General features: G+C 46.5%; 2 protein-coding genes and 1 pseudogene across 4 annotated transcripts; 1 reads left to right on the forward strand and 2 right to left on the reverse strand.

Moving 5' to 3' along the window:
- Positions 1-930: 930 nt before the first annotated feature.
- On the forward strand, positions 931-18,295 carry LOC107304829 (disease resistance protein RPM1-like). Of its 3 annotated transcripts, XM_040526966.1 has the most exons (5): positions 931-1,140; positions 1,228-1,327; positions 1,624-1,763; positions 14,951-17,826; positions 17,939-18,295. In XM_040526966.1, the coding sequence occupies exon 4, from the start codon at positions 15,005-15,007 to the stop codon at positions 17,780-17,782; it is 2,778 nt and encodes a 925-aa protein (XP_040382900.1). In that variant the 5' UTR covers positions 931-1,140; positions 1,228-1,327; positions 1,624-1,763; positions 14,951-15,004; the 3' UTR covers positions 17,783-17,826; positions 17,939-18,295. The 3 variants fall into 3 exon arrangements, 1 of the variants encoding a protein (XP_040382900.1); XR_005812354.1 differs by lacking the exons at positions 14,951-17,826; positions 17,939-18,295 and having other exon boundaries at positions 1,624-2,002; XR_001550879.1 differs by lacking the exons at positions 1,624-1,763; positions 14,951-17,826; positions 17,939-18,295 and adding an exon at positions 1,477-1,565.
- An 8,495-nt stretch (positions 18,296-26,790) lies between these two features.
- On the reverse strand, positions 26,791-28,013 carry LOC121055150 (annotated as a pseudogene).
- Positions 28,014-38,178: 10,165 nt separating this feature from the next.
- LOC102718383 (synaptotagmin-5-like) lies at positions 38,179-47,139 on the reverse strand. The gene is made up of 13 exons (XM_006659963.3): positions 46,913-47,139; positions 44,406-44,510; positions 44,198-44,248; positions 43,952-44,072; positions 41,566-41,687; positions 40,383-40,484; positions 40,230-40,304; positions 40,046-40,125; positions 39,813-39,963; positions 39,502-39,732; positions 38,990-39,262; positions 38,788-38,901; positions 38,179-38,502 (listed from the first exon to the last, which is right to left on the reverse strand). Exons 1-13 carry the CDS (start codon positions 47,015-47,017, stop codon positions 38,344-38,346), a joined length of 1,689 nt encoding a protein of 562 aa, XP_006660026.1. The 5' UTR covers positions 47,018-47,139; the 3' UTR covers positions 38,179-38,343.
- Between the last annotated feature and the right edge of the window lie 24,950 nt (positions 47,140-72,089).

Below are 72,089 nucleotides of genomic sequence, written 5' to 3' on the forward strand. Positions count from 1 at the left end.
GCAAGGAGAGACATTGATCAAATCGCAACATTCTCGAATATAATGTAACTCGGCCACCCAAGATAACGCTTACCTTAGACTTTTAGCCATGACCAACAAACAAACAAACTCTATTAAGACTTTTTTAGCCATCCTAAATATATAAACAGACGCTTGGTACCGATGAAGAATATCTTGATACCAACAAGTATTAACAGCTACCAACATATATCCATTACTACCAATGGGTGATAGGCTCGGTACCAACAGGACACAGGCCGCATTCTTTGAGGGGAGGTAAGTTACCCAGCATAGAAAACATAGTAATAGATAAGGACATGATTAATTAATTATTAGTTATTAAAAATATAAAATAGATTAATATGATTTTTTAAAATAATCTTTCTATATAAATTTTTTACAAAATATATACAGTAGTGTGGGAAACGTGCACACGAAAAATAAGGGAGATTAGTTAATTTACCGTCGAACGCGGGCACGGTATAATAGCAGCCTTTATGGCATTAGAGGGAGAATAAATTTGTACTCTCGTTCTTTTATACCATAAGATTTTCTAGTGAGGTTTAGATTTATCTATTGATCAGTGTATATGATTTGTATATCTGTTAGGATGCATTAGTATCATATAAATGTACGTAGGTCTAGAAAGTTTTGTACTGTGAAAGTGAGTACTGAAAACTTCGTGGGCAACAGGATCAGCTGCAAATCTCACTACTATACACTCCGTGCTTACCTTAATATAAACAGATCGTCCTTCTAGTCACCCTCTGCCTCTACTGACGCAAAGATGGTATTAATTTACCATTATATATATATATTATATATATATATATGACTTCATTGTCTTCAAGTCTTCTCTTTCAATAAGGCAGAAAATAAAACTCGAACGCGTTGTTATCCACGAACAATGATCCAGCCAGCTAGCCATGATCCTTGATATAAGTATATTACCTTACAGATCAGCACAGCGACTAAACTAATTAAGCATTGTATTGTCAATTTGCCTTATCCAAGACGGCCAATATGGATAGAACACCAGAAGTATATAACAAGAGGCATGCAGTAGTGCATGGATATCTCAGAAACGGAAGAACATCGCGAGACTCCAAGATCTGATCGCGCTCGTCATATTAATAACAGGTACATGCACACGGATATTTCTTTAGCAAATTTAGTACTGCTCAAATTCCTGTATTATCGCGCTTCCTGAAATCTAATTATCAACAGATCTAAGCCTGCAGGAATATTATTTCATATAAGATCAGAACTGTAGGATCTCTCTGCAAACACAAGAACAGCAGCTGCAAGCGAGTTATCGGTCACACAGGTACATTACGTTTCTTAGATCTTATAGTCGGTCTCTTCTGTCGTTCCGATCTATGTGCCTTTTATTGTGATTTGTATCTTTTTCGCTGCCGGCCACTAATATTAATTATGCTTTTCATTTGCAAAATATCTACGATTTCAATTGGGCAGGACATTCAGTGCATTTCCTTGCAATGTTTCGATGAAAAAAACATTTTACTCCCTCAAATTATTTACCCCCTCCACCATCTTAAAACAAGGTACTACTGTCTCCATTTAACTATATAAACTTTATAACATTTAATTGTTTATATTTAGGGCTTTTTCGGTTTGGAGGAATTTTGGAGGATTAAACTATTTCCTCTAAAATTCGTGTGCTCGAAAGAAGCCCTCATGTAGAAATATCCAGACATAGCCAAGAGACATGCTGGAGTAGCATCTTTGTTTGCCATCCTTACGTAAGTGGTATTTCAACTTGAACTTTGGTACTGTTAAGGATGATGGCATAACATATTTTACAAAGTGTTATTAAAATCTTACACAATAGTTTGCAGGAATTTCATGTTTCGACCTATGCAAATACCGGTTAAAATGTACAAAAAGAATTATTTATTTTAGGGTCTGTACTATTTACCGATCTAGCGCCGTTCTTCCCATAATTTCTCATGCGCCACTATTTTTTTTCCGGAGTTATCGAAATACCACTAATTCGTTAATTCTTACTAATTAATGACACCAAGAACGATCGATCTTTAACGTTCTCTGTGACGACCAAAGTATCCTCTCAATAGGATACTACAAAAAAATATTACTCCTGTCTCTCTATCTCTTCATGCACAATCTTCCATCTGCAGTCTCGTTCGCTTGCGCACTATGGGGAGATGCAGCAATGAAATCGGGATAAAAGGGGAAATGGATGTATTTGGTTTTTTTAAGCACTCTAGGTTTTTTAAGAGATTAAGAACTACAATGTAAGCGAAAATACAAATAATTCCTCTGATTTTTTTCTTGACATAGTTGACTTCTAGATCTAAGTTTAACCAATTGTCTAATTAAAAAATTACAGAATTTTTTAATCATTTTACTATGATTTATTTTATCATCAAAGTTAATTTAAACATGATTTATAATTTTGCATATTTGTATAAAAAATTAAATAAAATAAATGATTAAACGGAGATACATAAATCAACTGTATAAAATAAAAAAAACAAAGGAGTACTTCTTGTATGAGCGGTCTGTGGGAGGTGGGAGAGTTATTGGTGGTAATTTATGTGGAAATTATATGAGGTGGAAGAATGGATGGGAAAAATTATATTGTGGACATAATTGTGAAAAAAAAAAGTTGAACGCGCGACGAGAGATCTGTGATACTAAGTAGATAAGATAGAATTTTTTTATTAAAATATTTAAGTGACTATTAATTATTTTATTGTGATTTATTTTATCAATAAATGTAAGTGTGACTTATAATTTTAAATATTTGCAAAATATAATTAAGTGAGACCAATGATTAAATATAGATGCAAAAGTTAATAGTGACACGTAAAAAAATGAACGGAATAATGTTTTTGAAGCTAAGGGATGGTTTTTGAAGATGCAGAAACCTGTAGTGCATAACCCAGCATATGCTTCCTTCGTCCCACGCAAACAAAAAATAATTTTATCAATATTTAGACAAATTGTTGGTGAGAAGAAATAGCTGTGCTGCCCTAACACTTTCGGTTGTATTTCCAAGGTTCTAATTAAATATATATGGATTACTTATGATCCTAGTAAAAATAGTTTATTGTGGAACATATTTTAAACACCTCTCTCTAGATCTAAAGGAGTATTTTTTTTGTTTTATCTCATCTGCTGTCCTTTGGGACGCTAAAGGGGCAGATATGCTTGATATTTGATCTCTTGACTTCTTGACATAGATCCAACAGCTCTTTTTATACATCTCATGTAATAAAATTTTGTTAAACAAGTGCTAAGAGTCAACTCCAAACCATTATCATGCATAGTAAAGTATTTTCTCGTTATTCTTCTTTTTTTCTCCACATCGTTATATTTGCTTGCATGACGACCAACAAAGTCAGCTATTAATCGCCTTTATAACCCTAAGCTATCTACAAGCATACATGAGGAAGAGATAAAAATAGAAAAATACGGAGTGTTGATTCTTAGGCAAGAGTTAGCTCTACATATGCTCTATGATATAGCCAATTTATAGCTAATCTATTTAGATAAATTTATAGGTAGTACTTGACTCTATTATAAAACTATTTACTACTAAGTATTAAGCGCTGGCAATCACTACCAGTTCAGCACGAACAGAGAATGATAATTTATCACTATTGATTTAAGTCGAGAACTAGCGGTGATATGCAGGGACACTTGTTTATTTTGTTTGTGTACGTTAGAATCCGTTCCTTGCACAGCAAAAGATTCTATTCCCAGTTCAATTCAACCATTTAGTAGAGCAGTTAAGTAGTTATATACACAAATTAGCAAGGGGGATAAATATATAGTAATCAAGAGATGTTAGACAGTCCATGAAGCAATTGATCATGGTCAAATTTGCATGCCCAATTGGATTATTGGATATTGAGCATTTACCCGTAAGACTGATTCTTTTACAGAGTAGTTGTGCATGCAACTTCAGAAAACAAATTCTGGTAAAGCATTTCCTACTTAGAGTCATCGAGCCATTATATAATTTGCTTTATTATGGACCTTTTGGTTTCTTATCACTACAATAGATTAGCCCTATGCACGTGGCCAAAATGGGTCTACGCATGGCACGAAAACGATAATAAATATGAGCTTATTTCAAGTCGGGCGACTAACCACCTATAATAATTAAAGCTATTTGTATAGACATACCACCTAACATACAGGCATGTGATGCTTGATTTTTGCGTATGTGCCTTTTAACACACCCACCTGCGATAATGTTCTCAACATGCGGATACACAAGCCCACATGTATGAGTAGTCCCATTTAGGCCACCAACAAAGGCTAATATTTTCAATTCTTCTTATAATTGTAATACTTTGTGATTATTAGTAGTTAGGGTACATAACAAAGAGGACTTAACGCACATAAGTAAATTGAAGGCATTATATTTAAAAAGTAACAATGAATATTATATATATACACAAATTCACATGTTTGGAAAAAATATAGTTACAAATGGTCAAAGTCATCATGTAGAATAATGTAGAGTTTCCTATATTAATACTTTATCCCACTTTCTTAGAGTCTTGAGTTGATCTTCAATTGCCAACTTAGTGCCTTTGTCTTAGAACAAACTAAAAGCATATCATATCTCGCGCATGATGAAGTGGCATACGTTGGCACGTAGGTTATTCAATGTGTTGATATCCATGTGTTGCACTGCTTCATAGAGCCGTCAATAAAACAACGCTAGTGTTGCATACCCCAAATGTAAGTCCCAATCGTGTCCCCGTTGGGCGAGTAGTGGTAGAAACATCCAAGAAACGACATCTCCGCTTGCATCAGGGAAAATGACAGCGGCGATCATCACCCACAACCAAGCTCGTGCGTACCTCTAGACAACCTCAATTGTTAGGCACACTGAGAAAGTATTCCGCATCCACCTGGTAGGCATGCCCGAAGGACGTGTATCCTTGCTCTCTGGCTCAGGGGGCCAGACACCAACAAGACCCTCAACCATGTCCTGCCACCCACCGACGCGTATGTCCCCTCTTGACTGGCTCACGCTCCACCAGCAGTCCGAGAATCATCATGTTATCCTCCAGAGTGATGGTGACCTCACCACACACAAGGTGGAATATGCAAGTCTCAGACCTCCAACGGTCAACCATCGCTATCAGGGTGCTGTGATCCATCTGTGTCACGTCCAGAAATTCCTCACACGAATTTCTAAACTTAATTGTGTATTAAATTCCTGTATAGGACCAGCCAGGGTAAAAAAAAACAATGTTGATTACATAACCATCGTTCTTAGAAACAACTGAAAATTACACTTATTCTAACGGAAATGCAGCGGAAAGAAAAAGTTAGACTAGCTCCAGCGGGTACGGCTCCAGTCCACAGGCAAAGCTTCGACGGCGGAACAGCTCACTCCTGAGAGGCACCTCCATCGGACTCGACTTCTAGCTCTGGGGTGGGAAAGTTAAGCAAGGCTGAGTACAAACCACCGTACTCAACAAGTAACACGGACAAGGGGGAAAATAAATGATGCATAGGGAATTAACAAGGACAGGCTAGGGTTAGTTGCAATAAAGCAGCAGTTAAACAAATAACAGAGATTAAAAAGAATAACAGGTAATTGAATACAGTAAAGCACAAGTAAAAAGCAGTTGTAAAAATACCACAACACTGTCCAACGTTACACCACGTTGCAACAGGCCCAACCACTACTCAACGTTACACCACGTTGCAGTAGTCCCGAGTGACAAACCAATTACTCAAGTTATTAAGGGTTCGCTAATCACAGTGAGGCTGGGAGCTCGCCCGTAACCGTGGGCACGACTATTTGAATAGTTTATACTCTGATCAGAGGTGTACTACTGAACCCACAAGACACGACTCCACTACACTTGAACGTGCGCCGACATACCACCATGGTATACCGGAAAGGAGACCGTGATAGGACCCATTACACAACCCTCCCCATTTAATCATACCACACTTCAGGTTTCACCCCCTCCTTTACACCAAGTCGGGCAGTCCCCTCTTGTGGCTTGGCAGATCCAGAAGCAGCAGAGGCTTTCGTTACACCACGATTGCCCGTCCATACTCCATCACGAGTACCCTTGCCACGGTACGTCAAATAGTTCGAAGTCATGCTTCAGATCCCACCTTACCCATTTTGGCATGTGGTTAGCACTTAATTACTTCCAGGGTTTCCCGTGAACCGGTTCTTAATTACCATGGGTGCGACTCTCAAAACCATGCACCCACAGTCCACCATTATCAATATTTTAGTTGACAGTAACCCGAACCGGGTGATTAATTAATATCTCAGCTACTCAGAACTAAGCATGATTAAATGTGATCCCATGAGCTATTTGTTCTAAGCACGGCTAAGCATTAACCTAAGCCTAACTCTAATCAAGTTACCCCTGGTCCAACAACGAATAAAGTTGGATAAACAACGGCATAATAATAAGGTTTACCCGGAAAATAACATACAATAAATACTTTAATTAAAACAATGCATATTTGAATAAACAAAGCGGGGAATTTGCAATAATGGGTTCAATATGATCAAGGATGAGTGTCACTTGCCTTGCTCTGGTCCCTGGGGAACTTCGGCGACGATCTCGAAGTAAACCGGCTCTTCGGCGGGGTCCGAATCTAAGCGACAAAGCACAAAAATAAATAAACAGGCACAAACTCTACTGAAACAGCAAAAGAAACTATTTTTAATGGATTCTTGACAATTTTATGAATTTAATGAAATTTGAATGGACCTAAACGGAGACTAGACGAATTACTTATGAATTTTAGAAGTTTTCTGGGTTTCTAAGCTAAACAGAAAAATCCTAAATCAATTATTGCGCAATTAATGGGCTGCTGACGTCAGCGAGGAGAGAGGAGGCTGACGGCTGACAGGTGGGGACCACCTGTCGGTGAGGGAGAGGGGGAGGAGAGACTGACAGCTGGGTCCCACAGGAGGAGAGAGAGGAGAGAGGCGCGGGGTGACTGACGGGTGGGTCCCGCTCGTCAGCGAGAGGGGAGCAGAGAGGGGACGAGCGCGGCCGGTGGCGGGAGCTAGCGGCGGCGAGAGCGGCGACGCCCGGCGACGGCGCACGGCACGGCGACGACGGCGCGACGGCGACGACGGCGACCGGCGACGGCGAACAACCGAGACGGCGGCGCACGCGGCGCAACCGAGCAAGGCGACGACAGCGGACTAGCACGGCGACGGCGAGCGAGCGGCGGGCACGGGCACGCACGAGCGCAGGTGACGGCGGCTAGACGACGGCCTCGCGAAGGCGACGACGACCGCAGCAGGCCACAGCGGGGACGTGCTCCGCACGCGTCCGGCGACGACGTGCGGCTCGGCGGCGATCAGCCGGGAAGGGAGAGAGAGGGGAGGAGGAAGGGGACTCTCACCGGCAGTGGTGACCGTGCGGACGAGTCGGCGAGATCGAGGCGGAGGTGGTGACGCGGGTAGGAGCGAAGGTCGACGGTGGCGGCGGAGATCGGTTGGTGACGGCGAGGAGGCGACGAGGCGCTGCGGCGACCGGGCGGAGAGGGAATGCGGGGCGCTGGGGATGTCCACCGGCGACGACGGGGCGGCAACCAGTCGGCGTCGGCGGCGCGAGGCGGTGACGCAGCTGGACGGCGACGACCGGTGGCTGGCGGCGAGATCAACTGGCGGCGACGAACGACGACAGCGCGGCGGCGACTCGGGCGGAGGCGGAAAGTGGGCGACGGCGCGCGGCGGCTCAGAATTTATAGGGTGGCAGCGCCGGCTAGGGCGGGCGGAGGTTGGAGACCGAGTCGGGCACGACACGGTCTCGGCGGCGGCCGTTGCGGCGGCAGCGCGGACTCGGACTTGACGCGGCGCGGCGCGGCGCGGTGCGGGCTGGCACGGAGGCGGGGTTTCGGTCACTGACAGGTGGGCCCCACTTGTCAGTGGCGTGAGGGAGGAGGGAGGCGGCGCGGACTCGCGGGCGATTGCGGCGCGGCGAGCTGGGCCGGAGCAGCGGCCCAGGCGGGGTGCGCGCGGAGAGGGGGAAGCCGGAGCCGGTCGGCTGGGCCGGCCGAGGGGAAATGGGCCGGCTCGGCTGGGCCGGCCCGGGAAGGAGGAGAGGAAAAAAAAAGGAAAAAGAAAAGAAAGGGAGGAAAATTGGACTTCAGCCCAATTTGAGAAGGAAAGGAAAAAGAAAGGAAAAAGGAGGGAAAAAGGAAAACCCCACTTTTACCGAGTTTTAAATTAATTTGTTTGGTCAAATTTTATACTTCTGCAATTTGAATTTAAATCCAGTTAGTCGATTTGCGAGCCTCGATTTAATTGAATTAAGTTCTTTTAGGGGGATTCTTCCTGAGTTAGTTAAGCCAATTGTTATTTACGGATTTCTTTTTACGATTTTAGGCTTAGGACAAAACTCCGGGCGTGACAATGTGTGGCAGCATGTGGTTGACAATACGTGTGAGGGGAAGGAACCCAGCACGCTGGACAAAAGGAGCATATTCCTCATGATGAAGTGGCATATGTTGGCATGCAGGTTGTTCAATGTGTTGATATCTATGTGTTGCATTGCCTCGCAGAGCTATCGATACAATCACGCTAGTGTTGCAGACCCCAAACTATAAGTCCCAATTGTGTCCCGTTGGGCGAGTAGCGACAGAAACATCCAAGAAACGGCATCTCCACTTGCATTGGGGAATAGGACAGCACCGATCACCACCCACAGCCAAGCTCGTGCGTACCTCTCAACAAACTCAATCACGACAATCGGAGGGCACAGTGAGAAAGTACTGTTCTGCATCCACCTAATAGGCACGCCTAAAGGACGTATGTCCGTGCCGCCTAGCTTAGGGGGCTAGACACCAAAAAGACCATTTACCATGTCCCGCCCCCCACCTACGCGTATGTCTTATGTGACTGGCTCCCCCTCCATCAGCAGTCTGAGGATCATCACAACATCCTGCAAAGTGATGGTGACCTCACCACACACAAGGTGGAACATGTGAGTCTTAGGTCTCCAACAGTCATCCATCGCTGTTAGGGCACTATGATCCATCTGTGGATGCCTGTGGTTGATAATACGAGCGAGGGCAAGGAACCCATCAAGCAAAACAAAATGAGCATATCGCTCATCTCACGCTAGTGGGATATGCACGAGATCTCAGGGGCTTTTGATGCTGCAAGTAATATACAACAAAGTTAGTTCATTAACAATATTGTAGTTCACACAAAGAATAAATTCGGTTCATATCACTTGAAAGCTAATCCGACTTTTCTCCTATAGCGCATAGGCTCGGTGTGTGCCGTCATAGTGCATCTTCAGGAGCAAGTACTGTAGATATGTCATCCTGCATAATGATTAACAATCACAATGTTAGTGCCACAATGAAAAATATCATAACATGTTCTCTATAATAGTATAACATAGAAATGACCCATGCAATGAGTGCAATAATTTACTAACAATGTTAAACTAAATAATATTTTTGAACAATCACCTCTACAGACTATCTCTCATTCTTGAGACTTCTAGTTTTTGATTCTTTTGGTTTATGTATGTTTTGTTGTGCCCCTCCTCATGGCATTTCGAACAACAAAGTTTTACTTTGTTATCGTCGAAGTCTACATCAGTGTATTTATCAACGCTACCAGCCCTACCATTAGATACATCCTTGTCGCCTCTAAGACACTTTCATCTTCTCCCGCCCTTTGCAATACGCTTCGATGTGCTTGAAGGCATGTATTCCTTCCCAGTGTAAGGTGGCCATTGTGATGGATCTAACTAAGGCTGAAACCTTGACGTCCATGCTAGCGTAACCTTCTCCCATGTAAAAGCAAGTCAAGAACTATGGTGATTTGTAATCAACGCCACTTTCAAGACATGCTGTGATTACATGTGAATAAGGGCCATGTAATAACTCGATCATTCTACAAGTGTACTCCAGCATTGACAGGTTCACTTTGAAATTTTGGCCACCGTACCTCTCTGCACCACATGTAGTCCATGTGGCTGACCGCACGAAGTATATCAATTGGTTTGGATTGTAAAGATCGGCAATCTCGTTCAAGGACGCTGCTTTTAATGTTAGCTACCCGCCCACTTGTGCCCCGTGTTAATCTCCTTTTGTGTGTGCAGATATCTATCGACAAAATGTTTGTTGCATTTCTTAAACGTGAACTCCAATATAGCCGACATAGGCATTGCTCGAGTCACACCCAAGACATTGTTCATCACCTCAGCAACATTGGTGGTCATCATCTCATACCTTGCACTGCCCTCATCATACGCTTGCGCCCATTTTGTCCTTTGTGGCTTTTGGATCTTCAACCAAGCCCTTCGTGGCTTTTTGAGCACATTCCACAAAGCCTTCAACTTCTTGAAATCTTTCTTCTCAAGAAGGTAGCATAACCCCTTGAACTTACCAATTACATACTTGTATTTATGTTTCTTTCAAAGATTGGTAGTGAAGTGATGCACAAACCACCGATGGATGATGTCTGGATAGCCATCTAGATTCTCGTTGACCGCATTGATTATTCCTCCACGTCTATCTAGGACAAATGAAAACTTCACGTGACATACCAAGTACCTCTAGCCGTAGTATGCTCATAAACCAAGACCAATTATCATTGTTCTCTCCCTCCGCCAGAGCAAATGCAATAGGAAGAAGTTGATCGTTTCCATCCATGGCTATAGCAGTGAGCAAGGTATCCTTGTATTTTCCAGTTGGAAAGTACCATCTATAGCCATTATAAGCATGCAGTACTTGAAAGCCTTGATGCAAGCTGGAAATATCCAAAACACCCTAGGAAGTACGTGTCCCATAACACCCCCATCCATCTCCTCGTGGTTACCATGGTGTATGAAATATTTGGTGCCCGGATTGAAATGAGAAATTGCATTCAATATTCTCAGAACCCTACCATATGCTTCCTTCCAATCACCCCATATTAACTCCAACGCCTTCTACTTTGCCCTCTGCGCCTTTTCGTACTTCACTCGATATTGAGTCAGTGAAAATATGACTTCATTTAGTGCCCGGAAAGATGTGTTGGAATCAGCCTGGACAATACCAGCAATGCGCCTAGCAAGGTATGTCATTGTGGCTTACAAGTGTTGACCTGATGGCTCAGATGTGCCAGATGTGTGAGGTTGATCTATGTTGGTGATATTCCAGGTTGCCTCCCAAGTCTTTCTAGCCCACACCTTTCATTGCATTCTCTCTGACAGTGTATAGTATATCTCTTGTTCACATCGGAGGATGTCACCGTGTATGGTCTATGATGACCAACTAAGTAGTCCTAGAAGAAAAGTTTCAAGAACACTATTGACTGAAACGTTATACCCTTCTCAATAATAGCCTCCCCAGCACGAGTAACACACACTCGACTCCCAATACCGCTCTCACAAATTACATGAACAGTCTTACAGATGTCTTCACATAAAAGAACTTTCGGCATAATCACTTTACCCTTACTTACTTTTTTCAACTCTTCCTTACAATAAAATGGAGTTGGGTCTTCAACGTCCGACAAAGACAGTGACGTACAATCATCAATATCTCCCTCTCCTCCTTCGACCCGGAAAGACACATGGTCAAAGTCATGGTTAACAACTACAACTGTACCGTTCATATCTATCGGTTAATCATTTCCTTGCCCATTGTTTTGCATATAATTTATAATGGCATTAACAATTGGCTCCCCACAAGGTGTAACATCCATTGATGCGTCATCATTTTCATGTCCAACTACACCTGCTAATGGGGCTGTTGTGTCCGAATCTCGGCTATAAGGGGCTCCATTGTCAAAGTCTCGACTGATAGGGGATGATGTGGTGTGGTCTCCTATAATGTGGGTTCCTGTGTCAAATTCTCCACTAATGGTTTCACCTTTGTTATGGTTTCCTCTATCACGACCATCGGTTCATGAACTATGCCAGCAAAATAACCAAAAACTACTGTCAATGGGTCATCCATACTTCAATGACCACCACAGGTTGAAACCATCACATCCAAAGCACGAAATTGAGAACTTGACATACATGCCACGTACGTTGACCACTCCATTTCACAAGATAGTGGCATCATCACAAAATATTCCCTTGATCCAATCCCTGCATCATACCGCCCTTCCATTCTCAACATGACCGTAGGACTGATTTCTCCAATTCTAGAACATAGGGGATCACACAATTCTGCCCATCTAGGACCAGTCGCGAACACTAAGACATTTACATTTATCGCATCAAACTTTCCATCTGAACTAACGGTTCCACCGGAATATGCACGAACAACACGCTCCATCTACAATCAAAATAGTGACATGCAAATTAATACTATTTTTATAACAATGCAACACTGCAACACAACTACTTCTGCATTCAACTTAACACTGCACTAACATCAAAATCTACTCAACCTAGCCATCAAAACCTAAAAATAGAGTGTTCATACTCTCCAATCCAAAATACGAGTACTAAACCATATTCAACCCAAATACCATTTTCCCCATGTGATAAACCATAGCATATACAAGTACTAACACTTGAAACACCCAGATCTACTCCAATCCATTCATATTCATCACATTATCAAATAAGTAAACAACAATATATTCAACTCTAAATATTCATATCACATTTAAAAAACATAGAGAGATCCATCAAAACCAGAGATATGCCTTGGGGATTAGCTCCCCCTCAAATGTGCTTCAAATTGGGATAAGAACCCTAGATTTTGAAGGTTTTTGATGGATTAGGGGTGTGGAGAAGCGTTCTTTCTCATGGGCAAGAGAGAGAACTAACACTTGGGAGAAGAAAAGAGGAAGAAGAAAGGAGGTTGTGGCCGACCATACTTTGCCCCTACCAAGTGAGCTGGCGTGGCACCATCACGCCACTAAACTTAGCATGGCAAGCCCATGCAGCCACCTCTGGCATGTCAGCAACAAAGTGGATGAGTCCGGCGCCAATGACTGCCACAGGGAATGGCTTGCCACACCAATTAACATGGCATGGCAACTTTAATTGGCCACACCGTCTTAGCTGGCGTGGTGAAATGATTCATTTATGGAAATTGTTTTTCGAGCGGTTTAGTTTGAAAATTAAATGCTTAAAAGGTTTATTTAATGAAAAAATTGTTAGGGTTGACATGGTAGAGCACAAGGACTGAGAGAGTCTTGCCAAAAAAGATGAATGGGCCAAGCCATTCTGGTGATTTTGATATTTTCATCAAAAAATAGTTACAAATCATAGATTCATATGTATCCTGCCAAACAACAAAACATCACATATCTATGATGTCCATAGGGCCAAACCATGTTTATGTGGTGTCCTCTGGCAAAACCACATTTTAGAGTAAACTATAATAAATTTAATCTGAAGTGAATACTCAACCATTGTTTTACCAATACCCTTACATCTCTCTTGTTGGCACATTCTGACATCAAAACAAACTGATCACTCCCTCTTTATCTTTAGGAACCCTAATTCCTGAATGGCCATGAACAAGTTCCTATAGTGTCATTACAACGACACCGTTGTTATAGATTAGAGTTCTGAGGATATCATTGCAAAGGACGAGAGTGCTGGGAGAGGAGGGAACGGGATTCTGGGCTTAGAGGGATGACCAAGGAGGTAGTAGACCGCCAGTGAGTCATGAACAAGGGCGGGGTTAGCGGCAGGGAGAAGCTTAGTGTCTAGTTAGGTTTAGCGAGGTAGACGACTAGTGGTGCGGAAGGGGGTGGGGGAACATCTGCCTGAACGAGCTCGTTGGATGCAGCATGGATGGATCTTGCTAAAGGGAGGTTGTCCTGCTCACCTATTGCTTGCACTTGATCCTACCTAGAAACGAAAAAGTGGGAGATGGGGTTACAAGGGAACAAAGAAGATAGGGCATGGTAGGATGGCTATGTCGGATCAATGCTTTCATGAAACAAACGTGGTTAGCTCACACAAATTGGCGCAACCTTTGCACCCGAAATTTTGATAGCACAAACAAGCCTAAAATAATAGACTTTCTCAGTTTCTCCAACCCTTGTCTGAATGACCTCACCTCTATTGCTCTGTGTATGACACACACATGTCAAACATGAACCTCTTAGTAATCAACCTCTCTTCATTCGTACTACTTTCCTCTTTCCTCTACATTCGTTAGTCTCTGCTGCCCATCTTTTAGATGGAGAGGGCGATGCAAACCTAAGGAGAGATTGGGATCGTGTGGCTGACCAGTTAGGGCAGGAGGTGTGGCACATGGAGCAATGAGGGTAAGATGGTGGGCTTGGTGGTGCCTCTCGGTCGCTATACCCGAGCATACATTATTCACATTTTGGACCTCGATTAATATATTGAACCAATATTAAACGTCTAGGTGTGCATTGGACAAGTTTATAAACCTAGAAAATATATTTCTCCAAGTTTAAGAATGGATCATGTGTTTTACTCTTTAAAATATATTGTATATAAATTACAACAGTATACATGAAAATAGAAAATAAGGTGAGAGATATATACGAAATCCAAATATATTTTCAGTTTTATGTAGAAACTATAATTGCATTTTAAGAAATAGAATATAAGGACTATAATCTAATTCAACATTTTATCTAGCTCCACATAAAACTGCTTGGAGAATCCTAATGGATAAATTTGACAGTACTTGAGAACCTATTATTTATAGGCACCGAAGATTTACACTAGAAAATTTGTTTCTTAAAGTTTTACAGTACTACAATAGTATCTAGCTCCATAAAAAACTGCGTAGAGAATCCAAATCAAGAAATCTCAATGATGGTAAAATTACCAATCTGAATTATATATCAAATTATACTTTTTTTTATCTAGCTCTACGCAAATTTGTGTGGGGAAATCCGCTAGTTACATGTAGTGTATTGTATTTTCTATTTATGATATTTTTTTTACTTGTATCTCTAGGTGAATGCGCTTACTTATCACACTACATTAATTTTTAGGTTTCTCTGTAAACTAGATTGAGCAATTTGTTGCTCAAGGTTTACTAGAGAGCGATGGCTGAGAGCGTGATTCTTTTTGCTGTAAAGAAGATCGGTGTTGCGTTGGGTACTGAAGCAATCAATCAGGCTACTTCATATTTCAAAAAGTATGTTATACAGCTGACAGAGCTTCAAGGAAGCATGGGCCGCATCAGGAGGGAGCTACGGTTGATGCATGAGTTTCTCTGTCGAATGGATGTACGCAACCGCAATAACCAAACATATGAAATTTGGGTAGAGGAGGTACGAGTTCTTGTACATGGGATTGAAGACATTGTGGATGAGTACTTGCATCTTGTAGGCCAGAAGCTTGACACTGGATGCAGAACCTATCTGAAGAAAGGAATCAAGCGACCCAATGTTATGGTCTCGCTGAGCAGGATAGCTTCATCGGTAAAGGAAGCAGAGGCCAATCTGGTGCACCTGTTTCAGGCCAAGGACCGATGGGTTTTGCTTCCGACTGACAATTCAAGCTACATTGTCGAGAGATCCCAGCATTTGGCAGCCACTTCACGCTCCATCTGCGATGAAGATCTTGTGGGTGTGGACAATGACAAGACGGCGGTAACACAGTGGTTGCAAGATGATGTGACTGAATGCCTTGTGGTAGCTCTGCTTGGGATGGGAGGACTTGGTAAAACAGCCCTGGCTGCAAACGTCTACAGGAGGGAGAAGGAAAAGTTTGAATGCCGTGCCTGGGTTACCATCTCTCAAACATACTCTCGAGTAGGGGTTTTGAGAAATTTAATTGAGGAGTTGTTTAAAGATAAAGAAGATGCTCCAACTGACATTGCCACCATGGATGTCTTCTCCCTTGAAGCAAAACTGAAGAGTTTTCTACAGGAAAAGAAATACTTGATTGTGCTGGATGATGTTTGGACCCCAGAAGTATTCGTTGAACTGTCCAATGCATTTGTTCGCAACAATAAAGGCAGCAGGCTGGTAATTACAACACGAGAAAGCAATGTCGCCAGCCTTGCTTCTCAGAGCCATGTCCTAACACTAAAAGCTTTACCTAATGATAAGGCAATGGAGTTGTTCCGTAAAAAGGCCTTCCCCAGTGACACAGATGAAGAATGTCTTGCACAGCTGGGGAAACTATCAGAGGAAATAGTTGGCAAGTGCAAAGGCTTACCTCTTGCTATTGTCTCTGTCGGTAGCCTCTTGTTTGTGCGTGAGAAAACGATAGAAGAATGGAGACGGATTAATGATCAGCTCAGTTGGGAGATAATTAACAATCCTAGGCTTGATCATGTCAGGAATGTCTTGTTGCTGAGCTTCATATACCTTCCTTCGTACTTAAAAAGTTGTTTCCTATATTGCAGCTTGTTCCCTGAGGACTATCCTCTTAAAAGGAAGAAACTTGTACGGCTGTGGGTGGCAGAGGGGTTCATTGTGGAGAAGGGTGAAAGCACAATGGAAGAAGTAGCAGAAGGCTACCTAAAGGAATTGGTTCACAGGAACATGCTGCAACTAGTCCAAAGGAACTCATTTGGTAGGATAAAAACATTCAAAATGCATGATATTGTGCGTGATCTGGCAGTCGACTTGTGCCGGAGAGAATGCTTTGGTGTTGCGTATGAGGATGGTAACCATGGGAGATCTCTTGAGGAGAATGACGAACGCCGTCTGGTGATACACAAATTCCATGAGGATGTTGGTCGGTCAGTTTTAGGTGTATGCCGGCTCCGATCCATCATTGCCCTAGACAAGAGCACCCCACCTTCCACCATTCTACCCTCGGTGTTGGACAACTCCAGGTATATGTCTGTGCTTGAGCTAAGTGGATTACCCATTGAGACTGTCCCCGGTGCTATTGGGGATCTCTTTAATCTGCGCCATTTGGGGTTGCGAGGATCAAAGGTGAAGCTTCTCCCAGAATCCGTCGAGAAGCTGTCCAATCTGCTGACACTGGACCTCTCTGGATCAGAGATACGGCGTCTACCGAGAGGGATTGTCAAGCTAAGAAAGCTTAGGCACTTGTTTGCCGAGAAACTGATGGATGCAACCTGGAGAGATTTTCGTTGCTGCACCGGCGTGCGCATCCACAGGGGCCTCGGGAACCTGACAAGCCTGCAGACGCTACAAGGGTTGGAAGCACAAGAGGGGTCCATCACACATCTTGGGGAGCTCAGACACCTGCGAAGTATCAGGGTGTGGAATGTGAGGGGGGCCTACTGCGGACGCCTGTGCGCGTCTCTCGTTAAGCTGCGATTCCTGTCCAACCTGTACATTGTGGCAGGCAACGAAAACGAGGCTCTGCAGCTGCAAGAGATGAAGCCGACTCCTCCCAAACTTGAGAGGCTATTTCTGCGAGGTCGGCTAGCCCAAGGCACATTGCAGGAGTCCCCTCTCTTCCTGGATACTGCTAGGCTAAACCTGCATGAGCTACGGCTGTACTGGTCCCAACTGGAACAAGACCCCCTGCAATCCCTCTCTCTGCTGTCAAATCTGACAGACCTACGACTAACCAAGGCATACACCGGACACAAGATGGTCTTTCTTCCCGAGTGGTTTCCCAACCTCACCATACTCTGGTTAAGGGACATGCCTGGCCTGGAGGAATTAGAGGTGCAAGAAGGCGCCATGAAGAAACTGCAGAGACTAACACTGGTCAACCTCACCAAACTGGCCGAGGTCCCACCTGGCATCGAGTTCCTCAAAACCCTCCAGTATCTAGGCTTTCTGGAGATCACACAAAACTTCCTGAATTCGTTGCAGTCCTCTCCAAGAATTGCAAACTTTCGGTGGCAGTATTCTCTCCGAGACTCTGGGGTCGCCGCTGATCGATAGCTATCTGCTGCTCTGACACAGTGACACTCTCACTAGACATACATGTAAGTGCTTTCAACTGGCTGTTAGACACTGCTGGTATATATTCAAGTACAAACTCCTGCCTCATCTTAATTGCCATCTTAGCGAGCCTTTTGCGTAATGTCTAATTGGCAGGAAAATGCTTTTTCACAAGGACAGCGTTTATCTGTTTATGGATTTTTGGGTTAAGTTATCATTGATGCACTTGCACCAGAAAATGCTCAAGCCCTGCTGCTCCCGTTTTCGTTTCCGTTTCATGAATAAATGAAAGCCAAGTGATCCTTGAAACATACTGGTGCTGTCAACATTTTATCTGCTTGTTTCCATTCCTAGGATACCTGTGGACTATGGTCTACAGACCTGTTTTAGTTGTAAGGGAATACTGACTAACTGACTAGCAAGCTTTTGTGTGATCACTGCTGTGGTGTACCATATTGTTCAGGAGTTTTATATTATTTGGGACTGGGAGTCCTATGTTTATCAAACAATTACCGGAGCATAAGATTGAGGTTTCATTTGTCTTATATCTCCCACAAAAAATTCTGTTACTATCAATTCTGTTTTTTTAATTGCCCTACTGCTTTGCAAAAATATGGTTCTATAATTGTTATCTATTTAATATAAAGCTTCGTAATATCTTGATTTTTTTTATGGTAGCTTCCTGACATTATCTGCTTTTGTAGTTACATATTTATTTCAGATTTAATATATTCAAAATTACAGCTCAAATATCCCCAATGATGAACAAAACGTAATATATCCACACTGTTTTCTTGTAACTAATAATCAAGGATTAAATTTTTGGGAATTTTGGATCTTCAAGTCGCTTAAAAACTTGATGGACAAAACGGGTAATGACAAGATATACTCACCTTCTGAGTTCTGATAGGCTGATTTCTTTTTCCTTTTTGTTTGAATAAGGTAGATCTCTCGGAGGCTAGATAATAAGAGTTTTTTTATCATCCTTAAAAAGTATCTAAAGATACCAAAAATTTTAGTATAATTTTTTAATACCTCAAGGTACTATACTCACTAAAATGTGTGGTACCTTGAGGTACTTTTACCAGGATGGTAAAAAAGCTCAGGTAATAAACTTCGGTGATAAAACCCTAAAATCAACTCTAAATTTAAGATTAAAAATTTAAATTTTGGCTTATAAGCAGAAGCAAAAACAAGGAGTGATCTCTGTCCATAGACTTACACTGCCAAACAGAAAATAAAGGACTTCATAGTTACTGCTCTGAAAGAAGTAATGGCAGCAGATTTAAGATGATGGGTTTGTCCATTTTGCAAAATGTTACTCCCTCTGTTTTATAATGTAAGACTTTCTAGCTTTATCTAGATTTATATAGATACCAATGAATCTAGACAGTATAAATTATATAAATTCATCAATTGATGAATTTAGACAAGACTAGAAAGTCTTATAATATGAAACGGAGGTAGTAATCTTGAGCTTGACACCAAACATCAGTGAGTCCTCGCTAGCGATAACAATGTTCCACGATCTGAAAAGACACAAGCATACAGCTCAATCAGTCCTCAAAATTTACAATTTGACAACCATATATGCTTAGTTGAAAAGGTTACGGTTTGGGTCTGAGATGTGAGCTTCAGCTCTGCCATAAAGTAACATGATACTTTGTAAAGAAAATCTTAAGAGATACAAAAGGAAAATACTATAACAACAAGGCTCTTTAAATATTTAGAAGCATCCATTTTAGCCTGCGTCATGTGGGGGCTCAAGTACACCATGCGCCGACAGGCCCGCGACGTGCGCCGTGCAGAAAAGCCTACGTGCGGCGCCACACAGAAGGAAACCGCCACAAGTGGCTAAATTAGGAAAGAGAGATTGGTTTACTATTTTAGTTCCTTAAGTTTAGAAATAATTCGTTGAGGATAAATTAGGAAAGAGAGATTGTTTTACTATTTTAGTTCCTTGAGTTTAGAAATAATTAGTTGAGACCTTGAACTATATATTTCTATAACCGCACGTTGGATAAATTCAAGCAGACATTAGTCATCTATTCTCTTCTCTATTCTACAACTAAGCCTACAGCACAGGGGTAAAACCTCGCCGGAGAAGACGGATCGTGGCTACGAACTATGTAGCCGAGGTCCTGCTACCCGAGGGCTCGACGCCCTTGACAACCTGGTATCACAATCCCAACGATCCTCGCCTACTAGCTCCACTTCGCCGCCACCTCCACCACCGGCCGCCGCCCCTTCTTCACCCGGTTTGGCAACTTCTTGCACCGAGCCTGCCATGGGGGACGACCTCAAGAAAACAGTTGAGGCGCTCGCCAAAGCCGTGCAGACCCTCCAAGCCACCGCCGAGGCCAACGCCAAGGCGATCCAGACCCTGTCCGTCGATCGATCATCCTCCTTGGGCACCAAACAGTCGTCCGGCTAACACCACAACGATCGGCCGCCTCAGTTTCAGAAGATGGATTTCCCGCGCTATGATGGTACGTCCGACCCGCTAATCTTCATCAACAGATGCGAGTCGTATTTCCACCAACAGTGGATCATGGAAGAGGAGAAGATGTGGATGGCCTCCTACACCCTCGAGGAGGGCGCCCAAATGTGGTACATCCAAGTCCAAGAGGATGAGGGCATTCCCGCATGGCGCCGCTTCAAGGACCTCCTCCACCTGCGCTACGGGCTGCCCCTGCGATCAGCGCCGCTGTTCGAGCTCGCGGACTGCCGGCGCATGGGCACCGTCGAGGAGTACCAGGATCGCTTCTAGGCGATGCTGCCCCGCGCCGATCCGTTGCAGGAACTCCAGCGCATCCAGCTATTCACGGGTGGTCTCCTTCCGCCGCTCAGCCACGTTGTGCGCATTCACAACCCACAGTCGCTCGCGGCTGCCATGAGCTTGGCGCGGTAGGTCTAACTGATGGAGCTCGACAAACCGGCCCCGGTTGCCGCCCGGCCCGCACCTCGCGGTTTGCTGCCAGCCCCAGTTCCCCGCCTCTCGCTCCCTGCGCCGCCAGCGGGCGCACTGCTGATCAAGATGGATGGCAATCCGGTGAAGCGCCTCTCTCAAGAGGAACAGGCGGAACGTCGCCGCCTTGGGCTTTGCTACAATTGCAACGAACAGTAGTCCCGTGGTCACAACCGGGTCTGCCGCCGCCTCTTCTACATCGACGGCGTCGAGATCACCGACACTCCCCCGTGTTTTCCCTGGGCGCTACTACACTGGTCGCGCTCCTCGACACCGGGTCGACCCAGACCTTCATCAGCAATGAAGCAGCTCGGCGCACAGGCCTACCGAACCAACCCCGGCCGTGTCTCACGGCGACCGTCGCCAACGGGGAGCGCGTCACATGCCAGAGCGTGCTTTGTCAGGCGCTCATCGTCATCGCCGGCGATGAATTCTACGTCGACCTCTTCGCCATGCCCCTGGCCGGCTACGATTTGGTCCTGGGAACGCAATGGATGGTCACCCTGGGGCCAATCGTGTGGGATTTCCAAGTGCGCACCATGTCCTTCCACCGCCTCGGCCAGGAAGTTTGCTGGTCAGACGTGGCTGCACCTAGGGTGCCGCTCCTTTCTGCAATGGCCACCACTGACTCCCTCCTCGACGAGTTGCTGGCCACGTTCAACGTCTTCGCCAAACCCACCGAAAAGCCTCCCAAGAGCGCACAGGACCACAACATCGTCCTCAAGCAGGGCGTGCCGCCGGTCTCCGTCCATCCCTACCAGTACCCGGCGGCCCACAAGGACGAGCTGGAGAGGCAGTGTGCTGCCATGATCGAGTAGGGCATCGTTCGCCACAGTGATCGGCATTCTCGTCACCGGTCATTCTCGTCAAGAAGCCGGAGGGGTCGTGGAGATTCTATGTCGACTACCACACCCTCAACGCCCTCACCGTCAAGGACGCATTCCCCATCCCCGTTGTCGACGAGCTGCTTGATGAGCTCCATCCATGGTGCGAGGTTCTTCACCAAGCTGGACCTGCGTTCCGGCTACCACCAAGTGCGCATGCGGCCCAGGGATGTCCACAAGACCGCGTTCCACACACATGATGGCCTGTACGAGTTTTTGGTCATGCAGTTCGGGCTGTGCAACGCCCCAGCGACCTTTCAAGCTCTTATGAATGACGTGCTCAGGTCGTTTCTCCGTCGGTTCGTACTTGTTTTTTAGATGACATCTTAATCTGCAGTAAGACGTGGGTGGATCACCTGCGCCATATCCATGCAGTCTTTAGCGAGCTTCAGCGCCACCAGCTCTTCGTCAAGCGCTCCAAGTGTGCCTTCGGCGCTGCCTCGGTCGCCTACCTTGGACATGTCATCTCCGAGGCGGGCGTCGCAAAGGACCTGACCAAGGTTCAGGTCATCCAGGATTGGCCGGTGCCACGCTCAGCACGGACGGTGCGGGGTTTTCTCGGCTTGGCCGGGTACTACCGGAAATTCATCCACAACTACGGCACCATCGCTGCGCCACTCACTGCGCTGCTCAAGAAGGATGGCTTCTCCTGGAATGATGCGGCAGCCACGGCATTCGGGGCCCTCAAGTCCGCGGTCACCGCCGCCCCAGTTCTCGCCATGCTGGACTTCGCCAAGATGTTCGTCGTCGACTGCGACTCTTCGTCCCATGGCTTTGGGGCGGTATTGGTCCAGGAGGGCCACCCCATCGCCTACTTCAGTCGACCAGTACAGCCTATGAGCGGGAGCTCATCGGCCTCGTCCACGCCATCCGCCACTGGAGGCCGTACCTTTGGGGTCGCCGCTTCCACGTCAAGATCAACCACTACAGCCTCAAGTACCTGTTGGACCAACGTCTCGCAACGATTCCCCAACACCATTGGGTGGGGAAGCTTCTGGGCTTTGACTTATCCGTCGAAAACAAGCCTGGGACGACGAACGGGGTGGCCGACGCCCTGTCCCGCCGGGATACACGACGAAGTGTCACGCCTAGAAATTTCTTACACGAATTTCTGAACATTACTGTGTATTAAAATCCTCGTCCAGGACCAGCCGGGTATACAAATAGAGAATATTGATTACATCACCAATCGTTCTTAAAAACAACAATAAAGGTTAATTAAAGTCTAACGACATGCAGCCGAAAGAAAAAGTAAAGGGCTTCTAGCTTCAAAGTAGTGTGACTCCAACCACAGGCAGCACCTCAACGGCGGACAAGCCTTAAACCTCAGAATCGCCTCCATCTAAACCGTACTCAACTTCTGAAGGAAAAAACGCAAGACTGAGTACATCCACGTACTCAACAAGCAACATGAAAAGGGAGTAATAAATGTATGCTGGTAAATACAAGGATAGGCTAGGTTAGTTGCACAAAAGCAACAATTTAGGTAAAACAGAACTTTAAGTAAAATGACATGATTTAAATAAATAAAATAGTTAAATAAAACAATTAAATAAAGTATCAACACGCTGTTCAACGTTACCCCACGTTGCAACAGGTTCAACCCCTACTCAACGTTACACCACGTTGCAGTAGGCCCAAGTGAAAGCCAATTTACCCAAGTTATTAACGGTTCAACTAATCATAGTGAATCTGGGAGTCTGCCCGTAACCGTGGCCACGACTATTCGAATATATTATACTCTGATCAGAGGTGTACTACTGTACCCACGAGACATGACTCCACTACACTTGAACGTGTGCCGACATGTCACCATGACATACCGGATAGGAGACCGTGATAGAACCCGTCACATAACCCTCCCTATTTAATCGCACCGCACTTCAGGTTTCACCCCCTCCTTTACACCAAGTCGAGCAGTCCCCTCTTATGCCTTGGTGAATCGGGAAGCAGCATAGACCATCGTTACACCACGACTCCAATCCATACTTAATCACGCGCACCCTTGCCTTGGTACGTCAAACAATTCGAAGCCATGCTTTAAATCCCATCTTACCCATTTCGGCATGTGGTTAGCACTAGATTATTTCTAGGGTTTCCCGTGAACCGGTCCTTAATTGTCATGAGTGCGACTCTCAAAACCATGCACCCACGACCCACCAATAACAGTATTTTAGTTGGAATTAACCCTGACGGGTAATGGATCATTATTAGCTAAAATCAGTCTAAAAGATGATTAAAGGTTCCCATGTGCTACTTGTTCTAAGCAGGGCTAAGCATAGCCTAAACCTAAAACTACTTTGGTTACCCCAGGTACAACAATAGTAATGAAAGGATAAACAACGGCATAATATAATAGGTTGAACCCAGAAAAATAACATAAAGTAAAGTACAGGAAATAATATAAGTAAATAATGCAGGTTTGAATTAAATAAGGGAGAATTTGACAATAAATAGGATCAATATGGTCAAAAGGGGTGCCACTTGTCTTGCTCAGCATCAGGAGGGATTTCCGCGACGATCTCGAAGTAAACGGGAGCTTCGGCGGGGTCCGAATCTAAGCGGCAAAACACAAAAATAAATAAACAAACATACTCTACTGAAACAGTAAAAGAAACTATTTTTAATAGATTCTTAGCATTTTTCTGGATTTAATGAAATTTGAATGAACTAAAACGGAGACTTGGTGAATTAGTTATGAATTTTAGAAGTTTTCTGGGTTTTTTTAACTAAACAGAAAAAGTCCTAAATTGATTTATTGCGCAATTATTAAGGCTCGCTGACGTCAGCAAGAGGGAAGGCCAGCGCCGACAGGTGGACCTCACCTATCGGTGAGAGGAGGGGCTGAGGAAGGCTGACGGGTGGGGACCCGAGGGGAGAGAGAGGGAGGAGGTGATGGGGCGGGTGACCAATGGGCCCAGCCGAGAGGGAGAGAGGGAGAGGCTGGCTTGCGGGTAGTCCCCGCTGGCCAGTGAGAGCAAACAGGGGAGAGAGAGGGAGGAGGCGACGGCACTTGGCCAGCGACCGGGCGGCGGCACGGAGGTCGACCGGCCACGGCCGACGGGCGGTGGAGACGGCGGAACAGTGTCCGGCAGGCCGTGATTATGGCAGCGACGTCGACAACGTCACGGGCGGCGGCAGCGCGAGGGCGCGGCCGAGGGAAGCAGTGGCGGCGGAGTGAAGCGGCAGCAACGGCACGCGACGAGCGCGGGCTCGTACGGGCGTGGGCGACAGTGTCGCGAAGGCGACGACGACGGCGACGACGACGAGCGGCACACACGTCCAGCGACAGCGTGCGGCTCGGCGGCGGTCGGCCGGGGAGGAAAAGAGAGGGGAGGGAGGAGGCCCTCACCGGCGTCGAGGAGGCGGCGGTGATGTCGGTGAGGCGGCAGAGCACATGGTGACGGGGTCCGGCGTGGATGACAGGCGACGACGAGGGATATCTACGGGGAGGGCTCGAGCTACATCGTTCAGGTGGCGTGGGAAAACCGGCGGCGGCGAGCAGAGGGGGGGTTTAAATAGGGGGTGAGGTCGTCGGAGTTTGGAAGGTGTCGTGGGGATGGAAGGTGGCACGGATTTGGAAAGCGGTGGCGCCAATCGCGGCGGGCGGCGGCAACGCGGCAGCGGCGCTGGACCTGACTCGGGGAAAGGGGAGGGGAGGTGGCTAACAGGTGGGCCCGGCCTGTTAGCGGGCGCAGAGAGGAGAGGGGAGCGGGAGCGGACCTCGCGGCGTGGCGGGAACAGGCTACGCCGTCGGCCTAGCGGGGTGGCGCGCGCGTGGGAGGAGGGAAGCAGGCCGAGCGGTGGCTGGGCTATCCCGGGGAGAGGGAAAAAGGAGGAGGTGGGAATAAGGAAGGAGAGGTAGGGATTTGGGCTGCGGCCCAAATCCAAAAAAAAAGTGAGGGAGCTTCAATTGCTAAATTTTAATTTGAATTTTTGGGGCAATTTTTATAATGTGAATTTCAACTTTACCTCGAGTTAACGATTTCGCAGACTTTAACTTGTTAAATTAAATTAATTCTTTAGAGGGGTATTTCTCCAGAGCTTTAATTATACCAATTATTAATTAACAAACTTTCTTTATTGAATTTTGGCTTGGGATAGGAACTTGGGGGCGTGACACCAAGGGACCATTCTGGCTCTTTCGGTCCCCCGGTTTGATTTCATCATGTGCCTCTGCCATGCTCAGCTGGTCGACCCCGCCATGGTTACACTCCGGGATGAAGACCAAGCAGGCTCCAAAGGGCTCCCATGGGCGGTCATCGACGACATGCTCCAGTACAGCGGGCGGCTGTATGTTTCGCCGGCGTCACCTCTCCTACCAGAACTCTTGGCGGCCACCTATGAGGACGGACAGGAAGTCATCCAACGCACACTGCACTGCGTGCGGTGGGACTTCCATTTCCCTAACATGAAACAGCTTGGGCAGGATTTTGTGCGCGACTGCCCGATGTGCCAGCGCTACAAGTTGGAGCATCTACAACCAGCCGGTCTACTCCTTCCACTACCGGTACCGCACGGGGTCGGACGTTGCACTGGACTTGGTTGAGGCACTTCCTAAAGTTCGGGGCAAGTCGGTCATCTTGACAGTGGTGGATAGGTTCAGCAAGTACTGCCAATGAACCACTTCATTGCCCTGGCGCACCCCTACTCCGCTGAGACCGTCACCCAGGCGTTCTTTGCCGACATCGTACGCCTTCATGGCGTGCCGCAGTCTATGGTGTCGGACCGTGATCCGGTCTTCACCTCCAAGTTCTGGCGTGAACTGATGAGGCTGGTGGGCACCAAGCTACACATGACCACTGCCTTCCACCCCTAGTCCGATGGGCAGTCGGAGTCCGCGAATCGTGTCATCGTCATGTACCCGCGCTGCCTCACTGGGGATCGGCCGAGGCAATGGCTCCAGTGGCTGCCGTGGGCAGAGTACGTCTTCAACACCGCCTACCAGACGTCGCTGCGGAACACACCGTTCCGTGTCGTCTATGGCCGAGACCCACCGTCCATCTGGTCATATGAACCAGGGGAGACGCGGGTAGCTGCCGTTGCGAAGACCATGGAGGAGCGGGACGAGTTTCTCGCTGATATCCGCGCCTGTACAGAAATATACGGCAGTTTCAATCAATGTAACAAATATTGCAGTTAAATTACTCGACTAACTAAATATACGGCACCTGTACAGAAATGTGCAACAGCAGGTAAGTAAGGTTTAGTACAATATCAGGAGTGTAGAAGCTCATGTAGGGTAAGACACTAAAGTAGACCCCAGGCTGCTGAACCTTCTTCACCCGCCTTGACCTGAGCTCAACCGCAAATAAGCCAACACCTGTGCTCACAAAGATCACACCCACACCTTCTGCAGAGCCAACCACAGCTGCTTTATCATTCTGATTGGCAACAGGTACCATCTTCTCCAGCTCGATGACCGAGCATTGTACCCATTCTGCAGCCCCTTCTGAATTCACCTCCCTCGACCACACATAAAGGCTGGAACTAACCCTAAATGCAGGCAAACCCCAGAGAACCGTTCTCCATCTCCATGAGGGTAATGGCGTACAAATGTGGTGATGGTGGGTCAATCGTAGATATGCAGTTCATGCTCCTGTTGTACTCGATGATTGTATTGTTCTTCCGAAGTGACCACATCTCCGACAAGGGCGCCTCGCCTAGGCAGGACATACGGCAAACGGTAGAATTCAGAGATGCTGTGGCGAGGATGAATAATCAAGAATTACTGGCGGGCTCCACGCAGCCGACTCCGACGAGTACACGCACGCCTTAACGAGCTCGTCGTCATCGTCGGTGCCCACAAAGACCACCCGGAAGGGACCGTCGTGGCAGTCGAGGTGGTCATAGCCGTTCACGGTGCACAGCACTGCGGCGGAGTAGATCAGCCACGAGTATGGGATGGCAATGGGTAAATACCCATCAGGTATTGATACCCCATCCCATACCTACCATTGAAATTTAGACCCACCAAAATCACCATATCCGCCTGGGTAAGCCTCATCTACGGGTCACCCATTTACCCATCAAATTTGACATGACAATAAAAATAACACAAAATATTTTGATCCAATTGTAGCAACTAGCCAACGACAAGGCATCTGCATCAGTCACAGAATACCATAAATCCCATCAAGTAGTACTTACGTATTAGTAGACAATATATAAATCCGCGTAATTTCATATATGAGTTAAGGCTTAAATATCTAGGCTTTCATATTGGGCTAATTTTATATATGGGCCAGAATGTTCATTTGGGCTTCCGGGTATTTATTACCCGCGGGTAAACGGGTATAGGTATCATAGGAACGTTCTCATAACCACGTACCTGTTGGATGAAGGTATTTACCCGTTTACTTACCCACGGGTAATGCATTTAGCCCATACCTATACCCTAATGGAGTAAATACCCACCGGGTCTCGAGTCACGGGTTCCCATTGCCATCTCTGGCCACGAGACGCCAGGCTTCGGTAAAGTGACCAACTATGGGCCGTATGGTGGGCTTGCTGGCCCCATCACCTATTCAGAGCATGGAAAATTAACTATTTGCCACTGAAATTACCCCATATGTCTATGACCCACGCATGGTAATGGCAAATAGTTAAAGCCATTCATAAGAGTGGTAAACAGTTAAATGCCACACTAAGAGCATCATCAATGTATATGGGGTACTTGGTTCATATAGATGGACTCACGTACGCGGTTTTTTGCTATTTTAATTTGCACAGTGTATAAAGATAACAATGGACACAAGGTAGGACCCACAAATTCCATCCAATAGTGCTAGCTCTCTCACAAGAAAGAAGAGAGAGGAGAGAGATAATATATTTTAATGCATATGGGTAGTTCTTATAGCTAAAAGTAACTCATCCTATTTTACTCCATAATGACTCCTTTCATAATGGTAAAACGGTCTATATAAAGCTATTAGGATCAATTTTAATACACATTGTGAATGCCCTAATGCTCTAGCCCGGACATGAACACCAGTAGCATCACCATCCCACCTAGCTGGTTCGCACCACCAAATTCCATTTGTTGTGAGATTGTCGAATTTATTGTTTTTTAATTTTATTTAATAAATATTTACAAAACTATCTTTTCATTTCCAAAATTTACAAATCTCTTTTAGATGGCAGAAAGATGGCGTGCTAAAAATATGTTGACGTGAAAAATTGACTGCTGACGTGTCACACACGAAGGTCTGAGGGTCTCTTCTTAGATAGCTCTAGTGTAGGACCTAAATTCTTAGAATGCGCAGGCGTGACAGTCAATTTGATCCTGCAACTGACAAGATGAAGAATAAAACCAGCCGATCGGCTATCGAGCCGATAGGTAACAAAATATCCAGTCGATCGGATATTGGTGTTGTAGAACTTAGCCGGTAGGCTTAACAATCGGCTGTTGAAAGCTTGGATCGACTGGGAATCTGATATAAATAAACTCAAATTATTAAATAAACAATGAATGTTTTGCTACGATCGGCTAAAACCAATTAGCATGTAATCCTCATGAGCCGATGCAACATAAAAAATTACCGATCTAAATAAATCAAGTCGATTGGTGTATAAGTAGTAAAGTAAAAGAATCGACTACTTTGTTGAATACAAACATGTAGATCGACAAAGATCATCGGCTATAAAACGATTGGCGATCAATCAAGATCTATAAAATATGTGGCACGACTTACTAGGAATAATCTTATAAGATTGGACCAAACCGAGACAGTTCAAGACTATGCCTAGTAATAACAGACTAGATACTAAATAGATCTAGATCGCTATCAAGCCGATGAGCCGATGAATGATAACTTATCAGCTGGTACTCCGATAAAACAATGAGCAAGATATATCGATCTAATATAAACTATTTGATAAACGCAATCTAATAGATCGGACATAACCGAGACAGTATTACATTGAATATATAGCAAATATCAAACCAACGTAGATCACCCAAAGTGGTCGACTAGATTAACTACTCAAGATACAAAAGTAACCTAAGTTGAAACTGATTCGATAACTAGCAATCGTACAAGCAGATCAGAAGATTGGACCGAACCGAGACAGTTCTAATCTAACCGAGCGGAACGTAGGACTTACCCCTCCGCCGGAGATTGAGACGATGCAGTCCCGCATCAGGTGCCAAGTTTCACCGGTGATAAAACCTCAGTGAAAAGGGTGGCGATGTGTCAAGAGTAATTGATCTATATTATGTAGAAATAGATCATTTACAATGACACTGGGCATACATATTTATACCTTCGATGGACAGTAGTTCATGTCGAACACGACACGCAATTCCTAATAGATAAAAGGAAATAACAAATTCCATTTGGACTCTAATTCTAATCCCTATTGGATATGACCCTATTTCCTATAATAGACAAAATGAAATAATAAGTCAGATCGGACTCTAACTCTCTTATAGATAAAGGAAAAATTATAAACTAACTCTAATTAATTGATAAATTGTGCCGCTATGCCTTGGTCTTTATAATTCCCAATTGAATTCGAACTCTTTCGGATAAAATTTTCATTGGTGATTGCACCTTTCCTTATTTGAATCTAATAAGAAATTTTACTAAATTTTAGTGTTAACAACGGCAGAGGGAGCCGGGGACGGGCGATAATGACATGGTGGCATTTTTGCGGTTTAGCCCTTTGCAGTGGCAAGGAGGCAAATAGAAAAAAAAAGCCATGCGCACACGGGAACTGTTAGACTGCATATCGGATAATGTATGTAGTTATGTAATAACAAGTTCATAGATGGCTAAGTGGTCACTGTCACCCTCTTCTATCTAGGAAAATTGAACGGTGACCACTTAACCAAGGTAATACGTGTCATTAAACAATTATATATGTTATACATATATGTATCAAACCACGGTTCAATCGTCCGATTCACGGTCTGAGCGTTCCCCGCGCGTGAATATTTTTCAATTTGCCTCCTTGCCACCCTTACAGAGGGCGGTAAAGGGCTAAACCGCAAAACTGCCACTGCGCCAATCGCCCATCCCTGTCTCCCTCCCATGCCTGCCACATCATCTTTTCGCCCTCTAGGAGGGTGGCGAGAGGTTAGATTTGTAAATGTTTGAAACAAAAATATAGTTTTGTAAATTATTTATTAAATAAAATTTAAAATTTAAAAGAATTCTGAGATTGTCTAAGTGTTCGCGTTTGTTGTTCACGAGTTCAAGCTCTTACAGCGATCAGTTGGGATTCCTAACGTGCCATATTATACCATAATTATATGCAAGCACATTTTGATTTCAGCAATGTTCAATTTTTATACTGTACTACACGAACTTTTGCTGTATTCATCCTGCACACCAACTAACAATAAGCCCCAAAAATTATAAAAGCATTCATACATATATTTCTAAAAATACTGCACCTACATATTCAGTCTCAACTTCAGATTTCACTGTTACCAGGTTTCCCTGGCCGGGTCTCTAGACAGTAAACACCGATAGCTGGCGCTACGAAAGAGTTTAACTCATCCTGTGACATCGGCTTTCCATTAGTGCTTTCTGACAACTATGCGTAGAACAATCGGGTAGGCAATATCGCTGTTCAAAAACTACTGTTACTGTTAGGACTACATGCATGAAGTCATTGATCACCAATGAGAATGGTACGTCACCGATCAATGCCGAAGAAGATGTAGCTCTCTACAAAAGCCCTTTGACTTAGGTTAGAGTTAAACAGTTATAACATGATAAATCTAGTCCTTAAATATTATAATCATGCATCTTCTAAGAATCATGTATTCTTAGGTTTGAAGGAATGATCAAGGAAGGTGTTGGCGCACAAATTTGATTCGCACGACAACACAATATCGATCGTTCTTACGTGACGATCAGCGGATGCTTTTCAAGCAAAGCAACAAAGAGACCTCACTTACGTGGAGGAGAACCGACCGTTTTTCAGCGCAAAACGGCAAAGATCACCAAGCCCTAGGGTAACTAGGATTCGGTGGCGATGAACGAGGAGCAAGAGCAGTAAAGATGAAAAAACAAACAAGTAAATTGAATTTTCTCGATTGATTTCCTTCCAATCAGCCAAACATCCACTATATATACGTAGATGTGCCTTGGTCTTTGGCATACGTACTCAGCCACATAATACATGGTAATATTTCTATTTGAATAAGGAAGTAACATGAGTAGTACACCGGCTGCATACAATCAATCGTTACCTTGCCACATCCCATGTTGCCTCAGATTTGGTCACAGGCGTATACATCATCAAATGGAAATCACATCTTGCAATCTGGTAGCGTCACGTACATGCATGTAAAGTACGCCCAACAATCCAGCAATCCTCCATGCATACATCTTCACGTACATGGATACAAAGCTTTGTAAATCAGCTGCTGCACCAACCAATCAAAACCTGTATTTAATCTAAGAGGAACGCTACGGGACAGGATCCCGTCTATGCACGGGAAAGATTATGTGTGAAACCATGTGGAGTCCGCGCACCGCGGGTGGCCCTGTTCGGCAGGCCCCACATGGAGAAGCTGGCTGCCGAGCTGCTTAGGCTTGGGCAGAAGATGTCCGAGTGCAGCGTCGGCCGGGAGCCCGCCGCATAGTTCGGCGCCGTGTCGCGTTTGGGTAGCCGCACGCTCGTCGCCGACCCGATGCTCCAGGTCGCGTTGCTTTGACTTGTTGGTACGTACTGTACGTTACATCACAAGACCCTAAAGTTTTTGTAGACTGCACCAATCAAAACATAGTCAGAACGGCGTAGAACAATGTGGCTATATGTGCATCTTTGCGAAGAGAAAATCCGGTGCCCGTGTACGCCATCGTCTGCTCGCCTCCACCGACGTCGCGCTATGCGCCACCACGCCGTGCTCTCGCCGCCGCGTGTCCCACACCTCCACCGCCTTTGTGCTCAAATGCACCTCATGTACTAACATGTAGCTGGTATAGATGATACCACTAGTATGATACCAGTTAGTATCATCTGGTATCATAGCGCTGCGCGACAAGGAAAGCTCAAAAACATACAGGTATCATATGGTACCAGGTGGTATCAAGCGGTACCATATGGTTCTAAGTGGTACTATATGATGTTAATATGTATCAGCAGGTATCATTAGGTATTACTTGATTTCATATAAAAACATGAATGATACCGATTAGTATCAACAGGTATTAGATGATACCAAAAGGACCACTGGTATGATACCAGTTGGTATCATCTAGTATCATAGTGCTGCGCGACAAGGGAAGCTCAAAAACATACAGGTATCACATGGTACCAGGTGGTACCATATGGTTCTAAAGTGGTACCATATGATATCAGCAGGTATCATTAGGTATCACTTGATTTCATATGGAAACATGGATGATACCGATTAGTATCAACAGGTATCAGATGATACCAAAAGATACCGGAAGGTATCAACATGTATCAATTTATTAGTTTCTAAGTGGTATCAAATAATATCAGAAAGTATCAACATGTATCACTTGATACCTAAGGTGTTAGGTTTTGATAACTAAGGAGCAGCGTCGGTGTGGCGAGGATGTCACCGGAGGCTGCGGCCGCATCGCTGGTGTGGGGGATTTGTCCACCGCTGAAGCATTGCCAATGTTGGTTTTTGTTCAATCTATGAAGAGAACTGTTGTGTGAGGCTGTGTGCACGAGTGTGTCAGGAGAGGAAGGCTATACAAAGATACCAGTTTATGTTAAATTAAAGACGTCATTAACTGTCCCGTACCATGGACGGAACGCCGTTGTACAGTTTTTCTGTTAGTCTAAACACCAATTAAACTCCACACATTAGTTAATCAAAATATTAAAATAGCCTAGCCAATTAAAAAGCCGAACTAACAAACTAAAGGAATAAATCATCTAACTAATCAAGAAATAATTTAGCCAGTTAACAAACTATATGGCCAAATTACAGAGCTAACACATGCCCCCCTGTTTTGGTATACAGCAAAACTGTTTTTACCGAAAACACTAACAAGTAAAATTTCTCAGGGCGATATTCAATAACATATCGGCCATAAGATAATCAAGTTTCAATCAAGAAATAATTTAGCCAATTAAACAAACTATATGGCCAAATTTCATAGCTAACCTTTTTTCTTTTTTACCAAAAACACTAACAACTAAAATTTTCAGGGCGATATTCAATAACATATCGGCCATAAGATAATCAAGCTTCTTGCCATACACTAGGATAATATTTTTTCAAATACCTTCCATTTAGAGCTTTAAATAATTTCTCTCCTTGCAAAGACTCCACGAAATATGAGTTTCCAGGAACAATCTCTATAACTCTATATGGACCCTCCCAACTCGGCAACCATTTGCCAAATTTATTATTTCTAGCTCCAACAGGCAAAATCGTTTTCCACACCAGATCACCTATTTGAAACGATTTTTCTCCCACCTTCTTATTATAAACCTTAGCAACTCTTAATTTCTCCTTTTCAATTTCTCTCAAATCTTTTAATCGACTTTCTGGAACATCATCTATCCTATCCATCATTAAATCTCCATAATCTACAGCCGGCAAATCATTTTGCCTGGCTATCCTAAGAGCTTGTAAGTTAATCTCCACCGGCAGCACTGCTTCCTGTCCATATACTAACTCATATGGTGTCACCTTAGTTGCACCATGTTTAGATATTCGCTGGACCCATAAAGCTTCCAAAAGAACCTCATGCCACCTTCTCGGATACTCTTCTATCTTCTTCTTAATAAGCTTAATTATAGTTTTATTGCTAGATTCGACCTGTCCATTAGCTTGAGCTGTGGTCCCTTCCTCCACAGAATTTTTTGGTACCCAAACCTTCTTTGGACTGGTTTGACCTCCATCCCTCGGTGAACTATTTCTTGCCGATGAGAGAACTTTCTTCTTTTTACAAGAACCAACATAATCTTCCTTGTGCAAATTGACACCTCTATTTGCCAAAATACCACTACCATCATGTATCACAATAGCATCACTTGACCCAGCCTCTAGATTAAACGGAGCTCCCTGGTTATACGAACATTCTCCGAACACCGGTCCTAATGGTTGCCATTGTGATTGATAAGGATCCATTGGCCCTGCTGGATATGGAAACCAAGAATTAAAGCCCCATGGAGAGAACTGTGGGTGTATAAATGGTGGGTAACCCCAATGCGTTGGACCCATTGCAAAACATGGTGGCTGAATGTATGACTCCCCTTGCTGAAATCTTCAGTCACCATAATCATAACCATAAGGAGCTCCAGGATACCAATCTTGTCTACTAGGGGATCTAGGACGTTTGACACCTCCAAGCCGATGAAACACACTGTTGGCCTTTTGGGAAGTATATTTTTCCAACAATTGTTTGACTGTCGGCCTTGGTCTTTGGACTGACCTCTTCCTCTCATTAACTTTCCAGACACCAACCTCAGGATTTTTTAGATTTAACATCTTTGGAACCAAATCATCATTGGCGATAACATTTTTTCCTCTAGCCAATTTGGTCTGATGTGACCGAATGAGCACTTTCTTGTTCTCAAAATCGATCACGTTGATAGGAAAAGGGTCGCTATCAAGCTTCATCTTGCCACCTTCCTTGATTGCTAACCGTCCGTCATTAATCGCCGATTGCACCTGCCGACGAAAAACATTGCAATCGTTAGTAGCATGGGAAAAAGAGTTGTGCCATTTACTGTAAGTTTTTCTATTCAATTCTTCAGATGGCGGAATAACATGTCCTTTTGTCAATCTAATTTGCTTGCCTTCCAACAATATATCAAAAATCTTATCACATCTACTAACATCAAAGGTATATTTCATCTCCCCTCTTTTAGCAGGTGCAGGTTTCAAGGTAGTACACACAAAAGGTTTGGGATTAGGCGTCTGCACCCTTTCGGCTACACATATATGAACATCTTCTTCGCTAGCCGAATCATCGTCACTATAATCTAGAGTATTAACTGCATGCTTTTCAGTGTTTCTATCTTTACCATCCCTAAACCGGCTGTACTGTTTACCCTCTCGAGCTCGGTTTTCCTGCACCAAAGCCTTTTGCAATACTTGGTTAATATTTGAAAATTCTTGTCCTTCTAGTCTGTCTTTAATTTGAGCAAGTAATCCTGAAAAAGCAAGATCTGCTAAGTCTTTTTCGGCGATGGTTAAACTAAAGCACCGGTTTTTGACATCCCTAAACCTCCTAATATAGTCAGAAACAGACTCATTATATTTTTGTTTAACCATCGTCAAATCTGAAAGTCTCAGTTCAGTTTCACCACTATAAAAATATTCATGAAATTTTTGTTCTAACTGAACCCATGTTGTGATGGAATTGGGAGCCAGGGATGTGAACCAAGTGAATGCAGTGCCAGACAAGGATAAAGGAAACAATTTGACTCTGAAAATATCTGACTGAACCTCACTGCATTGTGCTAAAAATTGTCCTATATGCTCAAAAGTACTTCTACCATCCTCCCCTGTAAATTTAATAAAATCTAGAATTCTAAAACCCCGAGGGTATAGAGTTGAATCAAAATAATCAGGGTATGGTTTCTTATATGCTCGTGCCCTACCTTTAGGCTCTAAACCAAACTCCCTAAGCACACTCGCCAAATGTTCTTTAAAATTTGTAGACGGTTGCATGGAACCAACGGGAGGTGCAGGTTACATGGAACCAACGGGATGTGCTGTACTAAAATACGCATCAGATACCGGCCCTTGTGGCATTCCGGTACTTGAAGTTAGTAACGGTGGGGCACTATAACTCACCGTCTGATAATATGGCTGGGCAAATTAGAATCAAATCCAACATAGGAACAATTGCATTAGTCACATTGTGTGCTAGATTAAGCATAGGACGCCTAGCCTGAACACCATTAAATTTCTGGCCTCCATGATCATTAGTTGGGATGGTGGGAGTTGGCAAAATACCAGCCGACGATGATGTTTTCAGCATCAACGACACTCCCATCTTTGGGAGTCCCGCTCATCGTGTGCTTCTTCTTCATCCCCAGCGGAGTCACCAATTTGTGTTGGCGCACAAATTTGATTCGTACGACAACACAATATCGATCGTTCTTACGTGACAAACAGTGGATGCTTTTCAAGCAAAGCAACAAAGAGACCTCACTTACGTGGAGGAGAACCGACCGTTTTTCAACGCAAAACGGCAAAGATCACCAAACCCTAGGGTAACAAGGATTCGGCGGTGATGAACGAGGAGCAAGAGCAGTAAAGATGAAAAACAAACAAGTAAATTGAATTGTCTCGATTGATTTCCTTCCAATCGGCCAAACAACCACTATATATACGTAGATGTGCCTTGGTCTTTGGCATACGTACGTACTCAGCCACATAATACATGATAATGTTTTCATTTGAATAAGGAAGTAACATAAGTAGTACACCGGCTGCATACAATCAATCGTTACCTTGCTGTAGCCCATGTTGCCTCAGATTTGGTCACATGCATATGCATCATCAAATGGAAATCACATCTTGCAATCCGGCAGCGTCACGTACATGCATGTAAAGTACGCCTAGCAATCCAGCAATCCTGCATGCATACATCTTCACGTACATGTATACAAAGCTTTTTAAATCAGCTGGTGCACCAACCAATCAAAACCTGTATTTAATCTAAACACCAATTAAACTCCACACATTAGTTAATTAAAATATTAAAATAGCCTGACCAATTAAAAAGCCGAACTAACAAATTAAAGGAATAAATCATCTAACTAATCAGGAAATAATGTAGCCAGTTAACAAACTATATGGCCAAATTACACAGCTAACAGAAGGGTCAGCCACTTAATATTAAACAAGAGCAAGTTAGAGTAGATGCTGTTTGATGCACCGGTTCTGACTTCCAACTTCCTGATATATTATGCACTATTCTCGAAGGTTCTACACCAAGTGTTATACATGGATGGAAAGCTCGTGAAGTCTACTTTCATCTGCAACAAACGGTACATCAATTGGAGTTGTGTAGCAGAAATTATGCCCTTTTTGGTGAAGTCTGTTCCAGAGGTGTATAGTTCAGACTTGTTCGGTCTGAACACTCTAAGAACAATACCAGACCCATGTATTTTCGGTTTGGGCTTGATGGAAAGGCCCCAACCCAACTAGAAGAGATGTTCCTAGTATAAATAGCACTGGTATGTCTGGTGAAAACCCAAACCACGAATTTAACTCAGAAAATAGAGAAAAACCAAGCGCTCTTGTCCTTAGGGTTATGCCTTTACTGCCCCTTGAGGATTGAAAGTGTTTCTCAACCAACTCTCTCCTTTACGATAGATCAGGTTAGGCATTGACCAAAGCATGTGGTTGGGTAAAATTATTTGTCACCGGTGGCTGTTTTGGGCAGCTGTTGGTGCCATCGGTTTGTCGGGTTGCATGAATCAAGTTATCCTCGGATCCTACGTCGAGAATCGGGTATGCCCCCACATCAGTCATAGTACAAGTTGTATTTTAAAGACAAACAACAACGGCAGAAGATATACAAATGCTTGCGTGCTGAATTTAATGTTTCACTACTTTGTAACCCCTCTCCCCGTGTTACCATCCATCCATTTACAGCACATTACCGTCGCAACATGAAACCACCATCCCAGTATTCCATTTGCACCGTGTTGCTACAAGATATGTGAAGTACTGTACAGAAAAGCTAATGTACAGGGGAAGAAATGTTTATCAGTTGGCTTTACGTGATGTATCTACACAGATTTCACTGGTCCCGATCACGATCACGATAGATTGGCTGCGGCGTCCACTTGAAATGCAAGTTCAGCTTTCCGGATTTAGCACCTTGCAAAACAAATGTGTCTTGAAACTCGCCTTCAAGAATTACTCTAGTGAGTGTCAAGATGCATCTCCCCATGTAATCCTGCAATTTGAATAAATATATTAGCACAACGAGATCAGAATAACATGGGTACACCACCAAATACTAGGGAGAAGAGTGGTATTACAAGTATAGCACAACGACAAAGTTTGTATGGATATACAATAATTACTAGTTGATTAGTGACTGAGGCACTGGCACTGTGAAGATGCACACGATGCATACTTACACAAACGTATTCAATAAATCCACAACGAATATTATACAATGGTAACAAAGTAGAACAATCTAAACTAGTACAATGAAACAGTGTGGAAACTAGAATACCTTTCCAAATGTATCATGATCCCATACTTCGACCATGAGTAAATCATGCAACGCATCTTCAACTACAAAATCAAATGTTTGATTCCATATTGGATTCAGGGTCTCAGTTACAACCTGCAAAAATATTGAATCATATCAGCGTGGAAAAACTATATAATAAAACAACCCCCAGATAAAGAGAGAATGATAAGGAGAGAATAACCCTTGTCTTCTTTTTGGCTTCTCCCTTCTTCAGGTACAGGACTACAAATGGGTCAGCCTTGCCCATCACATCCATTGGTGGCAAGTCCTCGGCTGAGATAACAGTCACTGAAAGGACTCCTCTCATAATAACATTTTTCCTCTGGTTAACATCAAATCCGTTAGAATCAGTCTTGAGGACCTTCTCCAAAGAAGTTAACTGAATCTGATCTGCAAAAGGATTGGAAACCCCTTCATGTTTACCGAAAGGATAGTACAGGAGCTCCAGGTGGACCTGTGGAACAAAGCGATCATTAGTTTCACCCAAATGAATTCAAGACCAGTATCTATCCCAATTCTATCCAATTATTGCTAAAAAGTAGGCAAAGGGAACATCGTCATTTATCATTGTTAGTTTTGCTCACCCATTCAACAGGATCTCAATATTACATTGTATATTCATATCTCCAATCAAATATATCAATAATATGTATCAGTAGTAGAAACACTATGCTCAAAAGGGCACCAACTGACCTGACCGCGACGTTTCTTATCCCTCTGAATTTCCAGGTCCTTGACAAGGTCCAACCAAAGTTCTTTAACTTTTCCAGGATGAAGGTCCGACAAGTCCACTCTAGCACAACCAATAAGCTCAGATGATTGGATTCCTTCATCGTCATAAATTTTCAGGGTCAGGCGCTGGGTAGATGTGTCCTCAACCACAAATTCGTAGTGTTCATTCCAAATGGGGTTCAAATCATTGTTCTGCAGTAGAATAAATATAAGGATGATCCCTTAAGATAAACATAAGGATATTGGTAGCAGAACTTAAATGAACCACTTACTATTGTTTTGCTTTTCTTTGTTTTGTCATGTAATGGCCGAATGTATAGCACAGCAAAAGGGTCAGACTTTCCCACAAGATCCTTGTTCATCAAATCCCTAGCTTCGACAAGTTTTACTTCTAATAGTCCAACTGGTTTCAACTCCAAGTCACTGAAAAGAGCAGGCATAATGTCACTATTTCTACTCAGATGAACCTTAGATTAACTATCATACTGTCAAAGCTATGAATCACCTATAATCTCCAGGCACAATAGGTACAATTATGCGATTAGGCCATGTCAATTGATCCTCAATGGTATCACGTATTGTTCCCTGCATTGTTTAAAAATGTAATTTGTGCAGAACTATGTTTTATAGCGTGCAGAACTACGTTTTATAGCGTTAGCTGATATTGCAAGGGTTACTGATTACTGAACCTCAATTGCATCAGAAATTCCAGGAATTGCTGTCATCTCACCACCACCAACCTTGAGGATAAAATCCACCTTGCTCTACAGTCAAAGAAATGGAAATCATGCAATCTGCTATGAACAACTCCAAGATCACAAGATTAAAAGAAACCATAGTACCTTCTCTCTCAAAGAACAGCAAACAGCTCCAAAGCAAGGCAGTTCTGCAACGAGTGGGTTAAACACTAACCGAAGTACTCCTGTGAATCCAATATTTTTCACCTAAATAGGATATTTTAGAAAATCTATTAGCATTTTATACATGGCTACATGCTGATTTAAAGAAAATTAGTCATATGACAAGATTAGTATAGTATATACAAGATGATTTGAAGATAACTAGTTGTATGAAAAATTAAGTATAACATGACACAATAGTAAATGAGGCATCAATTCCCCACTTAAATTATGGCAATGCTTACCTTGTCCAGATTATAAAAGTTTACATACATCGTGAAAAATGAATTCTTTACTATTTATTTTCTAGGCATAACCATAGCTGGTTTTTTTAACAGAAAATGGCCGTGCTGCATGATACCAAACAATCATGTAATCAATTAAAACTGGAGTAGAAGCTGAAACTGCCTGATCAGAAGCTCCTTCCAGATTGAAAAAACTGAAAAGAGGAAACTAAAGTGAAACATACAAACTAGTAAATCACTAAATCATTGTCAACTAGGAAACTGGACGAGCCCAAGATTTAACACCAACAAATTTGTTTAATGTAATACTTAGTTCTGATAAATCCTATAATAATAAAAGCTGTCATTTATCATGCAAAATGTGGATCAGAAAAAACATGATCCAAGATAGTACCCCTTATCAATGACTCGCTCAGTACCTTAGTTATGAAAAACAATCAGACCAACACACAATCTATATGTTCAATATCCATATAACTTGAAATCTTTTTAAGGTCCACTTAACAAAAACAGTTGCCTTATTAATAGCTAAACATAATGCAAATAGGAGATGAAGTTGAATGCGGCTCTGTCTTAAATGTGCAAGAAAACAGAACACTAATAATAAATATAACTAAAAAAATGTTTTGATTCTACTGCAGTTTTAAATACTAGTTAAATATCCTTGCTTTGCTACGGATTTTATGATATGTTATGAAATTTTCTTAAATGAAATAGTCATCTTAATTTGAATTTATATGTAGATATCAATCTATAATCTATATTTCACTGGAGATGGTGGTGGTGGCAGATTCACTGCCACCACCACTACTCCTTTTTATAGTTGTATAGATAACCATATTTGTTTCAGTTCACGTTGCAAAAAAAAAAAAATGAATTACCTGCACAGGAAGTGAGATTCCAAGTGTTGTTTGAATGTCCAGTACTATATTTGGATTACCATCCCATTGCAACTCAAGCTCCATAGTGATACCAGAACTATCACTATCCAAAATTGAAACTCCTGAAAAGAATAACTGTTAACATAACCAAGAAAACAGAAAGCATGATCTATTGTATGAAAATTACCAACACTAGTAATGTAGTTTGACTAAGACAGTAGATCATCAATACAAAACAAAAATAACACACAAAATATGTTCCTTAAGATTTATGTGAATTACTTGCAGCAAGCAGTAAGATACTTCATCCAAACGTACTGAAGCATGAAAATTATAGGAAAAAGTTGAATTAACCCCCTGAAGTATTATAGTTGACCTACTTAATCCCTGAAAAAGTCTAAAGCTGTCAACACTTGCGCCAATGCTTGCGAGAATTTATACTTACTCTGACTGGTATTGTTAGTTTTCCAATATAATATAGATTTTTACAAGTAGAAGAAAGAAAACAATTGTAATTTTTTTCATTTAAAAATATTGTATAATTGTATTTTGAAAACGCATTTATTCATCTAGAAGAAAGGAGTTAGGTAGGGTGGTCATCAATCGCCATGGACTTTTGTAGTTGCTGCTGATATCCTACAGTCCATCATCAACAAAGCTCGTAGAAGGTATGTTTTATCTTTACTGATCCCACATGGAGTCTTCTGTCACAAAGGCCAAAGCTCTCCTACATACTGGGCAGGCTTGAAAGTTAATGTTCATAAATCCTGTATGGTTCCTGTTAACATGCCTAAAGATAAAATCCAAAACCCTTTTGGCACCCTAGGTCAAGTGGGTGCACTGCAGTTCACAAACTTGGAATTGCCAGTGAGCGTCACCAAGCCAAAAATGGTTTATTTTGAACCACTATGTACAGAGTGGATCACCATCTATCATGTATCTCAACTTTCCTATCTCATGGAAGGAGTTAGGCAGTGGTGAATGTAGTGTGATCATCTTTGCAAACTTATATGTGTGCCTTGAAAGTACCAAAAAAGTTCATTGATCGTACAGAGAGAAATAAGGCATTTTTTCTGGAGAAAATCTTCTGACATACATGTTTGTACAAATTCCTTAGTGGCACGGGATATGGTATCTAAGACAAGAAAAAAAGAGGTCTGGGAATCATTAACACACATCACAACGAAGCTTTTCTTATGAATCATTTGGATAAGTTTTATTAACGGGAAAAAGCTACCATGGGTATAATTAATATGGCAAACTTATAATCTAGCTGACAATCCTCCACATGCGTGTCAAGAAACTTGGTTCATTATGCTCGAAAGACATCTTGGTTCACAAGTAACAATCAGAAGAGGTTGTTAAGTTCTGTTCTGGAAAGATCTTGAATGCCCATATACGAACTCACGAGGACCCTGCTCTTAATGAACTTGTGACAAATGAGGATGAGGATGAGTCAGTCTACCATTTTCTTGGTAATAAATCACCAGAAGAAAAGTTCATTCCATTATGGCAAGGCACGATGCAAGAATAGCAAACTAATGATTGAAAATCCAAAGAATTAATCTGGCAGATGCAATAGACATACGGTTATATTCTGGGAAACGGCAAGTTGAAGCAGACAAAGGTCTAAGCTATACACTTCATGCATAATCAACTGCCACTGCCATCGGCTAATAATATCTGGGAAATAAAATATTCTATGAATCACTTAAGTGTTTCTCTGGTAAGTGGATCAGCCAAATACAAGACATGTTTTTCACTTCTCCCTTTGCGAACACAAGCTGACTATCTAGTCTAGGAATGAAAAAATGAACTTCCATAACATAGTCATTGCGGCTAGAAATGAATTTGTGTTGGCAATAGAAAATTGGGGCATCTGGTGTCAACATCACATAAATTTTAGTAGCCCAGAAGTACTGCTTTGGAGAAGATACCACTTAATGTATAGACTATAGAGTGCCGGAAACAAACAGACCATCTAGGCAATCATGGCTTCAAACACTAGTTTTAGAGCTTTGTAAATTCCCCCAGCCTCTCCCTTGTAAATATTCTCTATATATTATTAATATAGGGCTTTTAGGAGACTCTCCTATTGTTTCCAAAGAAAAAAAAATCCAATTCATACTTTAGGGGAGTAATTAGACCAACCACAATACTTCAAGGGGTCAAGTAGACTTTTCAATAAGTATATAACTCAATTTACTTATCATTCAGGAAGAGCATGTCACGGTCAAATGTGCACATTGGCTACTGTTTTTATTGTGTCCTAAAAAATGGTTTATATCTGCAAGCAGTGAAGATAGCAATACCTGAGTATGAAAAGAAACGCATGACCATGCAATATAACGATGGAAACATCGAGAAGTATGCAAAAAAGACCTACCTGTGAACTGAGGGGCAACTGTACCAAGTGTCAACTTTGAGAAATGGAGTGAGGACAAAATGAATGACTTGTACTGCTCAAAAATAGGCTCCACAGAAGTTTTTATCAGTTCTGATGCAGCCTACAACAACAACATGGTTTTCTTAAGTAATGAACACTATTCATCACTAATTAATACAAGAACAGCAATACAACATCTACCATCAAAATGACAGAATACTAAAATAGTGCAGGAACTATTAGCACCTCATTGACAAATGGCCAGATTTTTACCAATTCTTGATTCAGCCATTTAAGCTGTACAAATTAAAATGAACAAAGTGTTAATACAAACAAATCCTGGACATTATCAAAAATAATAGTGATGAGAATTAGTTTCCTCAAATCTTCTACAACCATGACACAAATCCTGGGCACACAAACAAAGCATAAGTAAAGATAAATAAATACTCAACTTTTGCTTTTCAGTGAAAGACACCCATGATGGATATAACTCAAGAGGAATTAATTTCCTCAAATCTTCTACAGTCAACTTTGAGAAGGATGAAATAGTAGCAGCCTGCAGAAACAGGTAAAGACAAATAGAACACATTAGGAAATATCAATGACGAGAATTGAAATAATCATTTCATCCTTACAGCCTTACGAATGTTATCTAAGAAGGTATTGTAACAAAAAAATGTTCAAGAATGTCAGGGATAGATAAAGCACAAGATAATCAATAAACCAGAACATCGATTATTTACTTCAAACAAATTATTTTGTCTGCTATTCCTACCCCCATGATTCATCTGATTATAAAAATAGTTATTAAAACAGGACAGGACAATTTAATGAAGAAAGACTTGTAATGTTTAATTATTTCTTTATTGGGAAAGAATTAATAAAGGAAAAAAAAGGGTGACAAAAGATTGCACAAGAACTATAAATGGTTTTTTGACGTTGTCTAGTGCACATTTTTAAATGTTAGTAAGAAAAAATAAGTACAGCACATGCAGATACTACACTAAATATGTCAGAAGATACTGTCAAAACTTATCTTAAAAAATCACTTTTCTTTAATTTCCTGGTTTATCCATACATAATATGTACTATATGTTGATTCTAGCACTATCGATGCAAGAAATTAGTCATTCCAGAGTTCAGTACTCATTAGCTTTAAACCAATTATCAAGCATATTCCATTATTATGTAGTTGCAACAGACAATATTGTTATGAATTCCTAACCATCCGTAAGGCCCAATGAAGAACTATCAATGTCAGTAAACACTGAAAATAACCACAACATGTAGCATTATTATCTTCTAAATTTCACATTACATGTAAGTAGGGATGAAAACGGATCGACTACGGTCGAAAACTAGCTCTATCATATTCGTTTTCATTTTTTTTCCGAATCAAAATCGGAATCGAAAACCCCGATACGAAAACAGAATCAAATATTATTGAATACAAATAAGAAATGATACGAATCAAAACGAATACGGTGACGAATATTAATCAGAACATAAAACCTCTTAAACTAAGCTTCACAAATCATCGAAGAAATATAACTTGTTATTTTTCTAATATAAGTATATACCTCATCGACATTTTCAATTATACGTGATTAATAATACCATAACAAGAAACATCCACGGTGACTGTGGGGCCGTGGGGCCATGGATGCCTTGATTGCTTAAAGCCAGTCAGGCAAAACCAGCCAGGGTTAACACTGGTTGGGCTGTTGGGATGGACTTATTTGAGTTGGGCTGATTGGATTGAATGGTTGATGTATTACTCCGGATACCCCAAAAAAAATCTGGATAGTATCCGACCGTTTACCAATTCCAATGGATATCACCCTTACTGTATTCATTTTCATATCCGAAGAAAAAAATCTGAATTTGAATCCAAATTCAAAAAATTCCAAAACTATCCGATCGAAGCTATCCGAATCCGAAGAATGGTCCGGCCGGACGGAAATTATCCAAATCACTTTCAACCCTTCATGTAAGGCACAATTGAGAAGGTACACAAGGCCATATTTCATCCTTTCTGAGTTAATTTAAATGTTACATTTACCCCTCTAACCCACTGCCCTGGAGAAACTACTCTAAAAAAATATAGAGTAATAAGTATTGGAGAAACAAAAAACCAACTTATCATCCTTTGAAGATGATTTGCTTGATTATCGTGTCACGATAATTATTCAGCAGTCATTTTAAGCATGGACTTCAAAACTTACTACACATATATCACATGAACCATTTTGATAATAAAGAAGCTAGAGCAAACGTCCCAGACACAGATTAATGGTGCCACACAATGTCACACACATCTATGAAATTAGGACACTCAGAGTACTAGACAATAATTTTTCAAAAGCAAGCATCATGTTCTTCCTCCACTCAAACCAACCAAACTAAACCAATACTATGTCCCATCCTTTTCGCGCTTATTCTCATCAAATGTGCAACTAACCACAGTACTTAAATTGACCAGCATCTTCCACTGGCCTGGCAAAAACTAATCGCATTAAACAATCACATAGAAGCAAGATCAACCACGTAATAAAAGTTTAAAACCAATCATTACTCCGTATAATGCCATAAGAAGCATAATAAATTATCAAATAATCATTACTGCCGACTCCAATACCCACAGCCCACGTATTTGCACACCATCCACAATTGGTAGTGAGGAGGACGATTACGGCAAAAATTCCAAACAATTATGGCTGCACACGGCGTTCCAAATCACTCGGCCCGCAGCTGGGCAGCGCAAGGAACTCACCCCTCCCAACTCAATCAACACCCCTTGCCAATAACCGATTCACTACGCGCAGCTCACGTACCCGAGCGGCGGCTGGACACATCGGCCTGGATCAAATCAATGCGCAACCCCCCCGGCACGAAGCGGAAACGAATAGAACAGAATAGTGCGGGGGGTCTCGCGGGGCGGCGCGGCGCGGCACGTACCAGCTCGCGGCGCTGCTCGGCGCGCGAGTTCTCGAGGCGCGCGAACGCCATGACGACGGCGACGCCGAGGACCAGCCCCAGGAAGGCGCCGAGCAGGAACGCCATGGCGCACGCCGCCGCCCTCCTCCTCCTGCCGAGGCCGCCACCGCGGAGATGGGCGGTGCGTGGGTGGGAAGGATTGGGGTTGATTTGCTCTGGTGCGGCGGAGAAGGTGCGGGAACCAAGGGAGGGAACAAGGCGAGCCGAGCCGAGCGGTGGTGCGCTTTCCTTTTACTAATCATTTTTCCCACTTTTTATATTTTTTCCCCTTTATTCGGATTTGCAATTATATAATCCTCCGTTTCGTGAGCTTTGCGTGAGGGTGGGGTGTCGGTGGGAGGATGGGCCCGCCTGTCAGTGAGGCTGCGTCGGATCCCGCCGCGTGCATGGGATGTGGTCGGGCCGTGCGGGCGGGGTGGGGTGGGGCAGGGGGATTTGCGTTGAATATTGCGTTGCCGGTTGGTTCGTTGCTTCGGTACGGCACGGACTGAGATCGACGTATCGTGTCGTCTCACTCGCTGCAAACCGGGCACGTGTCTCTTGGGACGTATGGACCCAATTCGGATGATTGAGAAGCGACGGACATGAAGACATGAAAGATTTTTTTTTATTTTTGACAGCATATATTCTACTATATAAGTGATAGAATTAAATATATAAAGTTAAAAATATAATTTACACAATTAACATCTATATAGAAACTTTTTATATGTTTACCAGTTCAGTCTTTCTCAATTTTTTTTATAAATTTTAGGTTGTTTAGGCTTCAATATGTGTAACATACTAGACTTTTTCAGGAAAAAAAATTTACGAAAATGTATTAAAGTTTCGTTGTTTGTTTTATCGAGTTGGACTTCTATTTTCCCTCCTATCTTTTTATTTTAATCTTTTCATCCGTCGTCATCTATTCAATTATCTACAAATAAAATTCAACTCCCACCAAAGTCCGATATTAAATCGTCACCACCAAAATTGAGAATCTGTTAACGCCAGATTTTTGCAAATAGTCGTTACAAGTTGAAACAGGGTTGAAGACCGAATCAGATAAGAAGGCTCGAATCGGCTAAAAGGAGGAAACTGGGTGCGTTGTGTTTGCAGCCGATAGAGTCCGGATCGGAAAGGAGTAAGAGTCCGATTAGGCCCAGAGTTTGGAAATAGGTTCGGTATTTAACTATGAGTCCTAGTAGATTAATTAGGATTTATGTTGAAGTTTGTTTAGGGTTCTCTTATTTAATTAGAGACCGGATGATGTAAAAGTAGTTAGTATCGAATTTTTATCCGGTTAGGTTAGTTATTTCCCGGGGCTATAAATATAGGTGCCCGGGGTCCTTGTAAATTATCTCTAGATCAACTCAACTTGGCGCATTGCCTCAAATCTTCGACTTGCTTGAGCTTTCGGCGTGGGGTTTGTCAGCTTCGCAATGTAAGTTCTAGTTCGTCAAAACCCGTCTCGATCAATTAAGACAGAACTGTCTCGGTTAAGTCCGATCTGCTGCTTAGTTGATCGGCGGGTTGGGTTCTGTCATTATTTTAATCTGTTTTAGCTTAAGGTAATGGTGGTTCTTGATCAAGTCCTCGTAAGCTTTTCTGTCTGATCTGTTTGCATGGATTTTCTTGATCTAGTTCTGTCTCGGTTCGGTCCGATCAATTAGGTTTGAGAAGTTCATGTTATCAGATTGGATTGGGGGCTTGCAAGGGCTTATGGCTGGAGTTTTAGCCAGCAGTATCTTGAGTAATTCATTGATTAGTTGGTTAAACCCGTTGATCTTCATATTTCTATAGTTATATCGTGTTAGACTGCATACTGTCTCGGTTAGGTCTGATCTATGTATGTTTGGTGCGATCTGGACGTAAAAGTACGTCCGATCGGCTGAGATTAATAAATTAGTTGGTGGATTACGCTGCTTTGCTATCTCGTTATTTGCATGCTATAATATTTATCTGATGTCATGCGCGGCTATGTTTAGATCTGTACTGTCTCGATTAGGTTCGATCTTCTAGATCTCGAGTGGGCACGTATGTTATTAGTGTTTATTTTTTATGCTAGTAGTTAGTGTAGCATTCCAGTTTACGTATAATTACATGCTTAGTCCTATGTCGGCTAATAAGTTTACGTGCGATAAATATTGGAGTGGTCCGATCGGTCGGTTAATCTTAAAATTGTCTCAGTTAAGTTTGATCTTTTAAGATTAACCTGCTTGTCTTATTCAGTCTTTATCTTACTTCCAATTCGGCCGATTGGACATATTTATAACTATTATAACAAAATTCCTGTAAAGCCGATCGTTTAGTTTATCGGCTAGGCTCCTGGAACGGTATTGGCTGTCCGGTCGATAGCGATTTCGGGGTTAACTGTTTTGCATGTTATATCTTGTCAGTTACAGGATCAAACTGACTAGCACGCTCAGTATTTCTAAGAATTAGGTCCTGCACTGGAATGGTCTAAGATTGATTCCCAGGCCTACGTGTATGACCATTAATTGATATTTTCAGCGTCCACACATTTTTGGCACGCCTGGTGGGACACGTGTCAAGAACCCAGCTCAACCAGAGGTCAGTCAAGCGCACATTAGGACAAGACGACAGCAATGGCCTCGAAGGAAGTCAGCGCGGAGAATATTCTCCCTATCACCTGGGAGACTCTCACTAACAAACAACGAGCCCTGGTGCAGCGCATGGACAAATTTCAGAAACTATGCCTTGAGTCCTTTAGCATGACTCGGGGCGGCCCGGTGCAGAAATCTCAGCTTCCGACGCCAAGTTCAGAGCGTTGAAAAGGAGGTGACGCAGGGAAAGGAAGCGACCCTCACCTAGAGAACCAGCCGAATCTACAGGACATGGTAGATTTGGTAGTACACCATGCCCTCATCAAACCAATCGGGGGTACTGGTAAATACCCTATCGGGATTAATTCGGCAGGTGGCCGATGGAGCTCCCGATGGGGAATCACACCAAAAGGGGCCCAGGTATTTTCTGGATGGAGAAAGACCTAAGTATCGGTAGTACAGGGATGGAAGAGACCCAAGAGAGGACGAGCCGATACCGCACAATCCCCGCGTGCACTTGGAGGAGACCCCAGAGAGGCCAAGGCAATCTTACCAGGAGAGGACTCCACCAAGGAACGATCGGCACACCGATCCATACTATCGGGACAATCAAAAATACCAACCACCCCCAGCATGGCCGCATCGGCCGGAGCCGATCTACGGGAACCAATTCTGCCGACCTGATCCAGTGCCCAGGGGCAGTTCAGGGATGAAGATTAGATGGACCACAGAGCGGAGGTCATGCAGGAGCGCTTCGGCCTAAGGCCAAAAGAGCAAACAACCATGTATCGGCGCCCATACCCAAGTGGTTTGAGAGGGTGCCGTTACCTCACCGGTACAGGGTACAAGATTTCTCCAAATTCTCGGGACAAGACGACACATCGACCATTGAGCATGTCAGCCGATTCCTAGCCCAGTGTGGCAAAGCATCGGCTGAAGACGCACTGAAAGTGCGCTTCTTTCCGCTCTCGCTGTCTGTGTCAGCCTTTACTTGGTTCTCGTCCTTACCACCCAATTCGGTCAGGAACTGGGCCGATCTTGAAAAACAGTTCCATAAGTACTTCTTTGCGGGGTACAGGAGATGACGCTGACCGATCTCACCACAGTCAGACAAAAGATGGACGAGTCGGTCCATGACTATGTCCAACGGTTCTGCAACGTAAGAAGCCAATGCTACCGGCTGAATTTAAGCGATCAGCAACACACTGAACTAGCCTTCCAAGGCATGCTTGGCCAAATCAGAGAGAAATTCTCGGCACAAGAATTCGAGAGTTTAGCTCATCTCGTGCAGAATGTATCGGCCCTTGAGATCCGATACCAAGAAGCCAGGAACGATAAATTCCAACGACGCGTTGCCTACCTGGCCGAAGAATCGTCGGACTCTGATATCGAAGAGTCCGACCTAGGGTTGGCAGAGTGGACCAGGAACAAAAAGCTAGTAAATTGCCCTTGGGTCAAGGGGGCAAAGGAGACGGAGAAGTTCGACTTCGACGTCAACAAGGCCGATAAGATCTTCGATCTCCTGCTACAGGAAAAACACGTCCAGCTACCGGCAGGACATGTCATACCATCGGCCGAAGAGCTTAAAAAGAAGAAGTACTGCAAATGGCATAACTCCGTCTCCCACCACACGAACGATTGCCAGATCTTCCGACGGGAAATCCAAGTGGCAGTTGAACAAGGTCGCATCAAGTTCGAGGAAACCAAGAAGCTGATGAAGATTGACGGGCATCCTTTCCCAGTCAATATGGTCCAGCTTGGGTTCGGCTATGGGTCGAACAACAGCTCAAGAAGGCGCCCAGGTACCAACGACATCACTTCCACTTCAATGATGAATAGGTAGCATCGGCAATTCGAGAGGAGCTAGAGGTGCGATGTGCCGTCCCAATATGACGATCATTGGGATTGTCCATTCTTCCAATACGAATGCAACCTCGAACGGTGGGATTACACCAGCCGGCAGCTACGCCCCAGGAGGTCAAGAACGTCACCACGACGCCATGTGACAGTACAAGACAGGTTGGGTCCTCGGGAACAAGAATATGAGGACTACGATGAGGAAGAGATCGGCCAGTACTACAACGATCAAGAGCAGTTGCTGCCAATGAGGCCTAACCAATGGTGTCCCAGCAGCTTATTCATGAAAAATTAGAAAAGACGGCTACAACGACTCCGCCAACGCGAGCTTTAGCAGCAGCAAGATGAGGACAGCCACCGGCACCCAAGAAGACACGCAAGGAATGGCGCATCAAGTCAGAAGTCCATAAACCATCGGCCGATGTAAACATGGTAGTTATTCTACCGGCGGAATTCAGGGCCGATTGGTCTAATGACGAGGTACAAGAGGCAACAGCCTAGCTTGTACTACCCTCACAACCAGCCGTCTTCGAGAAGCCGGCAGAAAAAGACCATCGGCACCATCGACCGCTCTATATCTAAGGGCATGTCGATGGAAAGCCGATGGCGAAGATTGTCACGCCCTGAGTTTTACCCAAGCCAAGAATTAAATAAATAATGCATTAAAAATAATTTATTAATTAAAGTTCAGGAGAAACCCAGTGTAATAAATTAATTTAATTAATTGGAAGCTTTTCGGATATTCTAAAATGTCCCGAAAGCATTTTAAATTATTAATAGGATTTATATTTGAATTGCAGTCAGTAAAATTTGCTCTAATAAACTTAATAAAAATCAGCAAAATTGGAGGCAATTTCTTTTTTTTTCCCTCCTTCCTTTTTCTTTTCTTTTTCCCTTCTCCCTTTTTCCCCTTTTCCTTTTTTCTTTTCTCTTTTCCTTTTTTTTTCTCTCCTGGTCGCACCTCCTCTTCCTCTCCTCCCTGTACGATCCTCTCCTCCTCCTCTCCAAGCCATGCAGCCTCATCTCTATCTCCACCAAAAAAATCAATTCCAATTAATTCTAAATCTCATCCCCTTGAAACATTATCTATTCCTTGTTAATAGGAGATGGATAACAAGATCTATCTCTAGCTTCCCCCTATAAATACCCCCTACACCCTTGCCTCTTTTCCCCGCCTCCCTCTCCCGTGCGTCTCCAGTCGCCCCTTCCACCTCCGCTACAGCTGTGCTGCCCCTATCCCAGCAGCTGCGCAGCAAGCCGCTAGCAGCCCTGCTGCATCCTTGTTCGCAGCACGTCGCCGGCTGGTCTCTCTCCTCCAAATTTCAGGTTCGCATATATTTTATTCTTACGAATTAATCTAAATTAATCTACCGTTTAATTGTTCAGGTTTTCTAGCCAAACAGCGAGGAACAACCGCAATCCGTCGCTGATCTCTCCACCAAATCTCAGGTTCACATACGTTTTACTCATGCGAATCAATCTATTATTGAACTATCGTGTAATTGCTTAGGTTTTCCAATCTATTAGCTAGCGTGAGATTGATCTACAGTATGAAATTCAATTTCATACACGTAGATTGGTTTAACGTTAAAGTCGTCTAATTCTAGTTTAGCGAGTCGTTAAATCTCAATTTAACGGGTCGTTAAGTCCTGCCGTTGTTCCGCTAACAGTTCACGGTTTCACGTATCGGATCTAATTTGTCGTACGAATTTCTAATTCGTGCATGATTTGGTTCTGTCGTGTGAATGCGTGCACTGTCTGCAATTTACCGAGTCGTGTCCCAACCGGCGCTCAAAGTCTGCATCACCTCCCTCGGCCCACTCCTCATTTTCCCTCTTCTCTCGGCCCAACAGCGCCGGCCCACTTCTCCCTTCCGGCCTGCTCTCCCTCCTCTCCTCCCTTCCCTCCCGCTGGGCCAGCCTAGTCCTTCTCCCGGCCCAAGCCGCTTGCGCCCAAGTCCTCCACGCCTCCTCCCTTCCCGAGACACCGACAGGTGAGGCCCACCTGTCGGGCACGTCGTCCACCTCTCTGCCCACGTCCTCGCCGTGCCACGCGGTGCGTGCGCCTCGTGCCCGTGCTTGGCCGCTGCTCCGCGTCGCCGTCACCGTCGCTCGGTCGCCATGACCGCTAGCGCGCCGTCGCCGCTTGGCCGCTGCCGCGTCTCCCCGGCCACCGCCGGTCCCTCTTCGCCTTTGCTCGCCTCTGCACGCGCAGGTCGCCACCGCTGTCGGAATGCGCCGCCTCTTCCCGAGCCCCTCCCCTTCCTCTCCTTGCCGCCGCCGCCCTGCTCTCGGGCCGGCGTCACCTCGCTGCGCCGTCCGCGTTGCGCCACTCCTCTGTCACACGCCACCGCTCTCCGTCGTCTCGCCGTGGCTCCCGTCGCGTCCCACCCCGCCTTGTCGTCGCGTCGCCGCTTCCCCTCCTTCCTCAACCCGGTGAGCCCATTCTCTCCTTCCTCCTCCCTCAACTCTCCCCGGCCATTGCCGGCCGTTGCTCGCGCAGCCGGCCTAGTGACGCCTCCCTCGCGTCGTTGCGCCGCCGTCGTGCGCGCGCACGCCATCGGCTCTCGCCTCCGCGTCGGTCGTCGTTCGCCACCCTCTGCCGAATGTCGCCACTGTCGGTCGGCATCACCACCTCCCCGCGCCGAGCTGTCTTGGCTGCTGCCTCGCCCGCGCTGGCTACGCTCACACCCGAGTTGTGCAGCCGCGCCGCCCGCAATCCGTGCACCTCGCCGTCGCGCTGAGCTGCATTGCCCCTCGCCTCGCCGGTTGTGCCTCGCCCGTGCCGCCACGTCGTCGGTCGAGCCGCCGCTCCGCCCGCGCCGGCTCAACGGCTGCGCCGCAACTGCCGGGTGCCACCACCAGCCACAATCCGCGCTGCCGCTAACCACCTCCCGCTTTCGCCGCGCCGCGTCCACCCTGGCCGCGCCAACGACCTCCCCGCCCTACGCGCGGTAGCCACCACCTATAAATCCCCCTCTCCTCGAGCCGCCGCCGCCTTTATTCGCACGTCCCCGAGCCGTCGCTGCGCCATTGCCTCGCCGCCGCCAGTCGAGCTCGCGCCTCACCTCCGGTCGCCGTCGCGGAGCTGCATCATTGCCCATTCCTGCTCCACGCCGACTCGCTGCCGCCCTTCGCGCCGCCGGTGAGCATCCTCTTCCCCTCTCCCTCCTTTTTCTTCCCCTTCGGTAGCCGCCACCGGCCCACGTGCCACCGCCATGCGCGTGCGCCACTGTTCGCGCCGACACCGCTGCCAGTGCCCGGCCGCCATCGCCACGGTTTCCCCTCCCACCATAGTCCTCTGCCTCCCCGCGCACACGCCACGACGCCAAGCCGTCGTTGCGCACCGCTCCTCCCTCCTCTCCCCGTCGGATTCCTTTTCTATTCTTGGCCGTTGCCGTCGCTGGCCGTTGTCCGTCGTGCCACCGCGCTAGCGCCACCGAGCGATCTCCATCGCCGCCGCCGATCTACCTCGTGCCGGCCGTCACCACCTGTCCTCGGCCCTCGCCGACTTGCCGCCGCCGTCCTCGTCGCCGGTAAGCCCTTGCTGTCCTCTCTATCCCTCTCTTTTCCTCTCCGCCCGTGGCCGCCGGAGCCGACGCCGCCGCCGCATTCTTGCGCGCTTCGGCCGTCTCCGTCGCCTGTCCGCCAGCCGCCACCCTCGCCTTGCTGTCGCCAACGCGACCCCGCCACCGTCGAAGCACCGCCGCGCTCGTCGCGTCACTGCCGTCGCTCTCCCCGAGCTGCCACCGTCCTCCTTTGGCGCCGCCGCTCTCAGCGCCGCTGCCTGTTCTCGCATCGCCGTCCGACGGATCACCGCCGCCTGTCGCCGCCCGCTTGTCTGCGCCGCCGTTCGCCGGTCACCGCCCTCCGCCGCCTGCCCGGCCGGCGCCGCCCCTCCCCCCTGTTGGCCAAGGCCGCCCCGTCCTCCTCTGTTCTGGACCACTGATGAGCGGGCCCCACTCGTCAGCCGGTCAGCCTCCCCTCCCCCTCTCTCTCTCACCGCCATGTGGGTCCCAGCCGTCAGCCTCCTCTCACTCCTGTGCTGACGTCATGCCTCCGATTAATTGCGCAATAAATCAATAAGGTTTTTCTGTTTAGTTTAAAAACACAGATAATCTTCTAAAATTCATAAGTAATTCATCTAGTCTCCGTTTAGGTCCATTCAAGTTTCATTAAATCCAGAAAAATACCAAGAACCCATTAAAATTAGTTTCTTTCCCTGTTTCAGTAGTTTTATAGCCTGTTTTGTTGGTTTTGCCTTGTTTGTCGTAGGTTTTGACCCCGTCGCAGCGCTGTTCGTTCTCGAAGTCGTCGCCGAAGTTCCTCGTGGGTCTAAGCAAGGCAAGTGGCACTCTTCTTTGATCATATTGAACCTATGATTATAAAATCCCCCGCTTTTACATTCAAATATGCATCGTTTTATGCAAATCTATTTATTGTATTTATCTATTGGGCAATTACCTATATATCCGTTGATCCTCATTCATTATTATTGTCATCCCAGGGTTAATTTGACTAGAATTAGGGTTAGTCGATGCCTATCCATGCTTAGTTCAACTAGCTCAACAATTCTTATTTATGGATTAAACTTTAATAGACCTTTAATGGTTGCTACCATTATTCATTTCCCGTTGAGGATTAATACAACTAAAATATTGCTTATGGTGGGTTGTGGGTGCATGGTTTTGAGAGTCGCACCCATGGCAATTAAGGACCGGTTCTCAGGAAACCCTGAAGGTCTTACACGTACTAACCACAAGTCAGAATGGGCAATGGTGAGACTCGTAATCTAGCTTGTCCCTATTCGACGTACCCAGGCAAGGGTAGGCGTGATGGAGTATGGACGGGCAATCGTGGTGTAACGAAAGCTTCTGCTGCTTCCGGATCTACCAAGGCACAAGAGGGGACTGCCCGACTTGGTGTAAAGGAGGGGGTGAAACCTGAAGTGTGGTGCGATTGTCTAGGGAGGGCTAGGTGAAAGGTCTTATCATGGTTTCCGTACTGAGGTATCGTGGTGATACGTTGGGGCATGGTAACATGCTTGGCAGCCATGTCTTGTGGGCAAAGTTGTACACCTCTGCAGAGTAAAACTATTCGAATAGCCGTGCCCGCGGTTATTGGGCGAACTGACAGATTCACTGGGATTAGTTGAACCATTAATAACCTGATTAATCTTGGAACTGGTTTGACCCTGCGCAACGTTGTGTAACGTTGGCAGTGGTTTGGGTCTGTCGCAACGTGGTTTAACGTTGGACAGAGGGTTGACCCTGTCGCTACGTGGTGTAACGTTCGACAGCGGTCTGGGCCTGTTGCAACGTGGTGTAACGTTGGACAGTGGATGATTATTTTAAATGTTTAGTTTACTTTTATTTCAGTCTATTTTATTTACTGTTTTGCTAAATTACTGCAGCTTTTGTGCAAGTTAACCTTAGCCTATCCTTGATACCCTGTTGCATTCACTATTCTTCCTCTCTTGGGTGTTACTTGTTGAGTACGGTGGTTTGTACTCAGCCTTGCTTACTTTTTCCCCCACCAGAGCAAGTGCCAGAGCCTGTGTCAAAAGAAGGTTGTTCCGAAGGTTGAAGTAAGGTTCAGTCCGCCGTCGAGAGTGCCTGTGGTGTGGAGCCGTCTTCGCTAGCTGAAGCTGAAGATTAGATGGTTTAGTTTGTTTTTCTTTTCCGCTACATTTCGATAGATAATTGTTTTTATTTGTTTTTAAGTCGTGGAACTGTGTATTGATTTGTCATAGTGTGTACTCGGGCTGATGCCTGGACCGAGATTTAATACATGCTATTGTTTAGAAATTTGGTGTAAATTTCTGAGCGTGACAAAGATGCTGGTCAATGGCGGCGCGGCAGTAAATTTGATGACATACTCCACCTACAGAAAGCTGGGCAAGACCTTCGAAGACCTTGTTAAAACTAACATGATGCTCAAGGACTTCGGGGGCAACTCGTCGGAAGCCAAGGGATGCCTTAACGTCGAACTTACAGTCGGAAGCAAAACGCTGCTGACTACGTTCTTCATCATTGATGGAAAAGGATCCTACAGTTTGCTGCTCGGACGAGATTGGATCCACGCCAAATGTTGCGTTCCCTCCACCATGCACCAAAGCCTGATACAATAGCATGTTGATCAAGTGGAGGTGGTCGCAGCCGACCGATCGGTGAACATAGCCACAACATACCTTCCCACATGGGAAGCAGAAGGCTATGAGTGCATATCCAGAAAACCCTGGTCGGGGGAGTTCCTGAGCGTATCGGACACTGGGATCCAGCCGATACGCAATCAGGATTCACAGTGAATACCTTAACAGGAGCAGTGGATGACCTAGATGGCAAGTTAGGTCAAGGATTTATGTCGGCCGATAAGTTAGAAGAAATAGACATAGGACCTGGAGATAGGCCAGGACCGACATACATAAGTGCAAATTTGACCCCGGAATTCTAGGAAGAATTAATAAAATTATTAATAGAGTATGTGGATTGTTTTGCATGGGAATATCATGAGATGCCAGGTCTAAGCCGATCAATCGTCGAAATCGGCTGTCGATTAAACCAGGTTATTGGCTCTTCAAGCAACCACCGAGAAGGTTCAAACCCGACATGTATGAACCGATTAAGGCAGAAATCGCTAGGCTATATGATGCCAAATTCATCCGGCCTTGTCGGTATGCAGAATGGGTGCCCAATATTGTCCCCGTACTTAAGAAAAACGGCAAGCTGCGGGTCTGCGTGGACTTCAAAGATCTGAACAAAGCAACTCCGAAGGATGAATACCCAATGCCAGTAGCCGACCAGTTGGTAGACGCGGCCTCCAGACACAAGATGATAAGCTTCATGGATGGCAACGCCGGTTACAAGCAGATATTCATGGCAGAAGAAGACATCCATAAGACGACTTTCAGATGCCCGGGGGCACTCGGTTTATTCGAATGGATCGTGATGACATTTGGACTTAAAAGCGCCGGAGCAACCTACCAAAGGGAAATGAACTACATCTTCCATGATCTGATCGGCTCACTGGTGGAAATCTACATCGACGATGTGGTGGTCAAATCAGGGACAGTGGGAGAACACCTGGGCAACCTTCGGCGCGTGCTGGAAAGAACAAGGCAACATGGACTGAAGATGAATCCAACCAAGTGTGCCTTTATTGTGTCGGTCGGAGAATTCTTAGGGTTCATGGTGCACGAGAAAGAAATTAAGATAACCCAAGGATGTTTCCAAGGGATAAACGACACTCAATCCTCGGAAGACAAAACAAAATTACAATCCTTGATCGGCAAGATTAATTTCATCTGGAGATTCATATCAAATCTGTCCGGAAGAATCGAACCCTTCTGTCACGCCCGGAGTTTTATCCCAAGCCTAAATCGTAAAAAGAAATCCGTAAATAACAATTGACTTAATTAACTCAGGAAAAATCTCTCTAAAAGGAATTAATTCAATTAAATCGAGGCTCGCAAATCGACTAACAGGATTTGAATTTAAATTGCAGAAGTATAAAATTTGGCCAAACAAATTAATTTAAAACTCGGCAAAAGTGGGGTTTTCCTTTTTCCCTCCTTTTTCCTTTCTTTTTCCCTTCCTTCTCAAATTGGGCCGAAGTCCAATTTTCCTCCCTTCCTTTTCTTTTTCCTTTTTCTTTTTCCTCTCCTCCTTCCCGGGCCGGCCCAGCCGAGCCGGCCGACCTCTCCCCGCCCGGCCGGCTCAGCCGAGCCGGCCTTCCGCTCCGTCCCCGCGCGCGCGCGCTCCTCCCGCCTGGGCCGCCTCGGCCCAGCTCGCCCGCTCGTCCGCCCGCGCCGCGGCGAAGTCCGTCTCGCCTCCCTCCTCCCCTCGCGCCACTGACAGGTGGGGCCCACCTGTCAGCGACCAGGTTTCGCCAGCGCCCCCGCCTCCGCGTCGCGCCAGCCGAGTCCGCCGCCGCCCCGAGTCCTCCGCCGCGCCGCCGCTGCAACCACCGCCGCAACCGCCGCCGCCGAGTTCGCCGCGTCGTCGACTCGGTCTCCACCGGCCGCTCCGCCCTAGCCGGCGCCACCACCTATAAAATCCTCACGCCGCCGCCCCGCCGCCACTTTCCCCTCTCCGCCCGAAGCTCCCCTCCGTCGCCGTCAGCCGCCGATCTTCTTGTCGGCCGTCGGACGTCGCCGCCCACCCGCGTCACCACCGCCGCCTCGTCTTCGCTGATCTCCCGCCGGCCTCCGTCGCTGCCGGTGTGCACCCGAGCGTCGTCACCGCCCCTTCGTCCCTCCCGCCGCCGTGCTCGTCGTCTCGACGCCGTCGGCCGATCTCGTCACCGCGCGTCGTCAGCCGCCGCGCGTCTGCGTCATCACCGCCGCCTCGCCCTCGCCGACGCGCCGCCTTCTTTGTCGCCGCCGGTGAGCGTTTCTCCTCTCCCTCTCCCGTTTCCCTCATCATCACCCCTGAGCTCACCCCCGCGCCGTCGTCGTTCGACTCCGCCCCCCTGCCAGACCGTCGCCCAGCTCCGCCGTCGTCACGCTGTCCTCGCGCCACCCACGCCTTCCCGCATGGCCGCTTCCCGCGCCCGCCCGCCGTCGCCGCCCGCTTGTCGCCGCCCGACGTCGTCGCCGACGCCGTCGTTGCTGCGCCGTCGCCGCCTCCCCGGCTGAACGCCGCATCTCATCCCCCTCTCCCTCGCGACGCCGTCGCTGAGCTCCCTCCTCCGCTCTGCTCCGCTGCCACCCGATCCCTCGCGCCGTCACTGGGTGTCGTGCGCTGCCGGCGCTCGTCGTCGCCCCTCCACCTGCCGTCTTCGTCCGCGCCGACTCGTCGTCGCCGTTCTCGTCACCACCTTCGCCTCCGCCGACCACCAACCGCCGCTCTGCTGTCGAGCCGTCGCTGGCCGTCACTGTCCCCGCGCCGCCGTCGAGGCCGTCTCTCCTCTCCTCTCTCGCTGCCACTTGGCCGCTCCGCTCCGCCGCCGCTCAGCCACCCTCTCCCTCCGCTCTGCTCCGCCGCCGCTCCGAGCCGCGCCACCCCGCCGCGGTCTCTGCCTCCTCCTCGCCGACGCCGTCGTCGCCCTTCGGTCGCCGGTCGGTGTCGCTGACGTCGACGCCCTCGTGCCGCCGGTCATCGCCATCGCCACCTCCCCTTTCCTCCTCAGCCGTCGCCGTGCCGCCGTGCCGTCGTCGTCGTGCGCCACGCTCGGGCGCCGCTGCTCGCGCCGCCGACGTCCTCGCTTCCCGGCCGCCGTCGCCAATCGCCGCCGTCCGCCGCATACCCGCCGGTCCGCGCCGCCGTCCGCCGGTCGCCGCCCGCCGCGCCGTCGCGCCACGAGCCGCGAGCCGCGCGCTCTGCTCGCTCCTCTCTGTCCTCTCTCGCTGACGAGTGGGACCCACCCGTCAGTCATTCCCCGCCAGCCCCTTCCTCTCTCTCCTCCCCGGGCCCGCGTGTCAGCCGCCCATTTCCCCTCTCTCCCACTGACAGGTGGTCCCCACCTGTCAGCCGTCAGTTCCTCTCTCCTCGCTGACGTCAGCAGCCCCATTAATTGCGCAATAATTGATTTAGGACTTTTCTGTTTAGCTAAAAAACCCAGAAAACTTCTAAAATTCATAAGTAATCCATCTAGTCTCCGTTTAGGTCCATTCAAGTTTCATTAAATCCAGAAAAATGCCAAGAATCCATTAAAAATAGTTTCTTTCCCTGTTTCAGAAGTTTTTTAGCCTGTTTTGTTTGTTTTGCCTTGTTTGTCGTAGGTTTTGACCCCGTCGCAGCGCCGTTCGTTCTCGAAGTCGTCGCCGAAGTTCCTCGTGGGTCTAAACAAGGCAAGTGGCACCCTTCTTTGATCATATTGAACCCATGATTATAAAATCCCCCGCTTTTACATTCAAACATGCATTGTTTTATGCAAATCTATTTATTGTATTTATCTATTGGGCATTTACCTTTATATCCGTTGATTCCCATTTATTATTGTCATCCCAGGGTTAATTTGACTAGAATTAGGATTAGTCAATGCTTAGCCATGCTTAGTTCAACTAGCTCACCAATTATTATTTAATTATTGTTGCACTTTGGTACACCTTCAATGGTTGTTATCATTATTCATTTCCCGATGTGGTTTAATACAACTAAAATATTGCTTATGGTGGGCTGTGGGTGCATGGTTTTGAGAGTCGTGCCCATGGCAATTAAGGACCGGTTCTCGGGAAACCCTGAAGGTCTTACACGTACTAACCACAAGCCAGAATGGGCAACGGTGAGACTCGTAATCTAGCTTGTCCCTATTCGACGTACCCAGGCAAGGGTAGGCGTGATGGAGTATGGACGGGCAATCGTGGTGTAACGAAAGCTTCTCCTGCTTCCGGATCTACCAAGGCACAAGAGGGGACTGCCCGACTTGGTGTAAAGGAGGGGGTGAAACCTGAAGTGTGGTGCGATTGTCTAGGGAGGGCTGGGTGAAAGGTCTTATCATGGTTTCCGTACTGAGGTATCGTGGTGATACGTTGGGGCATGGTAACATGCTTGGCAGCCATGTCTTGTGGGTAAAGTTGTACACCTCTGCAGAGTAAAACTATTCGAATAGCCGTGCCCGCGGTTATTGGGCGAACCGACAGACTCACTGGGATTAGTTGAACCCCTTTAATAATTTTATTAATCTTGGAACTGGTTTGACCCTGCGCAATGTGGTGTAACGTTGGCAGTGGTTTGGGTCTGTCGCAACGTGGTTTAACGTTGGACAGAGGGTTGACCCTGTCGCTACGTGGTGTAACGTTCGACAGCGGTCTGGGCCTGTTGCAACGTGGTGTAACGTTGGACAGTGGATGATTATTTTAAATGTTTACTTTACTTTTATTTCAGTCTATTTTATCTACTGTTTTGCTAAATTACTGCAGCTTTTGTGCAAGTTAACCTTAGCCTATCCTTGATACCCTGTTGCATTCATTATTCTCCCTCTCTTGGGTGTTACTTGTTGAGTACGGTGGTTTGTACTCAGCCTTGCTTACTTTTTCCCCCACCAGAGCAAGTGCCAGAGCCTGTGTCAGAAGAAGGTTGTTCCGAAGGTTGAGGTAAGGTTCAGTCCGCCGTCGAGAGTGCCTGTGGTGTGGAGCCGTCTTCGCCAGCTGAAGCTGAAGATTAGATGGTCTAGTTTTGTCTTCCTCTTTCCGCTGCATTTCGATAGATACTTGTTTTTATTTGTTTTTAAGACGTGGAACCGTGTATTAATTTGTCATAGTGTGTACTCGGGCTGATGCCTGGACCGAGATTTAATACATGCTATTGTTCAGAAATTTGGTGTAAATTTCTGGGCGTGACAAGTTGGTATCAGAGCCAATCTTGACCGTAGGATGAGCCAAATGGAAACCCTAGGAGCCTTCTGTCATATGCATTAGGTTTTGAAAAATTTGAGTCGTTTGCAAAAAAAAAAAAGAGTCGAGTCTTTTGGTTTTGAAAATTTAGCGAGCATTCTTGCTTCTCAAACCTTGATCTCTATAGATGTGTGTCATCCCACCGACGAGCCCGTGCCTTCGTCGCAGCAGTCATCAGCAACTTCAGCCGATCAAGTGTCATGACCGAAGATTCAAGTTCTTCCCGAAGTGAAGAGTCAGGTCTGCGCTACTCCAAGCGTCGCTCTCAAGTTGAAGACAAGTCGTTCAAGAGTCAAGCTTTGCTTCTTCAGTCGTCGCAGCCGTTTCGAGCCGTAGACGTTACCCTAGCATCGTCTTTTAGTCGTTGCTTGGTAGTTTTTGTGTGTGTAGGTTTGTTTTGGGGTTAGCGGTTCACCATAGCAAGTAGTGGCGTTATGGTTGTACCACCAGGAGTTGAGTGCTCTTTTAAGTGTTTTAATCCAGATCAGAAAATTTCACTCGAGTAATTCAAGAAAAGCCCCTTTGATTTTCTCCTCTGCCTTTGTTCTCTCCTTCTGCTCTGAAGATGGTGAACACAAGGAACAGTAACCGCAACAACAATGGAGCAACTGGAAGTCAAGAAAACCATGAAGGTTCGCGCAATGGACCGCCACCGCCGCAACAAGAGGACCCGACGATTGCCCAAGTTCTAGCCAACCAGGCTCAGATGATGACCATGATGATGCAACAGATGCAACAACAACACCAACAGGTGATGCAGCTTTGGATGAATCAGCAGCAGAATCAACACCAAGGACCACCACCAGCACAGTCAAGGTTATCAGAGTTTCTTCGAGTTCGACCACCGACGTTTGCGAGCACAACCAACCCGATGGAAGCAAATGACTGGCTACATGCAATCGAAAAGAAGCTGAATCTTTTGGAGTGCAGTGATCAAGAGAAGGTCGCTTTCGCGACTCACCAACTGATGGGACCCGCCTCCGTTTGGTGGGATAACCTTCTGGCTACTCGGACTGCCACTACAGATATCACTTGGGACGAGTTCTGCAACAGTTTTCGGAAAGCTCATGTGCCGGATGGAATAGTGGCACAGAAGAAGCGAGAGTTTTGTGATCTACAACAAGGGGATATGACAGTTACAGAGTATCTCCATGAGTTCAACCGCCTAGCACGTTATGCCCCGGAAGATGTGCGCACCGATGCTGAAAGACAAGAGAAGTTTCTTGAAGGATTGAATGATGACCTGACCAAACAGCTGATCTCAAAGGATTTTGCGGACTTTGAGAAGTTAGTGGACAAAGCAATCTGCCAGGAGGACCAGTGCAACCAGATGGATCGCAAGAGAAAAGCGGAACAAGTCAACACAGGAAAGAACCAGAAGCCACGTTTGCACTTTGGACAACAGCAGGGGTCTTCGACACCGATTGTTCGTCAACACCGACCTTTCAACCCAAGCAACTACAACCCCCATGACAACGACAGCAATGGAGGACCACTGCAGCCCTTATCAGCACTGCCACCGCCAAGCCAGGCAACACCAGCTCAGAAGCCAGGGGTTTGTTTCAACTGCAACAGACCGGGTCACTTCGCCAAGGAGTGTCCACAGCCAAGACGCAACAAACGAGGATTCGTGCAAGCCCAAGTCAATCAAGTCTCAGCCAAGGAAGCTCAAGCCGCACCCGAGTTTGTTCCAGGTAAGTTCTGCCAACTCTAGGCTGCTTGTCTGCACCTCTTTAACAGCTCCTCCGAATCTCGGGGACGAGATTCTGTTAAGGGGGGTGGATTTGTCACGCCCGGAGTTTTATCCCAAGCCTAAATCGTAAAAAGAAATCCGTAAATAACAATTGGCTTAATTAACTCAGGAAAAATCCCTCTAAAAGGAATTAATTCAATTAAATCGAGGCTCGCAAATCGACTAACAGGATTTGAATTTAAATTGCAGAAGTATAAAATTTGGCCAAACAAATTAATTTAAAACTCGGCAAAAGTGGGGTTTTCCTTTTTCCCTCCTTTTTCCTTTCTTTTTCCCTTCCTTCTCAAATTGGGCCGAAGTCCAATTTTCCTCCCTTCCTTTTCTTTTTCCTTTTTCTTTTTCCTCTCCTCCTTCCCGGGCCGGCCCAGCCGAGCCGGCCCACCTCTCCCCGCCCGGCCGGCCCAGCCGAGCCGGCCTTCCGCTCCGTCCCCGCGCGCGCGCGCTCCTCCCGCCTGGGCCGCCTCGGCCCAGCTCGCCCGCTCGTCCGCCCGCGCCGCGGCGAAGTCCGTCTCGCCTCCCTCCTCCCCTCGCGCCACTGACAGGTGGGGCCCACCTGTCAGCGACCAGGTTTCGCCAGCGCCCCCGCCTCCGCGTCGCGCCAGCCGAGTCCACCGCCGCCCCGAGTCCTCCGCCGCGCCGCCGCTGCAACCACCGCTGCAACCGCCGCCGCCGAGTTCGCCGCGTCGTCGACTCGGTCTCCACCGGCCGCTCCGCCCTAGCCGGCGCCACCACCTATAAAATCCTCACGCCGCCGCCCCGCCGCCACTTTCCCCTCTCCGCCCGAAGCTCCCCTCCGTCGCCGTCAGCCGCCGATCTTCTTGTCGGCCGTCGGACGTCGCCGCCCACCCGCGTCACCACCGCCGCCTCGTCTTCGCTGATCTCCCGCTGGCCTCCGTCGCTGCCGGTGTGCACCCGAGCGTCGTCGCCGCCCCTTCGTCCCTCCCGCCGCCGTGCTCGTCGTCTCGACGCCGTCGGCCGATCTCGTCACCGCGCGTCGTCAGCCGCTGCGCGTCTGCGTCATCACCGCCGCCTCGCCCTCGCCGACGCGCCGCCTTCTTTGTCGCCGCCGGTGAGCGTTTCTCCTCTCCCTCTCCCGTTTCCCTCATCATCACCCCTGAGCTCACCCCCGCGCCGTCGTCGTTGGACTCCGCCCCCCTGCCAGACCGTCGCCCAGCTCCGCCGTCGTCACGCTGTCCTCGCGCCACCTACGCCTTCCCGCATGGCCGCTTCCCACGCCCGCCCGCCGTCGCCGCCCGCTCGTCGCCGCCCGACGTCGTCGCCGACGCCGTCGTTGCTGCGCCGTCGCCGCCTCCCCGGCTGAACGCCGCATCTCATCCCCCTCTCCCTCGCGACGCCGTCGCTGAGCTCCCTCCTCCGCTCTGCTCCGCTGCCACCCGATCCCTCGCGCCGTCACTGGGTGTCGTACGCTGCCGGCGCTCGTCGTCGCCCCTCCACCTGCCGTCTTCGTCCGCGCCGACTCGTCGTCGCCGTTCTCGTCACCACCTTCGCCTCCGTCGACCACCAACCGCCGCTCTGCTGTCGAGCCGTCGCCGGCCGTCACTGTCCCCGCGCCGCCGTCGAGGCCGTCTCTCCTCTCCTCTCTCGCTGCCACTTGGCCGCTCCGCTCCGCCGCCGCTCAGCCACCCTCTCCCTCCGCTCTGCTCCGCCGCCGCTCCGAGCCGCGCCACCCCGCCGCGGTCTCTGCCTCCTCCTCGCCGACGCCGTCGTCGCCCTTCGGTCGCCGGTCGGTGTCGCCGACGTCGACGCCCTCGTGCCGCCGGTCATCGCCATCGCCACCTCCCCTTTCCTCCTCAGCCGTCGCCGTGCCGCCGTGCCGTCGTCGTCGTGCGCCACGCTCGGGCGCCGCTGCTCGCGCCGCCGACGTCCTCGCTTCCCGGCCGCCGTCGCCAATCGCCGCCGTCCGCCGCATACCCGCCGGTCCGCGCCGCCGTCCGCCGGTCGCCGCCCGCCGCGCCGTCGCGCCGCGAGCCACGAGCCGCGCGCTCTGCTCGCTCCTCTCTGTCCTCTCTCGCTGACGAGTGGGACCCACCCGTCAGTCGTTCCCCGCCAGCCCCTTCCTCTCTCTCCTCCCCGGGCCCGCGTGTCAGCCGCCCATTTCCCCTCTCTCCCACTGACAGGTGGTCCCCACCTGTCAGCCGTCAGTTCCTCTCTCCTCGCTGACGTCAGCAGCCCCATTAATTGCGCAATAATTGATTTAGGACTTTTCTGTTTAGCTAAAAAACCCAGAAAACTTCTAAAATTCATAAGTAATCCATCTAGTCTCCGTTTAGGTCCATTCAAGTTTCATTAAATCCAGAAAAATGCCAAGAATCCATTAAAAATAGTTTCTTTCCCTGTTTCAGTAGTTTTTTAGCCTGTTTTGTTTGTTTTGCCTTGTTTGTCGTAGGTTTTGACCCCATCGCAGCGCCGTTCGTTCTCGAAGTCGTCGCCGAAGTTCCTCGTGGGTCTAAGCAAGGCAAGTGGCACCCTTCTTTGATCATATTGAACCCATGATTATAAAATCCCCCGCTTTTACATTCAAACATGCATTGTTTTATGCAAATCTATTTATTGTATTTATCTATTGGGCATTTACCTTTATATCCGTTGATTCCCATTTATTATTGTCATCCCAGGGTTAATTTGACTAGAATTAGGATTAGTCAATGCTTAGCCATGCTTAGTTCAACTAGCTCACCAATTATTATTTAATTATTGTTGCACTTTGGTACACCTTCAATGGTTGTTATCATTATTCATTTCCCGATGTGGTTTAATACAACTAAAATATTGCTTATGGTGGGCTGTGGGTGCATGGTTTTGAGAGTCGTGCCCATGGCAATTAAGGACCGGTTCTCGGGAAACCCTGAAGGTCTTACACGTACTAACCACAAGCCAGAATGGGCAACGGTGAGACTCGTAATCTAGCTTGTCCCTATTCGACGTACCCAGGCAAGGGTAGGCGTGATGGAGTATGGACGGGCAATCGTGGTGTAACGAAAGCTTCTCCTGCTTCCGGATCTACCAAGGCACAAGAGGGGACTGCCCGACTTGGTGTAAAGGAGGGGGTGAAACCTGAAGTGTGGTGCGATTGTCTAGGGAGGGCTGGGTGAAAGGTCTTATCATGGTTTCCGTACTGAGGTATCGTGGTGATACGTTGGGGCATGGTAACATGCTTGGCAGCCATGTCTTGTGGGTAAAGTTGTACACCTCTGCAGAGTAAAACTATTCGAATAGCCGTGCCCGCGGTTATTGGGCGAACCGACAGACTCACTGGGATTAGTTGAACCCCTTTAATAATTTTCTTAATCTTGGAACTGGTTTGACCCTGCGCAATGTGGTGTAACGTTGGCAGTGGTTTGGGTCTGTCGCAACGTGGTTTAACGTTGGACAGAGGGTTGACCCTGTCGCTACGTGGTGTAACGTTCGACAGCGGTCTGGGCCTGTTGCAACGTGGTGTAACGTTGGACAGTGGATGATTATTTGTTACTTTACTTTTATTTCAGTTTATTTTATCTACTGTTTTGCTAAATTACTGCAGCGTTTGTGCAATTTAACCTTAGCCTATCCTTGATACCCTATTGCATTCAATATTCTTCCTCTCTTGGGTGTTACTTGTTGAGTACGGTGGTTTGTACTCAGCCTTGCTTCATTTTTCCCCCACCAGAGCAAGTGCCAGAGCCTGAGTCAGAAGGTTGTTCCGAAGGTTGAAGTAAGGTTCAGTCCGCCGTCGAGAGTGCCTGTGGTGTGGAGCCGTCATCGCCAGCTGAAGCTGAAGATTAGATGGTTTAGTTTGTTTTCCTTTTCTGCTGCATTTCGATAGATAATTGTTTTTATTTGTTTTTAAGTCGTGGAACTGTGTATTAATTTGTCATAGTGTGTACTCGGGCTGATGCCTGGACCGAGATTTAATACATGCTATTGTTCGGAAATTTGGTGTAAATTTCTGGGCGTGACACCTCAGTACGGAAACCATGATAAGACCTTTCACCTAACCCTCCCTAGACAATCGCACCGCACTTCAGGTTTCACCCCCTCCTTTATACCAAGTCGGGCAGTCCCCTCTTGTCCCTTGGTGAATCCGGAAGCAGCAGAGGCTTTCGTTACACCACGATTGCCCGTCCATACTCCATCACGCTCACCCTTTCCTTGGTACGTTGTCACACCCAGAGTTTTGTCCTAAGCCTTAAATCGTAAAAAGAAATGCGTAAATAACAATTGGCTTAATTAACTCAGGAAAAATCCCTCTAAAAGAACCTAATTTAATTAAATCGAGGCTCGCAAATCGACTAACTGGATTTAAATTCAAATTGCAGAAGTATAAAATTTGGCCAATCAAATTAATTTAAAACTCGACAAAAGTGGGGTTTTCCTTTTTCCCTCCTTTTCCTTTCTTTTTCACTTCCTTCTCAAATTGGGCCGAAGTCCAATTTTCCTCCCTTCCTTTTCTTTTTCTTTTTCCTTTTTCCTCTCCTCCTTCCCGGGCCGGCCCAGCCGAGCCGGCCCAGCCGACCGGCCTTCTCCCGCGCGCGCGCTACCTTCCCCCGCCTGGGCCGCCGCTCGGCCCAGCTCGCTCGCCCGCGCCGCACCGCGAAGTCCGTTGCCGCTCCCTCCTCCCTCGGCCACTGACAGGTGGGGCCCACCTGTCAGCGACCGCGCTCTCGCCAGCTCGCCCGCGCCGCGCCGAGTCTGAGTCTGCGTCGCCGCCGCAACCGCCGCCGCCGAGACCTCGCCGCGCCCGACTCGGTCTCCAACCTCCGCCCCGCCCTAGCCGGCGCCGCCGCCCTATAAATCCCGAGTCGTCGCGCGCCGCCGCCCACTTTTCCTCTCCGCCCAAGTCGCTGTCGCGTCGTCGCTGTTCACCGCCGCCGTTCGATCTCGCTGCCGGCCGCCCGTCGTCGCCGTCCAGCTGCGCCACCACTTCCGCGCCACCGTCGCCGACTGGTTGCCGCCCCGTCGTCGCCAGTAAGCGTCCCCAGCGCCGTGCATTCACTCACCCGCCTAGTCGCCGTCACGTCCGACCTCCTCACCGTCGTCAATCGATCTCCGCCGCCATCGCCGATCTTCCGCTCCTACCCGCGTCACCACCTCCGTCTCGATCTCGCCGACTCGTCCGCACGGTCGCCGCCGACGGTGAGAGTCTCCTTCCTCCTCCCATCTCTCTCTTCCTTCCCGGCCGACCGCCGCCGAGCCGCACGCCGTCGTCGGACGTGTGCGGAGCTCGTAGTCACCGCCGCCCGCTGCTGTCGTCGTCGCCTTCGCGACGCTGTCGTCAAGCCACCGCCACCCGCGCCCGTGCGTACCCGCGCTCGTCGCTCGCTCATCGTCGCCGCTGCTTTGCCCGGTCGTCGCCGTCGCGCCATCGCCTCGGTCGCGCGCCACGCGCCGTCGCCGCACGCCGGTTGTCGCCGTCACGCCGTCGTCGCCATCGCCGTGCGCCGCCGCTGTCGCTGCCGTGCCGCCCGCCGCTCCCCCTCTCCCCTCTCTGTTTCCCCTCTCACCGACCGACGGGACCCACCCGTCAGTTGCACCGCGCCCTTCCTTTCTCTCCTCCCCGGGCCCGTGTGTCAGTCCCTCCTTCCCCCTCTCCCTCACCGACAAGTGGCCCCCACCTGTCAGCCGTCAGCCTCCTCTCTCCTCGCTGACGTCAGCAGCCCCATTAATTGCGCAATAATTGATTTAGGACATTTCTGTTTAGTTAAAAAACCCAGAAAACTTCTAAAATTCATAAGTAATTCATCTAGTCTCCGTTTAGGTCCATTCAAATTTCATTAAATTCATAAAATTGTCAAGAATCCATAAAAATACTTTCTTTTGCTGTTTCAGTAGAGTTTGTGCCTGTTTTATTTATTTTTGTGCTTTGTCGCTTAGATTCGGACCCCGCCGAAGAGCCGGTTTACTTCGAGATCGTCGCCGAAGTTCCCCAGGGACCAGAGCAAGGCAAGTGGCACTCATCTTTGATCATATTGAACCCATTATTGCAAATTCCCTGCTTTCTTTATTCAAATATGCATTGTTTTAATTAAAGTTTTTACTGTATGTTATTTTTCGGGTAAACCTTATTATTATGCTGTTGATTATCCAACTTCATCCATTGTGGACCAGGGGTAACTTGATTAGAGTTAGGCTTAGGTTAATGCTTAGCCGTGCTTAGAACAAATAGCTCATTGGGATCACATTTAATCATGCTTAGTTCTGAATAGCTGAGATAATGATTCATTACCCGGTATGGGCTAATGTCAACTAAAATATTGATAATGGTGGGCTGTGGGTGCATGGTTTTGAGAGTCGCACCCATGGCAATTAAGGACCGGTTCACGGGAAACCCTGGAAGTAATTAAGTGCTAACCACATGCCGAAATGGATAAGATGGGATTTGAAGCATGACTTCGAACTATTTGATGTACCGAGGCAAGGGTAGGCGTGATGGAGTATGGACGGGCAATCGTGGTGTAACGAAAGCCTCTGCTGCTTCCGGATCTACCAAGGCACAAGAGGGGACTGCCCGACTTGGTGTAAAGGAGGGGGTGAAACCTGAAGTGTGCTGCGATTAAATAGGGAGGGTTATGTGACGGGTCCTATCACGGTCTCCTTTCCGGTATAATGGTGGTATGTCGGCGCACGTTCAAGTGTAGTGGAGTCGTGTCTTGTGGGTACAGTAGTGCACCTCTGATCAGAGTATAATCTATTCGAATAGCCGTGCCCACGGTTACGGGCGAACTCCCAGCTTCACTGTGATTAGTGAACCTTTAATAACTTGAGTAAATTGGTTTTCACTCGGGACTACTGCAACGTGGTGTAACGTTGAGTAGTGGTTGGGCCTGTTGCAACATGGTGTAACGTTGGACAGTGTTGTGGTATTTTTACAACTGTTATTTACTTATCCTTTACTGTATTCAATTATCTTTATTCTTTTTAATCTCTGTTATTTATTTAACTGCTGCTTTATTGCAACTAATCCTAGCCTGCCCTTGATAATCCTTATGCATCATTTATTACCCTCTCGTCCGTGTCACTTGTTGAGTACGGTGGTTCGTACTCAGCCTTGCCCAACTTTTTCCCCCTTCAGAGCTAGAAGTTGAGTCCGATGGAGGTGTCTCTCAGGAGTGAGCTGGTCTGCCGTCGAAGCTTTGCCTGTGGACTGGAGCCGTACCCGCTGGAGCTAGTCTACCTTTTTCTTTCCGCTGCATTTCCGCTAGAATAAGTGTAATTTTTAGTTGTTTCTAAGAACGATGGTTATGTGATCAACATTGTCTTTTTTGTACCCTGGCTGGTCCTGGACAGGGATTTTAATACACAATTAAGTTCAGAAATTCATGTGAGGAATTTCTGGGCGTGACATACGTCGAATAGGGACAAGCTACATTACGAGTCTCACCGGGGTGGCGCGAGGCAGCGCCGGGAGGTCGACAACGATGACATAAGAGGGGGCGGAGAGATTCTCACCGGCGGCGAACGAAGACATCGGTGGATCGGCGCAAGATCAACAACGTGCGGGCGACGATCGGCATCTGGCAGCCTAAGGCGGGCGGCCACACGAAGGGGGAGTAGTGGCGGTAGCTCCTGAGGTTTTAAGGAAGGGAGTGGCGATGGCCGGCGCGGTGGTTGCGCGCGCATACGTGGAGGAGGCGGGAAGGTGGTTAGCGAG

Source organism: Oryza brachyantha, chromosome 8 (assembly GCF_000231095.2).
Source record: "Oryza brachyantha chromosome 8, ObraRS2, whole genome shotgun sequence".
Taxonomy (NCBI): domain Eukaryota; kingdom Viridiplantae; phylum Streptophyta; class Magnoliopsida; order Poales; family Poaceae; genus Oryza; species Oryza brachyantha.

Coding starts and splice junctions, on each gene's coding strand:
- LOC107304829 (XM_040526966.1), top strand. CDS start 15,005: ATGGCTGAGAGCGTGATTCTTTTTGCTGTAAAGAAGATCGGTGTTGCG.
- LOC102718383 (XM_006659963.3), bottom strand. CDS start 47,017: ATGGCGTTCCTGCTCGGCGCCTTCCTGGGGCTGGTCCTCGGCGTCGCC. Junction 40,126..40,229: donor GAATTTCTGATGCAATTGAG/GTTCAGTAATCA, acceptor TAAACAATGCAG/GGAACAATACGTGATACCAT. Junction 38,902..38,989: donor AAGCCAAAAAGAAGACAAGG/GTTATTCTCTCC, acceptor ATATTTTTGCAG/GTTGTAACTGAGACCCTGAA.